Raw genomic sequence first — 72,089 nt, 5'->3', positions numbered from 1 at the left:
TGGTTTCATATTTGGAGTTACAAGTATAAATTGAATAAAGTGAATGTAATCGTTTTTATAGAAATAAATTTCAATATTTCCTGAATTTATTGCAGCTGAACAACTAAATTTCAATCGATTGTTGTCATAATGAATGAAATATATTCATTATTCACTGTAGCAACAATTAATTTGAATACAACATTAGACTCTAAGAATATGTGCAATTTCAGAACGTAAGAAACTTATAATTCTTTAGAGATTGTCAAAACACAAAAGCATTGTTTGTTTTATCTTTTGAGAATGCTGACATGACCATATATATATATCCGTGTGTAAATAGCTTTGACCTTATAGACACTGAATTAAAATTAGTTCGTTTATTTTGAGGAGAACTGAATAAGAAATAGATGTATTAGGTCTTGAAGCGGTTTTCATTTAAGGATGCTTTATTCCGTACTTACACCACTAAACAACCTATCAATAGATGACAAATAATTTTACCAAGATGTAAAGAATGATCATATTCTTATTCACGACTAACTACACTGGAGTGGATCGATAGTAGTTCCTTTGAGAAGCTATGATCTGTTGAACCAATTGGCCTGGAAAAAAAACTAGATACTTACAAAAAATAATGAACAGTCGTGAAGCTGTCTTTTAAAATCGATTTTGAATTTCAGGATAGTGATAACTAGGTTTCGATTCACTGATTGAGTAATACCGTAATATATACAATAATTAATGGTCTTGGGTCAGATTTTGTGCCCGTTGTTAAAGAGTCCTATATTAAAAAGACGCGAAGTGACCGAAGCTCCTTGAAATCAATTTTTCTCTGGCTGATATCCATTTATGATCAAATCATACGCCATAAATGACGCAAGTTGGCGAAAGCTAGACGAGCCTTCTGTATCTGTGCTGAGATTTCGTCATACACCAGACCACAAGGGCTGATGAGACTACCAAGATAAGTGAAGCTGTCAACAGGCTCAACTACTTCACTCCCTATCATTAGTTCAGGTGTCGATGCAACCCAATCCTGAAGTAACATTTTGCACTTCGAGGGAGAGAATCGCATCCCGAACATGCCTGCATTGTTGCTTATGGTGGTCAGAAGACTCTGCATTTTGTCAGCGTCTTCACCAAATAAAACTATGTCGTCGGCGTATTCCAGGTCAACAAGTGATCCTCCCGGTAAAAGTTCAACTCCTGGAGATTGAGATGATGAAAGTGTTATTTCTAATAACACGTCAACGATAAAGTTAAACAAGAATGGAGAGACTGGACAGTCCTGGCGAACACCACTTGAGGTTATCAATTCTGATGACAGTTCGCCATAGGCTCTAACTCGACCAGTTGTGTTCGAGTAGAGAGCCTTTATGAGGTTAATGTACTTCTTTGGTACTCCTTTCATTGGCAAACACTGCCATAGAACCTCACGATCAACGGAGTCAAATGCCGCCTTAAGGTCAAGAAATACTACTATTGTGGGACGTCTGAATGTATGTCTATGTTCTAGGACCTGACGTAGAGTGAATATCTGGTCTATGCAACCGCGTCCATTATTAAAATACTATTGTTTTAATTAAATTTGGACTATTTTATTCACATACACACATATTAAGTGTCATCTACCCTGTTATTTTTATTGATGCTTGTAGTGTATCCTTAGATCATTAGATGACGATCAGTAAATGTGAATAGATGAATTTATTGATGCAAACAGATATCATACTGTTAGATATTATTTATATCAACGTTTACGATTATGTGACCAAATAATGAAGTCTCAAAAATCTATAAAAATATGAAAAACTCTCATATTGTGATTTAGAACAACAAATATAAGCGAACAATATTGTTTTCGATTGGATCCTCATCAGCCTTTACTCTAATATACAGTAATATTTGTATGCATATACGAAATTATTAAACCAATCAAGGTAGTTTGTGAGTCAATGATAACAGTGTAGTACAGTACATAAATAAACATAATAAGTAAAGAGTACAAATTGATGGTGTGATGCCAAGTGTACTAGTCGTGATAAGAATAATAAAGGCTTGAATCAATGTTACATAATGGGGAATAGGTCAATAATTAAAAAAAAAATAGACACTGAAATAACATAAAATTATAAGAAAGAAGAAAATGATGGGAGGGGGTGAAGGAAAACAAACGAAGAGTATGGAATTTAAAAATAAATAAAATCATTTATTAAGGCCAAGGGAGAGATAAAGGTGTTACAAATTTCTTATGAACACAAAGACTTGGATTGTTGGCTCGAATTCCTATAGCTTCTGCTATGTGTAAGAGACGAGATCGAACCCCATAAGAAAAAATAGTAGGAATAAGATAAATAACCTTAAATGACTTACTTCTGTCAACTATATGATCGCTATCGATCAAGTGTGAAAGAATCGAGCTCCGTATTGTCTTGACAGTACCTTTTCCTAACTACGAAGGGAGGTGTTCACTAACTCTTTGGTTCAGTTGTCTGGTAGTGCACTCATAAACTGCCTTGATTTATTTAATAATTTCCTATATGCATATAAATATTACTGTATATTATTTATTTATTTAAACACATAAATATTGGTACAAAGGGGCACCAGATATATATGCGCCACACATATCTCATTTGATTTGTGTGAGGGCTGTGATACTGTCCAGGTGCCCAAACTGAAGCAGGTGGTTTTCTTAGGTGACCATAACCCCAGCCTTTGACCTAAAGGTCTAACCCACAAGGCAGTGGAGCATCGTGAGGAGATGCAGTCCCATGGTAACCGGTGACCAACAATTGATTCATATGCTATTTGTTTCCTCAGGATACTGGAGCCCGTATACACCATTGGTTTGGAATCAGGGTTTTCCAACTCCCCTAGGTGGACTCACAGTGTCCATCAACCCGGTAAAGCGCCGGACATTCGCTTTTTGTCCTCTCAATTTCGTAAACAACAGTAATGCCACGAGAAGGCAGTGAGTAGGACTTCCCTGGCAGAGGCTATATAAGCGTGACCATATGAGAGCATTTCGAGAGGGAGAGCGGACCATATGAGAGCATTTCGAGAGGGACATTTGGGGGCTACTGTATATTAGAGTAAAGCCTGATGAGGATCTAGTCTTAGAGTAAAGCCTGATGAGGATATATATATATATATATATATATATATATATATATATATATATATATATATTGTTCTAAATCTAGAAAAGCATGAGCTCTTTAGAAGCTGAAGACATAACTTGAACAACGAAAATAACTAACCAGACAAACATTGATGGGAAAAAACACCTCATACAATTATCTATAGGGTCAAATCATCACAATAATATTAAGATGAAACCAAAAAACCAAAACAGAACTAATCAAATATATTTCATTATATTAGTTAGTTATTGAATATATATATACAAAATATCACACTTATTCATAATGTACTATTTAAACAATGTTATTGTGTTCAATAGATTATGTATTTCATACAACAAATGTTTGTTCTACATAAAATTCATTGCTTTTGCTTTTAGTAATCAAATAAGAGGTTATCGGTGCAAAATTAGATAGATCCCAATGAAAAGAATATGCATAACGACGGAATACTAAAATAATAAAAATTAAAACAACTAGGTAACATAAAAGTGTTCTGATTAAATTAAACATTCCCGAGTTACTAGGAATTATTATATGATATGAAAAATGAGATAGATTCATCCATGTGTGTAAGTCTGGTGGAGGCCATAACCATAAACCTCGTCTATTTGCATCACGTATAATATGACTTACAAAAGGAATAAATATGAAACACCAAAATATAGCTAAAAATCTATTTAGTTTTAAACAAATAGGATAAGATATGAAAAATAGACCAACGATTAAAAGAGTATAAATAAGTAGATATAGACCTGCCCAGTGTAAAAATGGTCTACCAGGAAGTTGACGAGCAAGCTGAAAAGAAGTATATATTGAAAGTATCAAGAGAGAAACTGTTATAATTTTAGTTTGATTACAGAAATACAAGTATAGGGATTGATATAATCAGCTATTTTATGTCTATTACTCAGTGATTCTACTCTTTTTGATGTGTCATGCAAGAAGGGAGCGATAGAATATGTCTATGACGATCAGTGTCAAACAAATGAAATTCAAGTTTGATAATTAAATACACATTTAACTATTGATCTTTGAGTCATAAATCTAGTGGTAGAGAGAGGAGGCCAGTGATAGTATCTGGATACTTAAATCGAAGTATGTCTAGCATAGTTCTAACATGAGACTGGTGATTGAATCACTGTACAAGTGAAAAAAAAGAATGACCGCGTTGTCGTTTAAGGATTCTATGAGTAGGCAGAAAGATGACACTTGATGATATGATGTAACTTAGGACTTAATGGCTGAAGGTCGAATGCCGTAATTACTAAGTCAACTCTCTATTGAACAAGTAAGTGGTTGTCTGGGCTTAGTAGCTAAGTGGGTAATCAGTTGACGTTTGAGATGAAAGGTACAGGGTCTGAGTCCTAGTGCGAAAATCAACATTATGGTGGTTTATCCAGACGATGAGTCTCACATAAAACGAAACGTACGTCTTAGATTCTGCTGCTAGCCACAACCCATGTATTCTAATAAAACATTGTACTTATATTTCTATTCACAATAGCATGACCTTTACTTGGGTACACCGGTGCCTTAATCCTGTTAACTACGCAGATCGATGCATTTTAAAGTATGGTAGGCACTTAAGTATCTCATACATAACCGTTAGCAAGGCTCGATAACAAAAAAACAAAATGTAATACACAGCCACACGAAACCAAGTATCATTTAAACGTGACAATACGACACGTACTTCAATGCTTGTACTTCTTGAAGCTATAAAATGATCAATATCCGGTAGTATTGCACCGAATGCTGCCCAAAAACATGACTCAAGAGTCATAATTATATTTCTTCGGTAACCTGTGGTATATAAATCCAGTTTACCATTTATACTAATCAAACAGCATAGCCAAAACATTGAGCCAGTTAATCCATGGGTAAGAGTTTCCAAAAACAAATGTATATGAGAACCTGAGTTGACTGATTTGCATAATCTAAATTGTAATTAGATCGATGCATAATTACTACAAAGATGAACATACATTTCAAGTAACCATAATGAAAGGGAACCGGCCAGGATTAGGAATACTTCATAGTTTATTTCAATAATCTAAAAAGAATCTATATGAGGACGTAAAATTGTTATTTTGATTTACAAAAAAGAAGTGTTACAAAACTAGACGATTTATTGTTTATGATTATATACAAAGTTCTTGGTAATAGTCTGTTTATCCAGAGTTCCGTGAAGCATCCTCATCGCCATCATTTTCATCTTGAAATCTGACTAACTCTTGTTCAGCATCATCAAAAGCTCGATTCGAAGGATCAACTTCTTCATCATACTGTAAACATTGATCGATTTGAACTAGTAAGTCTGTTATAGTATCTTCTTTATCCCTGTTTAATGGGACAAAATGAACTACACTGTAACGTTCAATTAAATCAGCTAGTGCATGAGTAAGTTTGTTAAATGGTGCTTCTTGTTCATGATGTTCCTCACCATCTTCCTCATCGAATACTTGATCCAGATCAAAAAAGTAATCCATATCAGGATTTAGATAACGAGCCATGACATATTTTTGTTTTTGTTCAGATAACAAATCAAGTTTAGACATTACGTTTATATGAGCAGTTGATAAGGATACCATAGCAGAGAGAGCAGACAATACACCAGCTAGAAAATGTGATGAATCTACAAGGAATCTAGCATCCAAAATAAATATTGTAACAAAACGAAAATCCCATTTTCTTTGCATATATTCAATTATTCGTGGCATAATCGGTAAGTGTGAGTATAACTCGATTTGACCAGGACAATCAAATAATAAATAGTCTCCATCTATATCACCAAGTGCTGTATCTAACCAATTCAAATTTTGTTGAAGATATTCTAAGCAGAAAATAAGTCCGCCATTTGGACCTAAACGTATAGCCTCATCTTCCATTACATCATCTAACTAAAAGCATCCTAGAAAAATTCTGATTAAGTAACTTACATGAATAAGATCCCTTATATCCGCTAGTGGAGTATATTCGAAAAACTCCGCTGCAGGGTCCAAATTGACCACATCAACTTTCCTCCTCAACGTTTCACAATGGGCTTGCATTGTACTACAATAAGTTGATTTCCCACAACCAGCTGGCCCTATCACCAGCTGGGCAAATCTAGGCATTATCTTGAAAAGAATGCCACGGGAAACCAATTAATATGCTCTAGCAAAAAGCAAAAATCGTTTTCAAATAGGGCAAAAAAGTGGTATTTAAGTAAGCTAACTTGAAAAATAAAATAAAATTTTAAAGAATAGACACAAAAACAGAGTAATTAGTTTTTTATTTACGATTTGTTGTCTGATTTTGACATCGATACGAAATCTCCCTATGCACAAGTTCAACTGACTGCTCAAGTGAGATGCAATTTCATAGACTAAACGTATGCACACTATATATATATATATAACATTAAGTCACCAACGGCATACCTCTCACTCCTTAGAAATGCAAGCTATTTCTTGACCAATCGCTTGAATTTGTCATTTGATCGATCTTTAATTAGCCCAATGTACCAAGTTGTTTTCAATTTTATGGACACGTGTGCTATATAGCAATTTTACAGCATTGTTGGCGTTGATTACACTCCTTCATCGTTTAGATTTTAGTTTTTCGTTGATTACACTCCTTCATTGTAAAACTAGATGCAGTACAAGTTCTGTGTTGATGCGAAGTGTAAAACTAGATGCAGTACAAGTTTTAACTACATTAGATGTAACAAGATTGCTAAATTTACTATGCAGTTTTACACAACACACTTTGCAAAACGGTTCGTGTAAGCTAAAATCATGACTGATGCATTACATTGATTGACGTATTTGTTATTTGTTTACCTCGGTGTTTCCTATTAAACTGTTAATGTGGATATTGGGGTGGAGTAGCAGGTTAGTGATTAAAGTCCTTTAGTTTGACTGATGGAATGCAGGTTTCAGTTCCGACATTCCAGGTTCATTTCGGTAGCTGCGCAGTATCAACATCCTTAACTATGTGGCTCAGTCAATGCACATAAACTTGAACTTGATAAGTTACATTACCATAATTCATAATAAGTGTAATGATACAAAAACATGGTGGCTTCAGAGTGACAGAGCATTATGGAGAACATTTTTGCTCTAAAAATCAAGTGATTTCTCAAAAAACCATTAAAAACACTTAATGATTACCACTAATTACCACTAAGTTGTCTTTTCACATGTTAAACCTACTGATTGTAAACCCGTGCTTTATTAACTATTCTGGAGAAAATACGCCTGAGAATTTGTGGGATATATTGAAGCCAATAGAAATAAGTTGCTGCATCAAATTTTCATTTTATGTACAAAACCACTGTACACTGCTCTCCATGTATAATCATAACTACAAGTTGATAAGGAATTTGACTAGCCGCAGGTAACACCAAATCATTTGCTTTTTTTGAATCCTAAGCAAGAGTTGATATGACGCAGTAATGTTATTTTAATTGGGTTGCAAAATAAACGCTCGATTCTACGGCTGCTTATGAAACGCCAGATATGGACTTTTTTGGTTTGATCAGACCCCATTTATTTTGGTGCTGAATTTTCGGTCATACAGAAACTTTTCTAGCCAGGTGAGAAGTTGATTTGCGAACTATTTGTCCTATCTTAATCAGTGGGACGGAGTGCGACAATATATTGAATAGTTTAGCGAAGTCTGTAGGGCATATACGGGCTATGGATTAAAGAAGACTTCAAATACCCCACACTGAGGAGGCGTTTGTGTTAAACGACCGGCCTGTATTTCATGCTATAGCTAATAGACGTTCATAGATGGTGGATGTTAGAAGACTTCTGAGCATTTTCTTAATACTATGGGGCGTTTGTCTTAGCAACCCAGTAACTGATCGGATCAAAGTCTTGGAAGATATCTCAATTGGAGCTTTTGTGTCGTGTTTACAGTGCTTTTCACTATTGTTATTTTAAGAGCACTAGTTTGAATCCATAGGTTTAATAGATGATTTGACTGTTTGTCAAAGTGCGCGTTGAAAACACCGACTTTTTCGACGTTTGTGAGTTTTCCCGTTAGTTTTCGTAGTTAAGAAAGTCCACTGATTCCCTGGGTTTGCATTCTATTTCTTAACAAAACAATTGTTACTTCAATACCACTGATGGTATATTCTGTGTATTTTATAAAGCTGCAAAAAACTCGAATTTTGTGATTTTGAATCTATATGAAATATTTTATTCTGTCTAGCTTTTCTCACAGTCAACGAAGTACAAGACATTCGTATATTCATAAATGACAGTGTTTCAATCAATGTTTATCAGCTCCCACAACTAATTTTGTTTTTCCACTGCGAAGCTTCATAAAACGAGGACAGGGTAAGCCTGACTCAGTAATAACATGGCAGACAGGAGGAAGTGGCACCGTTTACATGCAACATAACAGGAAACATCTAACCTTGCCTAGATGTAACGTACGTCTTGAATACCCGCAAGTTTACAATCCAAATACAGATTCCGGGCTCAGGTTTGTGTTTCGAGGACAACAAAAGCCAATAGCTTGTGTCAGTCCTTTCCTAGTAAGTTTCTGAGAGTGTTCTTATTTCTCTTGAGTCATCTTATTGAAGGGGCGGATAACATTTCATCGAGTAACAAGTTCTAAGAATTTGTGACTTCGTATGAAAACCTGTACATCACAGGTATTTTGTGCGTTCTATGCTTTTTTACTAGACCGTTATGTGCTCTGAACATTCTTGACTTGTCAGGAGGAAAAAGCAACTATACATCAGGTCCAAAATCACTTCCTGAGATTCCAAACATGAAAATCTGGCCACCACTATAGCTGTGGTATTACAGAATAAAAGGTCCATACTCTCCAGCATTTCTTTATACGGTAAATCTCATTTGTGCCATTTGTTTTTTTCGGATCGGCTAATCAGAACGTTGAAGTCCGCCTGAAGTGCACATGTATCGGCGTCTCTCGTTGTTTCTTACCACACTTTGACATCATCAGTGTGTATTAGCATCGAGGACTCTACTATACTTGGGGGTTTGTTCACATACAGAATAAAATGTAAAGGACTTGTGAGAGAGCCTTGTGGTACTCCAACAATTACTGGTTTCCAGAGAGAGCATTTGGAATTTATTCTGACTTTCTGTCTACGACCTACCAAGAGATCCTTGATCAACCTTCGGATAGGTCCTACAATTCATAGACTTTCTAGCCTCAAAAGAAATCTATTATTCGGCGCCTTATCAAATGCTTTACTGAGATCTATGTAGACAATATCCACTGATTTTCCATTATCTAGAGCCTCTATCCATTTCTCTCCCACCATAAGGAGATTTGCTGTGCGAGAAAAATCTTTTCTGAAACCGCGTTCTTCGCTGTTTAACAAGATGTCAGTTTCCACGAATATCAACATTGTCTCTTTTGATTATTGTTCTAACTCAGATACTGGTGAGGCTGACAGGTCTGCAGTTTGATGGAAGTCTCCGTGATGCTGTTTTTTGCAATGGAGAGACGATCGCATCCTTTCAGTCTGTAGGTAACTCACTTCGGTCAAGTTACTTGTTGTATATCGCAGTCATCAGAGTAGCAATACGTTGTGCAGATTGTCTCAGGGTTTTAGGGCGTAGTTAGTCCGGTTCAGTTAATTGTTGTTCGCTTTTCTCGGTCATCTTCTGATACGATCAACCAGACTGAGATCCTCGCAGAAATAAATTTCGGACCCAAGACGTTATGAGAGTATTTCCCCGCATTAGGTTTCTTTCGTTAGCGGGAGCACAGTATTATTAAAGTGTCGTCTTTCCTGTGTACTTCCGGAATCCACTTCTACTGTCTTACGAAGCCCACCATCACTAACTCCTTCCACAATTTCCGAAGAGTAGCTTGTTAATTAAGGACTTAATATGGTTTAGAAAGTGTTCGATCGTAGCCTTTGTTGCGATGAATTGTAATGAAGAAGCAAGCCTTAGTTAACGGCACGACGTTGAAAAGCAAAGTGGGATGTTGGTTGATTTCGAAAAATTATTTAGATTACCATGAAACGTCATCACGGCAACCCTTATTTATTTTTCTTTTTTGTTGAATTTGTAGCTTTATGGAACGCAAACCGTTCGGTCTGTGCTTAAGCTTTTGAAAGTGGATGTATTGGGGCAACTTGATGAAGTTTGAGAAACCAACACAAGATAGAAAAAACGAGTCTATGGAGCAACGAAATGGGAGAACGACTGCGATATCAGTAAATAGTTGCCACGTTACCAGTCGCAAAGAGTTGCACAAAACCAATAAGTAAGCCCCACAAATATAGGTGAATTGAAATAATTGCCCTCACCATCAGTGTTTGCTAGTCAATAATTCCGTCCTCCCTTCCTTCCGTTATTAGACTCTTTTAAGGTAGTGGTTAGATCGCAACTACTTGACCTCAGAGCTCTATGTTACATATCGTGTTAGAAGACACAAATTCCACAAGTACCTAGGACAGTTGTGTCAGGTAATCAAAGCTGATAGATCTTTGGTAGAAAATCAAAGCGGCAGTTCATAGCAAAATACAATAAAGTTTATGTTTTGAAACAAAATAAGTTAGCAGAAACAAACTATTAGGTAAAAGAGTTATTAAAATTTATTACTTTTAAGACAATGAGCTGTTGTTTGAAGTCAAATGGTAGGACTGTAACATATATGGGAAAGATTGAAAACTGATATTTAGTGTATAAGAAAGGACTAGCTTTGATTTGGCGGATGTTGATTATTATGGACAGTTTTTGACTATTTTTGATTTTCAAACCGACTGGTTCCTAGTTGCAGTAAATGTTATTGATTTTCAGTGAAAGATGGTTCTTGGGCCTAATTTATACAACGCCCCCAGCATTTGACAACTGCTGCTTCCTCAAGACTTCCTCAAGACGGCTGCTCATCTGCTGCTGGTTGTTTATGTGAGGGTATCTTTATAGTCTCATTCTGCAGTCCGACTGTTTAAAGAATCGTCAGAGACTTTATGAAGCTTCATGCCTCGCACAGTCAACATGATAGCGGCTTGCAACACTTCATATATGCAACAGTTGTGAGTTCAGTGCACGCGCTGACACCACTTGTTGCAATCATCAATAAGTATCACGTCGTCGACCAAAAATAAGCGTGTTGGTCCATCACATCGTTTTTGTGTTTGTGTCATTAAAATTGTCAAGTGATCTTACAGGGAGAATGATATGAAAATTTTTTTGAGTACAGTGAAAACAAAAAATGACGAAAACGGAAACTGGTTATAAATATAATGATGTCTCATAAAATTTAAATGTAATAGACGTTGAACTAAAAAGGCTATAACTCCCATGTTACTGTTACTGAAATTTCGACTCAAGTAAGTATAAAAGAACCTCTTTCATATAGAAGCAAAACCAAACCTGGAAGATTTACTTCACGTGGAAAATACTACTCCCGTTTTTAAATAGCCCGCTCACAATGTGATATCAGGCATCAAACAATGCTTGATGACAGGCATTCGAAAAACTTCTTCGGTTGCAAACGAAATGGAAAAAGCTTTTGTTTGATTCGGTTCCATGTTTAGCAGCGGTGGATCACCTAAGCCTCCTTGCAGAGATTTAGATATATTTAGTAAAAACAAGAGAGAACTATTAGTAAATTAGAGTGAAACAATGTCCCACTAAAGTAGTTCTAAAGTAGATCTAATTAGTTGCCCATCTACACCATTCCCTTGCTCGTATTCGATTTTGAGACTCCTGTTGAGCTGAACGTGGAACCATCACCTAAGTGAGCTACATGTGGCTGCATACTGGACTGTAGCAAACTCCTCATGAGTAATCAGTCCCTATAATTCACCACCAGCCAAAGTGACTCGACTAACTCGTAAGGAGTTCTTCGAGAGAAACTCGATACATTCTAAAAAGTGGGACATTGTCTCACCTGTAAGTATATACGGGTTAGCATCAAGAGAAAGCTTTCCATATTGCGTCCACGAATATTTGGCCGTTTGACCGTTTAGTTGCTGTTAAGTTTGTCCACCACTAACCAATCAAATAGTTGCTTAAGCTCCCACCATGTTAATCCGGTCTTATGTGTCTGGAAACTATCCCTGTTGCATGCGGCCTATCAATTGAAAGATATGATTATCCTATTATAATAGTTTGACTCAGAATTTTTATCCCTTCCGATAAGACACGCAATACTGTTCGGTATGTTTGTGCGTTTCACTTAATGACTGTGACTCTCTTGATTTTTTTTGCCAATACAATTGTTTTCACGTCTAGAAACAGATAAGGTTTAAAGCCAAATTGTCCTTGTTCTGACTAAATCCTTCACATAGATACTGGGATAGCCAGTATAGCGTTTACAGTTCTAGTAGTATATCTGTAGAACAAATGAAATCCCACAGTTGTCTTCATCTGTTAGATATAGTTGTTGAACGCTTATACTGACAGCTTGCAAATAGTCTGCTTGCTTAGGTAAGGTGAAAGAGCACAGAATCTCTTTGCTTGTTCAAAACGCTAGTCTGAAGAAGTGTTCCGATCTCAGACTTATCACAAACTCTAACCAGCAACGATTAACACCTTACCCGGTACCTACTGAACACATGATTTCCTTGTCATATCACCACAAGCGCGCCTGGCAATGAGAATGAGACCTGACAAGTCTTGGCAGAGTGTACGTTATTCCCTCTATTATTCGTAGTGGTAGTCCACACTCGTGGTTTTCGGCAGCCATATTGTCTCCACCCTGTTTATGCATGAACAATGTGGCAGCTAAAGCATTGATCATTCGATGCATAAGAACTGTGTTTGGATACATTTTGTCACTGACCATGTTTACTTGGCTATTCAGGTAATACGTTTCGGCCTAAGAAGTTCTGAGTTTGCTCACATTAGTGGAGAAAAAATGGGGCAACAACCGCACCAGATATTCAGACGCACAGAGCAAAAACAATGGGGAAGTAATGGAAACAGAACTCGAGCTAGGAGAGGCCTCCTGTGGAGCAAACGAGGGGCAAACCACTACAGAGCAATGGTTTTAAGACCATTCCATTTACAGACTGGAATGAAAATGTTATTTACTGGAAGAGTCAATGAGCTAACTCACTTATTTGGTTCAAACCAAGTTTTCATTTTTTGGATTTTTAGCTTGGAGAGGAAGCAGAAGAGCCAGAAGACTACATGGTTTCCGAACAGAATTTTTTTAGCTGACTAAGTTCCCCAAAACAACAGACGAATGAAGCCCGGAGATAGATGGAAATATTCTAACGGGTACAGTCTTTATAGATTTCAGTAGAGCCTTTGTAAGTTTCTTATGTCTCTTACAGTATGACCGTAAAGTTCGAGATATTGAGCTGTGAACGTTCGTAGTTACATGAGCTTTAAGACCAATCATCTTAATCCCAAACACCAAGTTACTTCCGGATGTCAATTCAGTTATATCTCTGTAAAGCCCCGGCATCGCTCTAGCAGCTCCGATAAAAACTCAAAAAGGCCTAAAAGTAATCTTCCAAGAAATTGCTTCGGAAGCTTTAGCCGCTCAGCTACCGGAATACGAAATAATACCGAACCCTTTGCAAAAACTTACAAGCAATGCTTCGCCCTTGGCCTACAACATGCACCTGATCACAGCAATAGAGGACCCTCCGACACACACAGTGAATGACAGGCTACGCCTGTCTAGCACCTGCTCATGGCATTGATAAGATTTTTAGAGTGAATATTGAAAACTTTAAGAAACGGAACACAACCGTATTTATCACAAACAACTCTCTTCTGAGCTTGCGTATGGTGTTGTTATGTATATTTGTTATGAAAGTGTTTCTGGTCAGATTCATTGTTCTTTTCTGGTAGCTACGTTTAGAGTTGCTCCTCTAAAACTTGTCACTATGTCCAGAATGGAATTACCAGCCTGTGTTCTGTGTACTGAAGTCGGAAAGTATGCAAAGGATCAGTTAAATATTCCCATTTTATCGGTCGTCTATTGGACGATTCTAAGATCGCTTTTATTTCAAAATGTGCTGACTGATGAAGCTCTAATGATATTAAATAACAGACCACTAGTTAAAAGTGACGGATGATCCTGGCACTCTAGAAGATCTTATTCCGAATAAATCGTTGTTGATTTACAAAGGATTATCACCTCACGATGTTTCTGTGGACAAGACTTTATTATACAACAAAAGATGAAAAGAAACTCAGAGGTTAACCACCGCATTTTAGCATAGGTGGATAAGAGAATATCTACCGACTCTCCCAACAAGAAATAAATGGTTGAACATACGCAAAAATTTACAACCGGACGACCTAGTTTTCGTTAGCAGCATTGAAACGAGTAGAAGTCTATGGTCTAAAGCCATTGTCGAACAGATAAGCTATGGCCCTAATGGATGAGTTTGTACAGTAAAGTTATGAATGGCAAACGAATAAAGCGTTAGGGATGTACAAAGCCTATGTCTACTGGGAGAAGCCGGATATCTGACGGTGACAACGACGACCCAGGACGATGGACGTGCTGCGCGTTCCGGGGGGAGTGCAAAGTAAGACCGATAAACGAACACACCAATGATAAGATGAAACGCTCGCCATCACATTAACTCTCTTTGACCCTGTACGACCATGTCTTGTTTATCCACCAATCATGAATTTATGTTCATTCTAAAACAATATTCTCCTTGTTGACTCATTTTTCCTCTTCTCTAGTTACTGTTCGGTAATTTATTTATATCTCTCATTTTCCCTATGCAATAGACTGTACTGTTTACTTGCATACTAACGTTGTTAATTAACGTTTTAGAAACAGATAAAGTTTATGAAGCTTGCTTACTTGTCCTGACTTTGGCCAAACCAAGACTCTGTGCTCGACAGTCTAGGGAATAGCTTAGAGTTGCACCTATAGGAAGTTTCTCCCTACAACAATAACTACTCACTTTCCATATAGAGACTATACACACGAGGAGTAGGGAAACCTTGGATTCTTCGTAAAGCACTCTGACTGGAGAAGTTTATTCACCAGTGATAAACCCTCATATACACTATAAATGTTCAATGCCACTGCTGAATTTTTCCTAGACACTACTATCCACTCCCAAAATGCTCTTAAAACAGTCATCCCATACATCAACCAGAAAAACTAAGTTTAAGCTACGAAAACTAAAAGGGATATATTGTTTACAAAAGAATTCAATGCTCCGCATCAAATATATCATGCACTTAAGGAAGTTCAAAGTCAGCACAATAACATAAACAAGCAGAGGAACGCACTGTGATTACTACCATATTTAAATCTCAATACTTATGTCATCTCCTTGAAAAAGGCATAGGAAAGAGTGTAGATTCGAACAATAACTCTATACTATAAGACGGTGGGATATATTATGACCTAAACGTCACCTGAGCAGCTAAATGGATGGTTTTCCACAACGTGAATAAATCTCATGCCCTAGACATTAACATTAAGTGCACCAGCAACGATAAACTTAGTACCACTAACTTTGATTTTAGTAGTATGCACACCGACATCAAAACACTTAGGCCGAATTCAAATTCAGGCGCAGATGATATCCATTCTTTACAAAATCGACTTAAGAACACTATTACTAGGTACATATCCCGAAAGAGATCACTTCGATATCTTACCTAAATTCCATAATCTGCAGTCACTAGATTAGCTTTTAAAATTTACTTATAGAGACAGTGTTTTCCAACAAGATATTAAACATAGAGTCCCTGTGAGATATATTTTGTTTAAACATAAATCTTAGTGAGCCTAACATCACAAAAGGAGGGAGGATGAAGTTACTGAACAGTAAGAATTGATTGTAAAGGCGATGACTTTAGTCTACCCATTTTTGTGGGGCAGAACATATTGTTTGTTTCAGACTCTTAGTGATTGGGGAAGCGGTAAACGATCGGTGAAACCGAGGTTCTTCTTCTACGCTCACTACTCAAACTCATGTTTCCAATATATATTGAATCAGCTTTTCTATTTAGACAACCCATATCATACTAACTCAGACTTTTATATTATGACAGTGGTTGACAGTAGATGAGAAGAGAATTTACAAACCGAAGAACAAGAGATATGATTATTAGTGTTTCTATACACTTTACTCTCTTCTAATGCACTTTTCAATTTAATATACAGCCCCTATCACCCGATGTCGTGGAAATTTTGAGATTTTCACCATTCATATGAAAATTACCTATACCTTACGTGGGACTAAAAGTAAAATAGGTGTCAGTAATTACATATTCTACAGGAGAATTCAAAGTAAGTTCACATCCCGCTCTTTATAAATTGATAGATGTCCTGATTACACGGCACAAAATGCAGCCTGACCAGCGAGTCAAATAACACAAGCGATGGTTTTCGCACGTAGGGTTTTCGTAAACGACTCAAGCGATAAAATGGATGTGCGCGGGTAACGATTCCTTTAAAATCCAGGGAAATTTAGTGGGTTTTGTGCCATTTCTTCATAACTTCCCCTTATGGCTTCCATAAAACTGACAAATCTTCCCCAAAATGGGTAAACTGGGGCCTTCATTATTCTAAATCCAATTTCATTTCCATCAGTTGAACCCATTTCATCTTATTTCATATCACCACTCATAGTTATTTATTACGTCATCCCCTTATCTGAAAGCTCTAATAACAATTCACTCAAGCAACGACAGATATTATGAGTTTTATATACTAATTTAGCATATCTTTGTCTGTTTCATTACAAACTGTTAAACATTTATTAGGGTTTATACCTGTGTGCCTTGATGCTTCCTCTTTTCTCCTTCTCAGTATCATACTCAGTTCAAAGCTATGGAGCTTCTTCCGCGTGAAACAAACTTAGCAAACGCGTTTTTCAAGGCTACAACTCACACCATGCGTCCCTTAAATATACATCATAACAACTAAAAACTTTTTAAACAGTTTTATTACATAAATACTTATCAGGACCAGAATTCTAACACAGAAATGGCGGGTTTGGGCCAAGTGTGTAACGTGAACGCGTTGCTACCTTTAAGAAAGATTATAAAACTGGAATTTTAGTGCGATCCTAAAACATAAACTCTCTGAGACATCTGCACGAATGTAATGCCATTTATATTCCTTGATTTCACTTAACAACCGTACTTAAGATGCATACTGCATGCAGACCAGTGTCGTAAATTATAGATCATGTCTGTAAAAATGGCGTGTACCTGTCCTGGCAGAAATATAACATTGAGGCTTCTACTTTCAGAGCTTGGTTATTTGCTTCGAATCATAAATTAATAGAATCGTCTACCAGGACACTTTTTGTGAGGACATTCAAAGTGAGATTGAAACTCAACACTATTAAACACGGTAAAGATTTAAATTGGTCAAATGACACTATGTCCATATTTTTGAAACAGAAGACTTTTATTGTTCTATTGGCTGAGGTGGACTGCAGTGGAGGCATATTCCTTCCAAGGTCATCAACTGCAAACTGATGGCAGATATAGCCTTCGACCATATAACTCAGGAGGTTAGAGGTACTGTATATCCGGGTAAGCTTCGACTCAAAGAAGATGAGTTTATGTATAAAAATGAAAAGACTGGAAAGGTGGATCACTTCTCCCGGTCAGATATAGAGTCAGCTCAATGGATAGTCCGTGCGACTGGTTTAGGATTAAGCATAAAGTTAAGAAATAACTCTTTGCATCGGTATGATGGCTTTGGTGAAATCGAAGCAGAAAAGGTTGGGAGCTTTTTTAAAAAGTATTTCGACGTCGAAATTGTGAAGCGTGAGCTGTGCTACAAAGGCTACAATTGGGGAGACGTGGATTTCGATGGTAATTTGAACTTGCATCATCTACTGATTAAGGCGATGTTCTCGAGTTTTCAGTTAAAAACGCTATGGCTTTTGAGGTTCCTCTAAGCAATGTTGCAAATGCTGTTTTGAACAAAAACGAGATTATTTTTGAATTTCACCTGAATGATGAAGCTGAAATTTGCTTATCTGAAATGCGTCTGTACACTCCGGGAACTGAAGCTGATAGGGAAGGCAAAGCCCCCGCTATATATTCTAAAGTTACTCAAAAGGCAGATATTATTCAAGTAAGCTAATTAATTACCTTATCACGGAAGTCTAGGTTACGGGTGATTTCTTGGCTGAATTCAAACAATTGCAGTGTCTTCAACCTCGTGGCCGTTATGATGTTAAGTTATATCCAAGTTTTATCCACTTGCATGGCAAGTCTTACGACTTTAAAGTTCCAAAGAATACTATTACTCGGTTGATGGTGCTTCCTCATCCCGATAATCGGCAGATATTCTTTGCTGTTCAACTTGATCCACCGATCAAACATGGTCAAACCAGATATCATTTTGTAGTTTCCCTTTTCGACAAGGATTCGCACATAAACTTAGAGATGGCTGCAACAGAAGACTGGCTTCAGGAGCAGTTCAATGGAAAATTAACTCGAAATATTTCCGGACCGGAATATGAAGTTGTGGCTCGCGTGTTCAAGGTGAGTTTGAATCGATGTTCGCAATTTCTAGAAATCTCAAGACTTTCGTGGTGCTTGAAAGTTTGGTATATCAGTGTGGTTCTTCATTTTACAGTGTAACTGCCATCAAAAAGCCCCTTAACAGGATTACATATTGCTGGAAAATATTTTAAAACTAACAGTCCTTGAATATGTTTACCTCCTTTCTTAGGTGTCTGGAAAACATGCTTATAAATTCAAGCACGTAGGTAGCGATGATTTTTAATTATGATTTTAAAGTTATACCAATTTTCCTAAAACCAACCTAAGTTCCTTCGTACTGAATACTTTGCTGCGAAAAGCCTTTATACTTGTGGATCAGCCGAATATGTCCTTATGACACATTAGATGACGAACTACTTCAACTTTGACTGCTACTCATCAAAAATGGCTATCCACCCGAATCCGTTGACACAGATTGGATCATGCAAAAGCACAGATAGTTCAAAATAAAACTCTACGAATATCGAATTTAAAGGAAATGCGGCTGTCAAAATCTCAAGTAAACGGATTTCAAAACACTTGAATGAAAACTATCCAGCTAAGCCTTGTTTGTCTTTTCAAGCTGGCCTATCATTTACGAATGTTTTGAGGCTAACCATCTGCTTCTGTCCACATTAATGTGTATTTATTAATTTACTTGCTCTTGTGAGGCAGGTTTCATTGGCCGCACAAAGTAATTTCCAGACGCGTCTCAGAACATTACCCGAGGTGACCTAAAAGGGGAGTCCAAAGCTATCACTAACTCAATACAGCAGCACCTAACCAACTCTGGACACGTTGCTTCAAAGGAGTCATCCTTTAAGGTAATCTATACAGTCAAAGGAATTGGAACACAGGAAGTTCGAATCGAAAACGTATGCACTGCAAGGCTTTGGCAGTCCACCAATTCAAACTTAATCTCTGTATCCGAAAACTATACGTCTTGCTTCATCATGATTTTACTAACCTATTCTTCCTTATTTCTTCACGATATTATCACTTTATTTGACACATACCTTTTTACTGCCTTATTTACCAGGATTTCTACTCTGTAAATAAGCAAATGAAAACAACGGCAGTAACGTAGTAACTCGACTATCGGCTCTAAAATTATGGCTTTAGATTCTAATTTATCTACTTAAATTTAGTAAGATGGATATTTTTCCTCCATTAAATAGTCAGTATTTCCTAGTTTTTTAAGCGCTTAAATGTTTGTGGTTACTCTGTTAGGGTTTTCCCTATTTTCACCCTGTAGTTTTATCCAACTGTTCTCCTGCTTTCCTACTAAATTTTCGAACAGTTAACTGTTCTTACCCAAGGTCCCATTATTATAGTCTTGGGGGTTGACGCACCTCAGTCTCAATCGGAAGAAGCCAGATGGTAATTAAGTCAAATGTAAAATGTGATGTTATATAGCAAACCAGTGAATCAGTTCCAAATAGTTACAGTTAATAGTAAGTGATTATATACTATCAGTTAGCCCAATGTTGGAGTGGGTCTCATATTAATTCAGAAAACCATTTGTTAACGTTAAAAATGTAAAACAATGATGTCCGTCATTCAGTCAGCTACAACGTAGGACCAGGCACATATAGTCGGTGTTCAGGCATACGTAACACGTGGCCCAACCATCTCAGTTGATGAAGATCCACAATCTCATCAATTGATTTACCATCATTCCGTAACACCTTGCGTCTAACCTTATTATTACTTACCCGGTGATCCCAGCAGATGCGAGCAATATTTCTAAGGCATCTGTGGTCAAATACTAGTAACTTACGAGTATCTTCTACTCTAAATGGCCATGTTTCACAGCCGTAAAATAGAACAGAACGAACTGCTGTGCAGTATACTCGTTTCTTAATTGATAGACGGATATCTCGTCTTTGTCATAGGTGACGTAAGTTGGCAAAAACCAAACGAGCTTTTTGAATCCATGTAGAGATTTCGTCAGACACCTAACCATTAGGGCTGATCAGACTTCCAAGATAAGTGAAGTTGTCGACGCGTTTGACTACTTCACTCCCTATCCTTAGTTCAGGTGTTGACGCAGGCCAGTCCTGGAGTAACAGTTTACATTTAGAGGGAAAGAAACGCATCTCAAACATCCTGGCATTATTACTCAGTCCTAACAGAAGACTCTGCATTTTGTCAGCGTCTTCACCAAACGGGACTATGTCATCTGCGTATTCTTAGTCGATAAGTGAACCCCCTGGTAGGAGATCAATTCCTGAAAATTCAGTCGACGAGAGTGTTATTTCCAGCAATAGGTCTATAATGAAGTTAAAAAAAAAGGGATAGTGGACAGCCTTGTTGGACACCACTTGAGGTTGTAAAATCAGATGACAGTTCGCCATAAGCTCTCACTTGACTGGTAGTATGCGAGTAAAGAGCCTTCACAAGGTTTATGTACTTCTGAAGTACACCTTTCAATGACAGCCACATAGCCTCTCGGTCTACAGAGTGAAATGCTGCTTTTAACTCAAGAAAAACTATCATTGTCGGATGCCGATAAACATGTCTGTGCTCTAAGACCTGACAAATGGTGAATATGTGGTCGATGCAGCCACGACCAGGTATGAAGCCAGCCTGATTTTCTCGTGTTTGCTATGTTAGTCAGACTATCCCCTCTATGGTTATCACAGGATGATTTTGGCCCCTTCTTATATATTGGGACAATCAGAGATTGTGACCAGGCAGATGTGATTACGTCCAACTCCCAGATTTTAGCCAGAATATTAGTCAACCTAATCGCTAAAATTGAACCACCATATTTGAAGACCTCCGGAGCCAATCCATCTGAACCAGCTAAAACAATGATGTATAAAGTTAACATAGTTTTACGAAATTTGATGGAATGTTTTATACACGTCACATATAGTACCCATATTTTCAAGTTGTAGCTTTCTATCTCAGCGTTTTGCCTCATGTTTCTTTCTTTTGATTATCTCATTATACACAGGTTCTGTATGATCAGAAAGTTACAGTCCCCGGAAGCTTCTCTGCAAAAGGCGGTGGTTGTGCAGTTGCATGCAGTTATAAAGCGTCTGTTGGTTTGTTGTATCCATTAGAGAGAGGATTTACATTCGTGCCCCGTCCTCCGATTTCCATACGTTTCGACGAAATAGTAGCTGTACAATTTTCCCGTGGGACAGGTGCTCAAAGATCTTTTGATTTTGAGGTACGTTAACTATCATATTCAAATTGAACTCCAGTTGTTTAGCCAGTTAAAAAACAGCATGTAGTCTGTTTTGATATTTGTTAGAAGTTATATATATATGATAGAAGAAAAGTGTGGGAATTATTTTTTACGTGAAAAACACGTGATCAACCTAATGCATAAACTTCTCAGGGCGGCTTGTCACCAATATTATTTCACGTACAACAACATGCACAAAACACGAGATCCCTTCCATAGGTATCCAAATATCCAAATAATTCAATCATCATTATATCATTACACCGCCATGCTTTTCGAAAGTCAATAATTTACTGACCTCAAAATAATTCCCTTATTTGAATGCGAACAATGTAATCCTTCTGAGTTCCATTGTTGGGGATTATTGTCACAGTGTTGTGTGCCAGTCATGGTTCTGTTGAGTCCATCATAAATCTCCAAGGCCTAATTGTTCCGTAACCAGCAATTACCGTAGATACGTATCGAACCCAATCTAAATATACAAAAATGCTTTTATATTCTGTTGTGTTGATGTTCTTATCTATGGTTAATAAACTTCGAGTATATCACTAAACTTAATCAAACATTTTAGGAGAAAGAAATGATTAGTTTGCGAAAATTATTCGTACAATCGACCAAGTAATTTATCTGAAATTTGGTTTTGATCCATTTTTCGAAAACGAATTTGATTAAAATATTCGATTTAATCAACATATTTCGAATCTCGCGAGGCGGGATCGTGGATGCGCACTGCTGAGGAGTCCCACGATAGAACGAAACGGCCGTCTAGTGCTTCCAGGTTTTCTACGGTGGTCTAGCTTCAATTGACTCACGATTTCAAGTATATATATATATATATATACATATATATATATATATCACTAGTGTTTAATTTTTATATTTCTTAAAAAAATCAAATGTCTTGATATATTTTTTCCATCTATAGGTGGAAACTCGTAATGGTTTAACACATACATTCACTTCTATCGAAAGAGATGAATATCATCATTTGTACGATTTTGTAACTGCTAAAAAACTTCGTGTTAAAAATATCAGTTCAGAAAACAAAACTACTAATCCTGGTGATGACGTTTGGTCGTCATCTGATGAATCACATGATGCTTATATGGAGAAAGTGAAGACAGAAGCTCGAGAACGAACAACTGAAATGGATGATGACGATGACGACGATGAAGATGATGAAGATTTCAAACCACCGGAATCTGATGGTTCTGAACTTGCAGAAGAATATGATAGTAATGTTCAAACAACTACAAGTGAAGATGAATCTGGAGAAAACGATGATGACGATGATTCGGAAGAGGACGAAACGAACATTAGTAGTAAGAATACTACTACACACAAGAAAAAAGATAAACAAGACAATGATAGTGATGAAGATGAAGACAGCTTGTCAAGTGTAAGTAGTACTAGTGAACCTAAACCAAAACAGAAAAAGTTGAAAGAAGAACCAAAGAAATCAACAATTAAATCACGTAAAGATGAAACAAAACAACCATCAAAACGACAAACAAAAAAACAAAAAAAACCTAAAGATCCTAATGCACCAACTCGTCCACTTTCTGCTTATTTCTTATGGTTTAATGAGAATAGAGAGAAAATTGCTAAGAATTTAGGTGGACAAAATTCTGTTGCCGAAGTAGCTAAAGCTGCTGGAGAGATTTGGCGAAATATGGATAGTACAGCAAAATCAAGTTATCAATCAAGAGTTGATGAATTAAAAAAGAAATATCAAGAAGATTTACGTATATATCAATCAAATTTAGGATCTAATAAAGAACCAGATTTATCATCAGATTCTAGTAGTTAAGTCTAGAAATGATTAACACTTGTTAAATAAGATATCAACTGATTATTGTTTTAATATACTATGTGCACTATATATATATACCATTTCCATTTCTCTTGTTATTAGACTGAGTCAATCAATTTACTTTGATGTTTTATATAGAGGTTTCTCGGTACTGTCACTCATTTATTTATTATTTTATTTAAACACATAAATATTGGTACAAGGAAGCACCAGATACATATGCGCTGCACAAGTCTCATTTGATTTGTGTGAGGGATGTGGTACTGCCCGGGTGCCCAAACTGAAGCAGGTGGTTTTATTAGGGGGCCACACCCGGAGCCTTTGACCTAAAGATCTGATCCACAAGGCAGTGGAGCATCGTGAGGAGATGCAGTCCCATAGTAGCCGGTGACCAACGATTGGTTCCCACGCCATTTGTTCCTTCAGGATACTGGAGCCAGCCCATGTCTACCATTGATTTTGAATGAGGGTTTTCCAACTCCCCTAGGTGGACTCACAGTGTCCACCGATTCGGTTAAAGCGCAGGACATTCGCTTTTCTTCCTCTCAATTTCGTAAACAACAGTAATGCCATGAGAAGGCAGTGAGTAGGACTTCCCTGACAGAGGCTATGTAGGCGTGGCCATGTGAGAGCATTTGGAGAGGGAGAGCGGACTCTCCCCACTCTCGGCCGTACCAGGGCATTTGGGGGCACTGTCACTCATACGCTTATAGTCTATAAAAGGATTAACAATCATTTGATTATATTGAATACGAAGCCTGATACTGTTGTAACGGAAAAAAATATTTTTGCATACTCAGCATATAATAGGATAATACTATGACTTGATACGTTATATCCAACTGTAGAATTCACGATCGACAACTGAAAATTAGTTAACAGACCAGAAAATCATTTGTTTAACATAGTTGCTAGCAGTTCACACAGAGTTTAATCCACAGTTAAGTTAGTAGCGATAATTCATAGAAAGGAAACCACAGCGCTAAGTAGTGTCACAACATTTGGCTAAAGTGGGTCGCTTTTGTCTTCATTTAATACCCGGTCGCATCTTACTTTCGCTGGTCATACATCAGGTACGAATCGTACGTCTCCCTAAAACACCAAATAAAATCAGCATTATAACAAATTACCAAGATGAATAGAGCAGTAATCAAAATATATACCACCAATAATAGTAAGCAGGACTAAGTAATAAAGAATACAATGCAAAATCTAACACTAAAAACGTATACATGAAGGAACACTGGGACTCAATATCTAAAGGGACATAGAGGGTAAGTTCACCTATGGCACTGACCAATGTCATGCGACGTCTCCAACTATCGACCCCACCCAAACTAGCTGGTCTACATCTATTAACATGACTTCAATAGTTAATCAGTGCATGGGTTGATGCTACGTCTTGGTTTAGCCGTTCTTAGTTTCTTTTTATCCTACTCCTATCCCAGCTAATATCCCGCCTTGAGGTAAGCCGTAGTTGAGTATAAGCAAAACATAATGACTCACCAGTCGATCCACCATGCTCTGGTAGACTCATCAAAAAATAATAAAATTATCTCTTGCAGAATCTGAATAAACTCCTATTTTCGTTCTTATACATATTTGCGTCAAGTTCTTTTGGCATATATCTTATTCCCATACCCCGTGATTAGTGGGTGGACTACTTAGCGGAAATGGTTCAGAACCTGTTGCAGATGCAATCATTCCTTATCTTCCTCTAGAGAGTTTCAGTGCCCCTTCCTACATACGTTTTCATTACTACTTCTCAGACCGTGTTCTTCACTTGCTCACTCTAATTGATACTACTACTATTGTTGTAACAGGGAATGTTGAAAAAGTAGTGACTTTTGGAACTATGTTCCGGATAATTGTTATCTAGATTTTTATTGTACAATTATGAAATGTCATTTTATATCTGCACTCCCCGTACTGTAAACTCTCGTTGGACTCATCACTTATTGCTCTACATTTTACTATCCCTTAATTACTGTGAGTTAATTATTCACCTGTTCCGTTCTCCGCCACTTATGACTTGTGTAAACTATGATTTCCCATTTGATTTGTATTGTGCTCTGGTAATTCTTGAGTGCTTAGTTTAATGACTGGTTGTCTAAACAAGGATAGGAGCTTGTCTGTCGCTGTGTGAACTGAATACTTGGACCACAGCCAAAGGTTAATCACTTTCAATCAAGGGGTGTCTTCGGCCAAAACGTAAGACGTTAGTCTAAAGGCAAGAAAGTATGCTCGGGGCAGAGAGTTTTCATCCAGATTCCCATCAACAAATGGTATTTACTGGTCAGTTAAGAAAACTAAAGCATATAGTTGATTATCTCAACTCTATTTTTACTCATCTCGTTAGTTTCTTCTCGTTGTGGTAATATGGTAAAGCAACATGGGCTGGCGCAAATTAATGCTAGACTTTATGTTGGCTATGAATAACTGTTATCGTTAGGAATATAGATCTAGGTAATGGATATTTTATTGACAAGTAAATGTCTGTAGATAACTAAATGTTTCCATCTATATCAACTTTACGGAAAAAATTCATTGTCGAAGTAATTTTTATTTGGAGGGATTTATCAATTTAGCTTCGAAATAACAATTTTTTTAAGCTTTTGTATAGAACTTATTTAGGAAAGAATTTTGGTTTCTATATAGTTGGTATGGTCGACAACAAGGTAGATATATGGAATCGCAAGTATATGCCAAGCTTCCTGGCAATTCGTATCTGTAATAAAAAGCTGGTTGGCAACATATCAAGTTGGCATCAGTGCAGATAATTTTATTGACTGTTGATCTAAGCAGTGTCAGGAGGTTCGGATTTCCTGTCTAGAAATTTTCCGATCATCTTGATCAATCGTAAAAAGCTATATATGAGGAAGATCAAAATGGATCTCAGTGGTGTACGATTTATAACTTTCTAATTAACAGATAATAACGTGAACGAGCAACACATTATTCATTAGTCAACAGTAGTAAAATCAGTGGTTTGTACAGTTTAGATTTTCTATGAAAAAAAACTAACATTTATTTCTGCAGTTAAATCGTCGTGTAGGTTAACTTTCACATTCCAAAAGATTATATATAACTAAGGTATCAATATTTTAAACCTAGTTATTTATTATTATTAATTATTTAAACACATAAATATTGGTACAAGGAAGCACCAGATACATATGGGCCGCACAAATCTCATTTGATTTGTGTGAGGGCTGTGATACTGCCCAGGTGCCCAAACTGAAGCAGGTGGTTTTCTTAGGGGGCCACACCCGGAGCCTTTGACCTAATGATCTGATTCACAAGGCAGTGGAGCATCGTGAGGAGATGAAGTCACATGGTAGCCGGTGACCAACGATTGATTCCTACGCCATTCGTTCCATCAGGGTACTGGAGCCAGCCCATGTGCACCATTGGTTTGGAACCAGGGTTTTCCAACTCTCGTAGGTGGACTAACCGTGTCCACCAACCCGATTGAATCGCCGGACATTCGCTTTTCTTCCTCTCAATTTCGTAAACAACAGTAATGCCATGAGAAGGCAGTGAGTAGGACTTCTCTGGCAGAGGCTATATACGTATGGCCATGAGAGCATTTGGAGAGGGAGAGCGGACTCTCCCCACTCTCAGCCGTACCAGGACAACCTAGTTACCTGCTATTCAAAGGAACTAAATCATAATTCCATCTTAGACTTCTGATTATTCAGTGAAAAGTTTTGACATGTTTAACATGTCTTTAAAAACACAATTTTATTGCACAGTTAGGTAGTCAATATTAGTTCAGCTAACTAAACAATACTTAAAAGAATAAATCAGTTAGATAACTAAATAATATATTACATTTAGTAACAGTGAACAATAAAAACAAAAGACAGTCATGTTTATGGTACGATGACCATTGAATACTAACTAATTTTACACATGTTCATTCAAGAAAACAACAACAACGGATGAAATGACATCCATTCCCCCCCCCAGTCATATACACAAAGTCAACAAAAATAGGTGAAATCAGATAGACAATTGAAAACAAAGAAGAGATATTCAACATACTGTACAAATTATTCGAGATTACAGGAATACTTTCAAGACAGACAACTAAAATAAGATGTATTGAGAAGAGACCGATTGATGATTGATTGTGTCAACTATGCTAAGTTGAATCAAAGCATACATAATAAAATGATAAATGAAAGGAGATTAGAAAACAAAAAACTTATGGGTCATTATACAATGATCAATAGTATGATGATTTAGGGATTCATTGATGTGAAATAAGTTATAAAAGAATATAGGGAAATAACTATTTGATCACAGACTGCTATCAATTAAAACTAATAACAAGTTTAATGATATGTCAGAAGGGGGGTTTTGTGGAGATTTCAGTGATTCTATATAGTTGACTCATGATCTTAATCATATGTAACAATACTATTATAAATCTATCCAAGGAATCAGATCAAATGATGAGGTTGCACGCAAACTCCAAAGTTATTGATGATCACGTAAAGTAATACATTTCATATCGTTTAGTTCATAAGTTATCTATGGGAGTTTATACGTGTTAAAATGAAGTCAAAGAAGTTCTTTCCATAATAGTTACATAAGAATATTAGTAGGTAATATATTATAATACATACTAGACGGAGTCGCACAAGCGAATGACAATGAAGAGAATAAACAGATAATATGACTATGTCTAGAGAATCAACCCATACACTCCCAAAAAACTGTGAACAGATTGTCTCACTAAACATGTGTGTACACTGAATGAATTCTCTATATATTTCTTGAAATCATTCTATTGATGTAATCAAGAAGTAGAGTCTTTAAGAAAAAAATTCTTCGAAGTGAATATTGTACGTTTCATTTAAACACATCATTTATGTGAACGACATGCTCGTCCACATTTTAATGGGCATAAATTTTTTTCATAAATAGCTTCCCAATATCATGATATGGTCGAAATAATTGACATAGAAATGCTTCTAATACTGTATGTACAAATCTACGATTGAAACGTTCTTCTTGAAGCATATTGAATACACATGAAACACCACGACGAGTAGTTTCATTTCCAAGAAATTGTGCAAATTCCTCTAAAAAATTATAATCAAAATTATGTGTACATATTTACTTATGTAACATAATATTACTAAATTAAAATTAGAGTAGTAAAATAATTGAAGATGAAAATTACATTAAGTCATAAACCAACCAACTTTAGTTCAATAGATATATTGTTGAAATCTAACTAGATCACCATCGAAAACCTGGAAGCACTAGACAGCCGTTTCGTCCTAGTGCGGGATCGTGTACGCGCACTACTGAGGAGTCCCATAATAGGGCGAAACGGCCGTCCAGTGCTTCCAGGTTTTAGATGGTGGTCTAGCTTCAATTGACCCATGAATTCAACTGTGAAAATACTAAATTCTCCACAAGACCCCCTCTGATCTGAAATCTAACTAATTCGTTGGTATTGTGCTTGCTACGAAACTTAAATATCTTCAGTTCAATTATGCCTGATGTTGGAAATATAAACACTACTGACTATTCAGTGTACTCCGATTTTCAATGGTTCTACAGATAATGCTAGTAGATTTCGAAAACAATTATTATGGGAAGATTCAAACAAATAATACTAAGTGAAATTAAACTTCACCCCATTGCACAAGCATGTGGCTATCAGGACTCAGTGGCCGAGTGGATAACGCGATGGCATTTGGAGCGAAAGGTACTGGGTTCGAGTCTCAGAGTGAACATCAACTCTGAGATGCAGGTACATCCAGCTGACGAGTCCCAAATGGGACGAAACAAGCGTCAAACTGGATTCCACTGCTAGCCACTATCCATCTTTGCTTACCATGCTTGTGAATTTAGGCTATATCGAGGCAATACGCACAGTATGCACATATGCCAATTAGAGACTAACCAGTTGCAGTCCTAAAACATCAATGGGAAGATTCAAACAAATAATACTAAGTGAAATTATTATTTTATTATAGAACAATTCAAAATGTGAGGTTTAACACATGATAATGCACAGTAGAGAATGCTGGATATTTTTATTTGAAGGTCATCACGAATCATATTAGAGGTGATGTATGGGAAGTTGTTATTTCTTTGTTACATTCACTGAGAAGGGATACTCTTTCTTGAAGTGGCTAAAAAAGAAATTACATTAGTAGTAGTGGTCTACGTGACATCGGGAGCGTTGCCGAAGTACCCAATATACAATGATTCAGAAAGAATCAGCAACAAATGGAAAAATAGATAACGTAAAGGATATAAATAGGAAGAATATGTAAATATTTGAAGGCCTTCGTAGAATATTCGAAAACAAAAAAAAATACTGCAACCAACTATTGTTTTTAATAACATCATCATCAAGCTCCACAGTTATAAGTTCATAATTATTGTATTGAATAGGCAAAATAAGGGAAATGTAAATAAGTTTATTGGACAATGTTATGCGGTCAAAAAGTGGTGAAGATTTGCATCTGTTGTAGTACAAATACTTTAAAAAATTTTAGTTTATAAATAAGAACGATCATTTATGATGTGAACAGAGAAACAAGAAGCCTTAACAAACTACGGAAGCTATTTTTGGGGACATTATTTCATTTAATTCAAAGCTTGTAAAACTTTAACATTTAGTTTCTTCCCTAGTCTATTCTACAGATCATAAGCTTTCGTTTGATGTATAATTCACTGCCATAGCCTTTTCTATTCCAAAGCTATTGTAACTTAGATGTAACCTTTTGTACTCTTTATTCTACTATAATCCCCCAGTTTTGGATATAATTGTATTTTCCTTATTATTGTACGTTGTGGTCCAGTTAGTCATCTATTTATTCATGTATTTTTTTTTTACACTAATCTGAATTTGGGTACCAGATCGGTTTTTGGAATAAAGCGAGTAGTGTTTCAGTTGTCTTGTCTTCTCTCTCGTGCGTGCCTGTCAGCCAATCAGGTGATAGAATAGTTTTCTTCTCTCTACCCCCATTTCGAACTCACGCGTACTAGCCTCGAGGTTAAACCAGTCAGCCTATCGCGTCAAGGTCTTAATCTACATTAGACAAGTTAGCCTCGGCACGAAAGTGGGTCGACAGATCAAGGATGTAACAATTTAACAAACAGGGTAGGAAAATAAATTCTGTGGAATAATAAATAAATATTAAAGTTATGTGAGTGTAATGTGAAACAAATAAGCTGTTATCCGGGCAATTATAATAATAAGTCCGGCTGAATCAAGAAAGACGAAATTACAAATCAAGAACAGGACAATAAGAAGATGAACGTAAAACGAATTACAATAGGAATGGTAAAGGTTTACAACATTTGGTTGGTGATTCAATAGTGAACCAAAGTAAACACTGTTGTTGAAAATACCTCTTTTGGAAACTTAAGTTAGATCTTTTGGAATTGATTCCAATGGCTTACACTACGTAGATAAGTCATAATCTCGCTTCTTTAAACAGCCTGTTGGGGACTCGATACAAAGCTGAGAAAGCTTCATATATTTAAGGTGATGTTTGTTATCTACCAAATAAGAAAGATTGGTTCTGTTAATAGATTTTGTAAAATCCTTTCCTTAAACCATACCATGTTCTAGAGAACTCAAGGATAAAAACTGAGTAGAGCTACGTAAATACTTACACAGGAGCAGGCAACTTAGTATGTATATATGGAAAATCTCATGATCAATATTTTATCTTTGATTTGTTGCCTAGGAACAAGTTGTGTTGAGAAGGTCGCTGGCATGCTTTGTTTTGATTATTATAACTGTAGAGCTTGATAATAAAGTTATAGAAAACAACCGTTCGCTTTAATATCCCTTGTTTTTAAGTGTTATAAAAGTCAGGTGCATTTCATTGCGGTCAATTTCCTGAGAATAGAATGGTATATATATACATAAATGAGTATTTGTGCATTTTATTTAGTGGCCTAGTACACTTTCTCGCCCAAGTAGTCAGTTGGGGGGGGTAGCACACAGCATACCGTGTATCAGTAACAGATTTCGAATACCACACATCACAACAACAATCATCCCTGAATACTTGTCATTAACTCCTAGTAATACAAATTTATACATTTATATAGAGTGGGTAAATATGCGCTGTAATTGCAGTCTTTGCATCATAATTACGAAGAATATCAACGTCAATTTATGGTCTCCATCTTAAAATAAGAACAATTTAGAGGTCTAAATTTATTAGTGATACTCCAAAAAGTAGAACATTCAGTTGCAGTTAGTCATACTAGAAGGACACTTTGATGCATAAGTTCGAAGGTTGAACACAGTAGAAATAAATATTGACCATACCTTTAGAACTATGTGGATAACCAGAACAAAAAGACAACAAACATTTTACCTACCAGAAACACTTCCCAGTAGTACAGTTCTACAAAGAACACGAGTACGTAATTTCATCTCTTTGTCACGTTCAGTTAAAGCTGTAGTATTTGATGATTTATTTTTGGGAGGCCAAAAATAATCACGTAAATAAGTAATTAGTTGAGTGATCTTTGGTGCACTAGTCCATTCACAAGCCTTTTTTAAAAACAAAAAAATATACTGAGTAATAGAAAAGACAAGCAATTTTGTTTCCTTGTATAATTTGATATAAAAATCATTCATGATATCAATATTCTTAACAGATGAATAATGGATAATAATGTTTTGGGGATGTTAAATCCCCAGAACTCATTTGGTAAATGGCCTTTTTTTGTAATTTTATTTTGAAAATTTGAATTTCTTTGTTTTCGCGCTGAAAGCGCTCTTTTCACCTTCGAGTCGTATTTCCTACTTGTAAAATATCTTAAACGCTATTGGTCCGTTGTATCTTTTAGTGTGCTATTTTGTAATGATGCCCAAGGACAATTTTATGCTGTGTATTTACGTTTGATTTTTTTTCCCTTACGATTGCTGTGCTTCTGGCTGCTTACGGAATATAATTTCCTCGCTTCCAACCTGGACTTCTTACTCTAGTTAGCTGGGTCTGGGACGCGTTAGAATAGCTAGCTTATCGGTCTCTGGTCATAAGTCTTTGTTCCGTTCGCTGACTAGTGAATTCGAAACGCTTCAAATATAATACAATGGAATCCAAGAAGCCTGTTTCATCCTATTTAGAACTCGTTAGCTCAATGTATCGGGACTCAATTGTCGATAAAGGAATTACCAAAACCCATACTAATAATAATGTAATCAATTATTATTATTATTACTAGTGGCTTTATTCAATATTATATTTTAGGTACAATATAGAATTCTCAGCACAGAGTATTTCAACAAGTTTTCTTTTCTTATTTCTTGAGCCTTTATTTGTGCAGAAATCAGCCCAGTGGTCAAAGTACACGAGGTTCATTCAATATTCTACATCGATTAGAACACTTATGAAGGCAATTTTTAATAGCACTCATATATAGTGAAACTTAAAGCAAAATATTCGTATATGTACGTCCTTACTGAGCTACAATCAAATTTTATTGGATTAAATTTCACACAAACTACAAAGAGTTTATCTGCTGCAGCATGCATTGTTTATCAGTATACACACGTAATAGCGATATTTCATAGTTAACTGTTCATCAACCTACATATGACAGCCACTGTGTACAAATAATTCATGTAGTATGATCAGATACCTAAACAGCACGATGAAGATCAACCCCAAAACGAAGGTACATACGAACATACAAGAATATATGTCACAACTTACTTTGGCAATGATCATTTTATTAACTCGAATACCAAAAAATGTTTGGAATATTTTGCGTAATATAGCGAAATTTCCTTGTCTCGTAAATTGACTTTCTCTATGTAAATCAAATATTTCATCGACTAATAAGAATAAAATTTGAATTGGTGTTTCATCTCGAACATTCTGTAAAACGTATTAAAACAAAACAATCAAACAATAAAATCCCAAGAAATCTAGTGAATGCAAATATGTAGGGTTATTATTTATTTATTTAAACACAAATATTGGTACAAAGGGGCACCGAATACATATGCGCCGCACAAATCTCATTTGATTTGTGTGAGAGCTGTGATACTGCCGGGATTCCCAGACCGAAACTGGTGGTTTTCTTAGGGGGACACACCCAGAGCCTTCGAACAAAAGGTCTGATCCACAAGGTAGTGGAGCATCGTGAGGCGATGCATTCCCATGGTAGCCGGTGACCAACGATTGATTCCTACGACATTTGTTCCTTCAGGATACTGGAGCCAGCCCATGTGCACCATTGGTTTGGAATCAGGGTTTTCCAACTCCACTAGGTGGACTTTCCGTGTCCACCAATCCGGTTAAACTGCCAGACATTCGCTTTTCGTCCTCTCGATTTTGTAAACAACACCCCCGCCACGAGAAGGCAAGGTGGGGTAAACATTAGTCAATGATACGGAAATGGATATTTCCGCAAAAACGGAATAAAATTAGAACTATAGATGTAGTAGACGTAGGAAATAGATTTGAAACTTAATTCATATAAACTGTACAACACATTGTTATAACAAAAAATGCAGACTTTTATTTATAATCCTATTATTATTTGAGGAAGCATATGATACACATTACTATATGAGTAGACCAGTTGACACTCGAATTTATTGTCTAATCAAACGATCAAGAGCTGGATATAGGCCAGAATGGGAGTACATGAACACAAAAACACATACAGTACAAAACAGTCAAAAAGTGGACTCAAAATGGAACGAAACTGGAATCAATTTTACACATAAGTTATTCTATTATATTCGCTGTACTTGGATATATATATGCAGTCATTAACCCGCCATGGTTTACCTCGAACAACGCATAAATGGTTGATAAACGATTTTGAGAAAAAGTGTATGAAAAAGTATTGAACTAGTTACCGTAATGCCCCCAAATGTCCTGGTACGGCCGAGAGTGGGGAGAGTCCGCCCTTCCTCTCGAAATGCTCTCACATGGCCACGCGAATATATAGCCTCTGTCAGGGAAGTCCTACTCACTGCCTCATCTTGGCGGGAGTGTTGTTTACAAAATCGAGAGGACGAAAAGCGAATGTCCGGCGCTTTAACCGGGTTGGTGGACACGGAAAGTCCACCTAGTGGAGTTGGAAAACCCTGATTCCAAACCAATGGTGCACATGGGCTGGCTCCAGTATCCTGAAGGAACAAATGTCGTAGGAATCAATCGTTGGTCACCGGCTACCATGGGAATGCATCGCCTCACGATGCTCCACTACCTTGTGGATCAGACCTTTTGTTCGAAGGCTCTGGGTGTGTCCCCCTAAGAAAACCACGTGCTTCGATTTGGGCACCTGGGCAGTATCACAGCCCTCACACAAATCAAATAAGATTTGTGTGGCGCATGTTTATCTGGTGCCCCTTTGTACCACTATTTATGTGTTTAAATAAATAAATAAATAAGTTACCGTCATAATTCACCAATCTGATATTGTGTACTTAATCTAGGTTTGCAAAATGCAGCTATTCTAAATGACGGTTTATGTCGATGAGAGGGGAAGGAATACTAATCCTGAGACAATCGCATTTACATTTTGAGAGCATGTCTTTTGAAATCTTATTGCTCACGTTTAGTCCACCTATTTTTTCAAACACAGTACCTACGTAAGTTTTGTTAACTCCTTCATTTAGTACAGTTGAATTGTGGCTAGCAGTAAAATAAAGGATATGTATTGTCCTATTTAGGACACATCAACTAAATCCCAGTGTTCAAACATGGACTTGAACTCAATACCTTTTGCTTTAACGAAGAATCATCAAATGCAGTTCTTAACACTTATAGTAGGAATACTTAAACTATTTATTACATATTTAACTGTTGATATTTTTCTATCTGGTAAAGTCATGTGCTATTTTCGAACTTGCAGTAATCTTGTGGTTTTGCTGTTATTCAATAGTTTCAAAGACATAGATCAGCCATTATAGTTATGGTTTGAAAATTTGGTCTAAAACGATGACACTTCATGGTCAGGTTTTCTTAAATTGATTACTTAGTTAATTATTATTTTTATGATGGTACCGTACTTCTAAACGAATCGCCTTCTATTTTTCACGCAGCTTAATGTTTGAATTAGAATTCTTGCATAGATTCTACACGAATAACAGAATCTTACAACTAGGACAAATAGGGACAGTTTAATTATGAATCAAACAGTCAATCTACTTTATGTAGTTCTGTTCAATTTTCGACTGAGTAGAAAACATCACATTCGATAGTTAGTGTGAATAACAGTTCATTCACATAACAATCAGGTTAAACATTTTGTGAATGAAAGGAAATTGAATACTAGTTGGGAACCCAGTCACATAACTGTAGAGATTGGCAGACTAGAAATCTGATGACGATTTCTAGTTTGAAACATGGGGCGACACAAAGCGTTTTCTTTTAACTTCAAACATCGATATATGGGAAAGTATAGAAAACTAGTATAAATAAACTTTACACTTACATAATCATATGAATCAGAACTTTTTGATGATTCTAATGACATATCCAATGATTCTTGTAATTCAAACTCACTGGATTTTTTCATCATTTCATCATTACGCGAAAGAATAGGTGAATTGGATGTTGGAAAATTTTTATTAGCAAAAATCTTATTTAAACCATCAGCCAATGTATCTGGAACAGACATCATAGCATTGCTAACTGTACGAAAAGGTGTTAATATTGCAGAAACCTGTAAGAAATAATCAAACACAATTTAAATTCAATTAGTATTGTTTGTTTGAATCTTCCCATTGATGTTTTTAGGACTGCAACTGGTCAGTCTCTAATTGGCATATATATTTATTTTCTTGTGACACAGATAAAATGAGAAAATGTTTATTTGAACATTAAAGGAAGTATGCATATATATAATTCGGATTCTTAATATAATAGTAATAGCGGAATGCATGATTCCAAGATGCTATTATTATCATCATTATCATTGCTAGTCAGTTTAATTCTCTCTTAAGAAAACGACACAACTCAGTGAGAACCTAGTAGAATTTGTGAATTAGACTTTTAGATGTGGTTACTGATAATAGAAACCGGTTACCCAAATGGAAGATGAAGCTAAGTTGTACCTAGAAACTAAGAAAACAAGATCGAAGTGTTTCAACTGCGAAGTTATTATCCCTGTTTCTAAAGTATTCATTCATTTCTGTTGGTGTATATAAGCGCTTATTATTTATGTGTACAGAAAGTTTGCTGAGATTGCTGGGCTTTACAGTTTTAATACCGACCTTAGTTAAGCAACCATTGAGAACCGTAAAGTTAGAAATGCAAACTACCGGAAGCCGACTTAGTGGTCTAGACGTTAAGTGCTAGCTGAGACCTACAGGTTCTATGTTCAATTCCCAGTCGAATTGTGGATTGCAACAGTAAGGAATTCTCTTGCTGAGAAAAGACAACAGTCTAGCGCTTCCTAGTTTGCAATGGTTGTCTAAATAAGGTTACTCTATGAAGTAAACTAGATGGTTAATGTGATGATTGGGAGTATTTGAATTATTGTACAAACTAGGAATTCCGGAAATAGCTCAATCTAAGTAGACAGAACTAGATGAGCACTAACGAAAGTATTGTATTTGCCATTCGAAATCAAGCATTCATTTCGTACAAAGGAATCATTAGTTCATACAAACACCACAGTTAAGTTGAAAACCACTATAATTTGCATAAACAGTTTTTAATCTATTGGTTTGGCAGTCTACAAATTGGTTAGTTTGCATAGCTGGTAATATGTAAGATTTTGCTTCGAATGTTACTGTGTACGACAAATTTGTTTAGCGTATTATTAACCAACTTAATATATTTACAGATGAAATATGAAAATGGGAATAGACACGAAGAAATAAAGGTTTAATGTAGACATTTAATATATATATACCAGGCAAAGTAATTACAATGAATGTTAAGAACTTACAATACGTGCTTCAACATGACCTCTTTCCCAGCTGTCAGGCTGCAGAAATTCAATGCACAAAGGACGACTACCTGGATGATTATTCTGAAATTCACTGCTACACAATGTCTATTATTGATAAACAAATAATAATAATAATAGCAGAAAATTAATAATACAGTGTTACATATCATTTGACATTGCGTGACATTTTTGGTTTAGCGTACACAGTATCTTTACAAATAGCAAAGTTTTCTAATGTGAATCACCTTATATTTCCACTTAAGCATTATTGAAATGGATAATTATGAAAAATGAAAATGAGTACTTTGAACAAAATTATCGGACCAGACTATTGCTGCAGTCATGTCATCTATTGCGCGAATAGATGTCATGTATGTTTAACAACCGCATATCTCAGTGTGGGATGCTGGCTGGTCTAGTAGATTGGAAGAAAGTTAGAGGCGGTTAAACTAAAATGTAGCATCAGTCTATGAAGTAGCTGTAAACTACCCGGTTAGGATTCGTACTATTATCTTCACTGATGGTTGGAGACTTTAAGTGGAATGGCTCAGAATAAGTCGTAATGGCGTGAATGCATCTACTTTTTTGTCACTTCTTATATCTGGAGTTTCAAAATCATATTATACGTTTTTATTCTATGAATTCATTGTCTCCTTTCGAATCAGATATCTGTCTGATCATCTCTCGAATTATCTGGAAACAACAACGAATCACCGTTTACTTCTGCCTACTCAACACCGACATATTGTTAGTAGATTTGGTACTTGAACTGTTTAACTGTAAGTACGTGCATCCGTGATAATGTTCACAATGAGACTCGAACCAAGTACTTTTCGCTTTGAAAGCTAAACGAGTTATCCTTTGAGCTACTGAGTTTAGGCAAACACTAACATGTACGAAGGGGAATTCAGTTCCCCGTTGTTGATGTTCAAGACTGCAACCGGCCAGTCTTTATGGTCATATGTGCTTTATGAGTGAATGGCCTGGATTCCCCTGGTGGCCGCCTATTGTATATGGTAAGACTAGTGATATAACGGTACACCAAGTCATTTCGCTTAGGATGCATATATAGTGACAGAGACTGTATTAATTGCATTCCTTAATAACAAGATCGGAAAAATCACAAACCTTTACCGACAAGATATTAATAGTTATAAGTTAGAAAGAAAAAGATAGACATAAAGTGATCAATGAATTAGTTTTATTTATGTTCGTCGTGCCCTGCAAACAAGTTTTAGACAGAGCAAACAGACGGCCACGAGAAGGCAGTGAGTAGGACTTCCCTAGCAGAGGCTATATACGCGTGACCATGTGAGAGCATTTCGATAAGAGGGGCGGACTCTCCCTACTCTCTGTTGTACCAGGGCATTTGGGGACCGACCTCACTGAGGAAAAACTCAAGACCTTCAGGTAACATGGTGAAAGATTAAACTGTAAACCTTTAAGAATTGAATAATTGTGCTAGTAAATTGACAACAATCAAAGACATACTTTTTCGACTAATAACTTACAAATTATTCTTCTAAAGCAATGTTAAATATCCATAAATGAATATATCAGAATATTTTAGACAGATTTGGAAATTAACTACAATATTTTAATAATAATTTACAGAAGATTATAATGGATATATTCTGCCAATCTAAGGATTTCGTTTATCGGATAATTTATAACTGCCTCAGAAAAAACAATGTTGACAAATATATAATAAAAACGTATAAAACTTTGAAGTACCGCTGTAACTATGTTTGATTCTCTTGATGAATCGATTTTTTCCATTTTATAAAAGGATAAAAATTAGTTCTCAAAGTATGCGTACTACATTACTAAATTGGAATTAAACTATCTCCACCTTTTACCTTATATATTTGAGTGGTAATGTATTATCTTAATACTGAATTTAAAAGTGAAGAACTCTAATTAGGGGAAGCACGGAATACAATGGACATCTCAGAATCAATTAGATGATTTGGACTTCGCAGATGACCTAGCCCTCCTATCTCATACACACGAACAAATACAGACGAAGACAACAAATATAGCAGCAGCCTCTGCATCAACATACACAAAGGAAAAAGCAAGATTCTCAAATACAACACGGAGAACACCAACCCAATCACACTTGATGATGAAACTCTGGAAGAGGTGGAATCACTAACGTACCTGGGAAGCATCGTTGATAAAAAAGGAGGATCGGATGCAGATGTAGAGGCGAGGATTGGCAAAGCAAGGATAGCATTTCTACAATTGAAGAACATATGGAACTCAAAACAACTTTCAGCTAATTTCAAAGTGAGAATCTTCAATACGAACGTCAAGATAGTTAGTTCTACTGTACGGAGCTGAAACATGGAGAACTACTACATCCATCTTCAAGAAGGTACAAGTATTTATAAACAGTTGTTTACGCAAAATACTTAACATTCACTGGCCGGATACTATCAGCAACAGCGTTTTATGGAAGAGGACAAACCAGCTTCCAGATGAAGAGGAAATTAGAAAAAGACGTTGGAAGTGGATAGGACATACATTGAGGAAATCACCAAAATGCATCACGAGGCAAGCCCTAACTTGGAACTCGGAAGGGAAGCGGCAAAGAAGAAGGCCAAAGAACATATTACACCGGGAAATAGAAGCAGATATGAAAAGGATGAATAACAACTAGAAAGAACTGGAAAGGATTGCCCAGGACAGAGTTGGATGGAGAATGCTGGTGAGCGGCCTATGCTCCTCGACGAGAGGTAACAGGCGTAAGTAAGTATGTAAGTAAGAACTGTAATTAATGTATGTGATTTGCTTTTCTAGTGAATTAGTAAAAAAACTCAGCTCATAACTCTTAATAGTGAAAATTTATTAGGATTTCATAAAGTTAAACTTACATTCAAATAAACATTAAGTCCACGTCGACGTTGTGCTAAAAATTCAGGGCTCATGTTATTAAATGCTATTTTCGATGGCAATTTAAGTTCAGTGATACGACCACACTAAAAAAATTAACAATAGAAATAGTAATTGATAAAATGTTATGGTAATAGTATGAATTTTCCTTACATAGTGCTTAACAATGATATAGAGGACAATGTTTAAATTGTATTAATCCATTTAATAGGTGTACAGGTTCATGTACTGAATTTTGAGCCATACTAGGAATACGTAAGATCTAATGATATTATTAATCGGTGCCCTTAAACAGAAGTAGACGGAACCAGTCTCTAAAAGTTGACAAACTGAACCACTGAATTATCGCTTTATAAATCAACGATAAACATTTTAGTTTTTCCTATTTGAAAGTGTGAGTCAAATGAAGCTAGACTACCATGGAAAACCTGGAAGCACTGGACGGCCGTTTTCTCCTATTATGGGACTCCTCAGCAGTGCGCATCCACGATCCCTCATTCGCGAGATTCAAACCCAGGACCTACCAATCTCGCGCCAAAGCACTTAACCCATAGTGCTTCTAGGTTTTCCATGGTGGTTTAGCTTCAATCGACTCATGATTTCAATTATGAAAATACTAAAATATCCACAAAACCCCTTCTGATTTTAGTTATTGTTATAACTCTCGGTTTTCCACGTCTACACGAATGGAACCTTAATTTACCTTAGACGAATATCTAGACTAGATTCCCTTCCAGTGTCTACCATACAGGACTTCGGTGCAACTCAGATGAAGAACGTATGATTAACCTGATGAGAACGTAAATATATTTTCACACGCCAAAACCGACAAAAATCACAGTAAGAATGGGAATAAAAGAATATATAACTCATATATTACCTGTCAGATTATCTACTAGTCTGACTTAACAAATAATCAATCATTATTATCCTCGCCCACAAATCCATTTTGTAAATTTGAACCAAAAATCCCAAGTATTATTAATAACCATCGACTAGTGGTAACTTCGTGAATAAATCATTCGAATTTCAACTGTGGTGATCAAGAACACGACTGGTGAGGACAATCGAATGTATTTAAGCACAAATTACAAACTATATTACTAAGGTTTGATAGCCATACAGCAAACAGTTAATTTGCAATATAACAGTCAATTGTCTCAATCTTCACTGTTCCTTCTGTAAATATCAATCTATCTTCTCTAATTTCATTGTTTATGTATTTTCCTACCAATTGCGCTTCATTTCAGTTCTTTCGTTATCGGTCTTCTGCCAAAATACATTCCATGTCTGGCCATCACCATATACTACTTATGAGGATATAAGTAGACCACACCACACAACTATTGGGTTTCAAATCTAAACACAAAACCATACATCTATTTCAACACAGAATGTTAGTTATTATACATGAACTGTCCAATTAAAATTATATGTCTGTTCAATATCAAGTGGTACATTTGAAGTGCAAAAACACTAAATATTGTTTCTAGAGAATACTTAACTGACTTAGTATATGCTCCTGCAAAATCAACAATCCTATAACTTAAGATAAAAATATGAAGATGATCAATGAGAATAATTCTTAATATAATTTACATATTAATAGTCAGATTTGTATTCGTTAAAACTTGTGGACGAGTGGATGCCCTGTTAAATGTATAACGTGATAAGACCGCCAATCAGAGAGCAGCGAATTATTGATCGGAACAGTGACACGGAAACTGTACGAGCAGTCTAGAGTACTTGTCGGTCCTGCTATCTGCCTAGCCCAGCCAGTTAAATCTAGAACACCAATCTCAGCCTCTGTGGTATGAATCTATGCGAATCATTTATTTCAAGCATACACGGTTTATAAACTAGACAGACAGACCACATCACACCATAAAATAGAAAATAATATTTGTACAAGATCAAGCCAAATGTGGCTGTGAACGTAGGATACAGTAACCAATAAACTGAATATAATTTAGCAACAGTAAATCGTACAGTAATAAGTCATAAGTCAAAATGAAGCTTATAATAAGATGAATATAGATATACATAATCTAATTACTCAATAGTTAAACAATAAGAATATATATAGAATAATAGTCCATCTATAGGTCCTGGAAGTTACCCATACTTATATCTTCGCTAGGATATAACAGTATTAGATTAAACTAAATGAATGAATATTAATTTTTGATGATTAAAAGATAGATTGTTATGTTTACTGTATAAAATATGATTAAATATTATAGATTTTAAAGAAAATAATTCATTATTGAGTGTATATTTGATAAGTCTTGTTGCTCACCACCCAGTGATCAATCAATTGTGATTACATCTCAGTCCTACAGGAGGTTGATCGCGGCCCGAGTAGCTCAGTGGTAACGTCTCTGACTGTGAAGCTGAGTGACACGGGATCGAATCCATCAGGGAGCATCAGTTTCCTCAAGATTACAGGTGCACCTTGCTAACGAGTGCCAAGTAGCACGAAACCCGGGTGCAGGGTTTCCTGTTGACCACCTCCAACCACCATCTTATAAGCCTTGTTGATTGAACGCTATACTCAGATCCTAAGCTGGTCTCGTAACCCTCAAGCTAGAACTACACTGCGACTTCAACACGAGAGAAAAGGCGCACAATATACGAGAAGCACTTTACTCCAAAGGTCCATTTATGTGCAGAAAATATAGGGATTTTATATTATTTTAGAAGTCCTTGGGTTTTCCTGAACCTGTCATGTCTATTGCGAGAAATTTTCAGGATTGCCCTAACAAAATTGTATTTGAAGAATTAATTATATGACCATAGTTACCACCATATCATCTATTATAAAACCAAACAATAAAACAGTAAATTATTTTCTTTTTTTATAACCTACTCTATTTGTTAGAAACGAGTGTAGCTCAACAAAATGTCTGAAACGACGTAGAGTATTCCAAGATTCTGATTGACTAGTAGATAGTACAGTACGTGTAACTTTTATAGTATAAATTACATAAGAATCATGCATTATTTCTAGAAAAAAAGAAGATGAATGTAAATAACTTTGTTAGTTTGATGTTTACTAAGTTAAATTGGTTTATGTTTATTTGATTTATTTGAACACAAACACTGGTGAAACTGGGCACTAAATACATATGCTCCACATAATTAACAATGAGGTCAGTAGCAGTTATCATTTATATGTGTGAGGGTTGTAATACTGTCCGGGTGCCCAAACCGAAGCAGGTGGTTTTCTTAGGGGGCCACACCCGGAGGTCTAGTCCACAAGGCAGTGGAACAACGTTAGGAGATGCAGTCCCATTATAGCCGGTGATCAACAATAGGTTCATATGCCATTTGTTCCTAAAGCCATATGCACCATTGGTTTGGAATCAGGGTTTTCCAACTCCCCTAGGTGGATCCTCGATATACACCAATCCGGTTAATGATTGTAAAATGTAATCTTATAAAAATATTCGGTAGAACTACGCTTTGTTAATGACAATGTTAAATTAAGAAATAAAGAGTGAAAATGAATTGTGGGGATATGGACGAATACTTATTCAGTCAGTTCTTTGATTTTAAAAATCAAAAGCCTTTAATTTACCTTCAAGGCTTCATGAACCATGTTCATTATTCTTTAATTTTCCTATATTTATTAGTATTAAATGTTACCATAACTTTTTATTTAGCTCTTGATTAAATATAAGCTAATCAACTTTGCATCTTGAATTTTGCGCAAAGATTCAACAATCGAAATCTCAAATAGACGTCGAAATGTAATAAATGAAAGGTTTAAATCGTAAATAAAGCGAACTCGAGTGCTGTTAAAAGCGGTTGTCACTTACAGGTTGCATACATCATGGTAAGGCATTTCCTGAGATAGCCAAAAAAACTTGGATTAGTAGTAGACTTAACAATCTGAGAGCTTTACTACAGTACACAAAAAAAAACTCTTTAGGGTCGATCAAACGGGATTTTCACGGGTATTTAAAGATGAGTCAACTACGTACTTGTAAGTCTTCCTGACTACAACGACAATTATTGTAGGAAGATGAGATGGGCTATTTTTAGGGTTGGTCTTTTCTAACCCTATCTTTTCGTTGTGAGGAAGCATAATCGCTGTAGATGTTGGTTATCTAAGGGAAAATCCTTACTGCCGTCACGATCCGGTACAGTCAGTAGCACGACTGGACCTTAAGTTGCTGCTTTTGGCCTAACTGTTCTCTAACCAACTTGCATGATATGACAAGACTTAAATGAACATGTATTTCAGCCGATACAACTAGATTAAGTAATAGTGATATGACATCTTGATCACCACATCCATGTAGCAGCTACAGTCAGTTATGAATGACTGTAGTATGAGGTAAATAATAATAATAACACAATTGAATCAACAGTTGTGTACAAAGTCGCACGATATAACACTTAGGCAGCTGGTGAACTAACAATACGTATAACTAAGACAAAAAAGATACCATATAAATGAAATTTTAGGCTTCAATAATCTAGTTTAGTCAATACAAACAAATAAATTACCTGCTCGAGTTATTGCAGCTGTGTAAACATCATCAAAAGCCCCACGTCCAGTAGTATTTGTTGTTGAAATAATCTTTTTTTTAAAAAGGAAAAAACGAAAGGTAACAGAAAAAGTTAGAGAGTTTTACAAGCACCACGGGTTAGAATTAATTTTTAGACGATTAGAATTCAGTAAAACATAATTTTTCCTGCCAAAAAATTCCATCACCTCATACGTTACAAATAACTGTTTCGCGTACAAGCTAAACACATTAGATCGCGAGTTAATGAGCTTCAACGAATAGTCAAATTGGCATCAGTTCATAATGAAAACTATAGTCACATTGATTGATACCACATGACCTGGCATGATGAATTGGTTTGGGGATGGACTACATGAAACTTTTGACAGCCGTAATTGTTGGCCTAGTTAAGTCGAAAAAATGACAATATATCTATTCTTATGATATCAGATTATGATTCCGCAGTATTACTGTAGTGAACAAGAATACTAGTTGGGGACAATCGAATGTATTTAAGCACAAATTACAGACTATCTCACTAAATTCTGATAACAAAACAGTGAACAGTTAATTTGCAAAATAACAATCAATTGTCTCAATCTTCACTGTTCCTTCTGTAAATATCAGTTCATCTTCTCTAATCCAATTGTTCATGCATTTTCCTACCAATTGCGCTTCATTTCAGTTCTTTCGTTATCTGTTTTCTTCCAAAATACATTCCATGTCTGGCCATCACCATATACTACTTGTGTGGATATAAGTAGACCACACCACATTACTTCAAAAAGTTTCAAATTAAAATGCGCAAAACACTGGATAAAACTTATTCTTGTACCCAAGATATCTTAGACATAGTGTGATTCAAACTCATTATCTAACGACCATACAGACAAACATTTAAAATAGGATTTCATAAACAATTAAAACCACTTGATACGGACTAATGATAAGGTGGATTTGAAGCAGAGATCAAGTTTAAAACTTTTATTTGGATTATTGTATACTGTGTTATTAAGTTAGAATACGAAAGCTCAGAGCATTTACAATGGAAAGTAATTTATAAGATGAAAGCTTTTACGGCAACAAACTATACATATAAATCGACGAGATCACAGTCAACTTCATGATTGACTTAGCGAAGTAAAACTGAGAAATATTTAGTAATCGAATGAATGATAAATTCCATAGTTCGAATTTAGCGAACTATATCATTTTTCTATTTGAAACACGAAGAATATAATATGGTAAACACATTGGTTAAAACTGGATTTAGTTCTTTATTAAACATGATGCTCCCCAAATAAAACAACAATAGTACTATGTTTAAAGAGATCACTCTAAATCGGCGAACGGAACGAAGGATCAGCGACACAACGACAAGACAAGCTAAACTATTCCAATGCGTTCCAGCACCACTAACTATAGGGAGAAGTCCAGATTTAGATGAGGGAAAGTATATTCCACAAGCAGCCAGAAGCTCGAACAACAACTCGAGCGTACATATATATATATATATATATATATATATATATATATATATAGCATAAAATATCTTTGGGAAACGTTACGAAATAGCATATTAAACGAGTCAACCAATCAATGACATTTAGGGTCCTTTCGAGTGGGAAATACAATCTGAAGGAACTAAATAAGCGCTTCTGGTGCAAAGACAGGAAATTCAAACTTCCAAAATAAAATTACGAAAATAAGAAGTTCATCAAGTGATTTCTGAGGATCTAGCATCCCTAACAAATAGTCCTTAAAGATCACTTTCATTATAGAGGCGCAGTCATTAACAACCAAAAAGCAATCTACAACTGTTAAGTTCTAGAGCTCAGTATCCGTTAGTACTGAGTAACTGATGAACACATGACAAGCGAAGTTAACCTAGTTGAAAGTACGTTAGAAACTAACCGATGACACTGGGATAAAAATCGTGACTAAATTTGGAAATATGCTCACTGAACTACGATACAGTGGTTTAATAAGGTCGAATCCGTAACAAGATCTGACAATTGTTAATTCGATCGTCTGCATAGAGTCATGAATGCCCTTACTGTCAAGAAGTCTCGAACTGGGACAAGAATGTTGTCCGATGCCACTTAGTTCTTAATAGCTCTACAAAGTCAATGGGAATCCTTGATGAAAAGTTTGTAACCCAATTAGTTATACAAAATGTCATTGATCCCATGATAACGAAGCAATCAGTTATTACAAAAGCATATTAAATAAAAATTAGATTTATTATGAATAACAGGAAAATCGAAATGTAATTAAACAAAACACATCTACGTACACGAGATTCCGATAACCTTGGCAACCCTGATTGTTTGGTTTCTGAAGAAAAAAAGTGAGTAAATAATCGTCAGATGAATAATTCTTATAGTTAAATTGTTTAAGGGAAAATATATAGTAATTTATCTGATAAACATAGTGACCACTGAGAAACAAAACTACCAAACTTTATGTATCCCCTTAAAGAATAAAAGAAATACGGTAAAAACTCATTCATTAGAGAATAATGCCTTTACGCTCATTGAATATGAGTGGTAAATTTTCGATTGTTAAAATGAAGTAAATGAATTCTGGTGAATAAGTTATATGGAATAATAGGATACAGCTGAGTGATGGCTGCTCATGGGACTGAATTATTGACGTAAGCCCCTGAATGAATATGAAATCAAAAACAAGACCACTAATCTGAACATTAAGTTTTTCATTCAGTAAACGAGCATGCTTACATACAAATTATTAACAGTAAAACCAACATGATTAAATTCTATAGTTGATTGGAGAAACCGAATACGTTGGTTTATAGCTCTTCAATCGACTAATTACTAACCATCATCTCAGATTGTTTGACTAAACAGAGTAGTTCACCCTGTGAGAATCAACGTAAGCCAAGATACGATATAGTTAATAAGATGTTTATTAAGATTCGATGACAAAACTCTGTTTATCCAGAAACTTTAATGGACATCTCTAATGGATTAATCTTGAGGAAAGTATGAAATTCAATGATGAGGGGACAGGTGACCAAAATGTCCAAATTTTTTTACTACTATATTACGACACATTGTATTAATACTCACTGGATCCATAAATATGAAATTGATAAAAACTGTCACGTTAATACACAATTCAATAGATTCAACAACATAACTTGGTCACGACTCCGCATGTATGACTTGAACCCAGGACCTTCGGTTTCGTGCGCGAATGCCTAACCTCTAAAATACTTAGTCGGCATCCGACGGAGTTAATATCTAACTTTGACCAATCGAGCGACCGTCACTATTGTGTTCAGTGAGTAAATGCCTCACGACAGACACGGTTGAACTCCACTGGTCACGGCTTCTCACCAGAACTCCAGGAAATACATTTTGAAGCCAGTCACTAGTGAGTACACAATGATTATTATTAGAATGGGGGATTGTGGAGATTGTAATAATTTAATAGTTGAATTCATTAGTCTATTTGTTGTTGTTGTTGTTGTTGTTGTAAATGCTTATTTATGATTATTTCATTTATTGAGAAAAATGTAAAATATTACCTTTAGAAGAATCATTTTCTATACATTTCCAATCTGTACAATCCTCGACAGAATTCGCAGAACATGGCATTTGAGACAAGGAAGAAATATTATGAATAATAGAACCGCTTGAAACAGTGATCTTGTCAGATTGAGATAATGATTGAGATTGGCTTTGAGGTAATGTATCATTTGAAATGGGAGGGATGGATATAAAATTAGATGATGAAGATTGTTCTAATGGTTCCTTGAGTAAATCTAACTCAGCCAAAAGATGAATATATTGACTACTACGTTTAAATGCACCAAAACAATCGGGACTTGAGAGAATGTTAACAATCTGTTAAATGTAAAACGTTTGGTTAAAAACCTCGGTTGAAGCCATATAAAGATAAAGTAGTGTAAACAAAAACATGCTTCGCCTCATTAGGAACTCATTAGCTAGATGTGAGAGTTCTCAGTTATTAGGCTGTAGGTGGCATATTCAAACCTCGTTTCAGAGAGTTCATCTCGGGTACTGTTCTGTGATCTCTTACCTGACTCTGATTTGGATGGACGTATTAATACGTTATGAACATAAAACTGCCATTTAACTTCGTATATTGTCTAGGCTAACCCAATTTGTGTGACGGTGGTAATAAGAAGCCAAATAAGGGTTGCGTTGGATGAACTTATTTCAAGAGCTCGTTTATCCACACAGACATTTAGAATGAAAAGCTGGGAATCGAAGAAGGCAAGTTTGCTGATCCCAATTGATAAAGCGTGACTCAATATTTATACGCAGACAAAAATAAACTAGATATGTGATGAATAGGGTACGCGATACACACACGCTCATGTAAAAACAGTAAAGGTTAATAAACGAATAATTGAGGTCAAAATGTGATTCAACAACACTAAATATACTGATCTGTCCGGAAGCTAGAAGAACCCATGTGGGCATGAAATAGTACTAGACACTACAGTATCGTTAGCTTTGATTACAGGAGGCCTAAAATAAAATGCATAAGTATAAACGTAGTAACCAAGTGACACTATGTTTGTAACACCAGATTGAGATAGATTAAACTACTAAATCATGATTATAACCCTTTTTCAACTCAGATTCGTTTGCTTTACAACCCAGACTCCACAATTTTGCTTTACAAAGTCAAATTTATGACCAAAGTCTAAGGCGACTTATTGATTATTATAATAAATCACACGAGTACTGAAAGGCTAGATGCCTAAAATCATATGATATTCAACCATATTGTAACAAATGGAGACACCACTCCACATATTTCGGTTTGGTCGAAAATAGAGCATCTGAAATCCGGGTTTGAATTCCCAATTCTATCATCAAAATCAGTATTTATTTTGTGAATACAAATTCTATAATTTCTGACAATGAACGGTTTAGGTTTGTTAATAACGGAATAAAACGAATGATGGTCAATAGCCGATGATGTGCAATGATACGGTGTAGCAGAGCGATAATTTCTAACAACATCGAACTATCAATGTAATGGTTAAGATAAACTAATAATGACAGGCAAGAGACAAATAGCCGTTTTATTTACTAAATGTTTATATACAAAGTATTAAATACAAAAATAAATATGAATACATGACATAAACAACCGGAGGTTATGAAGAAATTTGTAGGTTAATCACTTTCCAAGCGAATAAACAATGAGCTGACTTCATGATTAATTTTTACTCATTATATCAGAAAGTTACCATCATCAGCGTACGATATGTGCGCATGTAACTAACAATGAATATAATATTGAATAAAGCCATTAATGACAATAACAATAAGAATGAAAACTTAGCAGAAAAATGTTGAGTCGGCTTCCGGAGAACTTCAACGGAGCCTCCAGAAGCCCAAAAGGGGCCGAAGAGCCCTAGCCAATCAGAGCATGATGGAACATTCTAGAATTCCAGCGTGGCGTGCTACTATTGGTCGGTAGCATAATATGTCGTTAACGGATTGGCTAAAATATGATGTTGATTTAACAGACGCTAACATCTATAAATACCCATGATTTTTTGTACAAGAACGAACCTTGGGGTAAAGTATTTTCTCTCATACTTGCGTCTTTTCTCTGGTGTTCAAGTCGCTGGGTAGCTCTAGCCTGTGGGTTACCAGAATATCTTAGGAAACGAATATAGCGTACAATCAACAAGACGTATCACTGGTGACGGGGTTAGCTTATCAAGATGTCATTTACCTTTGAACAATTTGAAGCCTTGCTGGAACGTCAAGAAAAACGTTTCGAACAGTTCCAGGTTCGTATTATAGAGACTTTAACCCAAAAATTGAACCCAAGTCAAAATGGTGTTACAGACGATGTTTCCAAATCTAATGTCGACCATATTATTAATCCTACCTATGAATTTAATTTCGATGGTTCGGCTGGTATTACTTTTGAAACCTGGTTCAAGAAATACGAAGATTTATTCAAGGTCGACCTCAGAAGATTTGATGACGCCGCCAAGGTCGGAATACTCTTAAGAAAACTTGGCACAGTTGAACATGAACGCTACAGTAATTTCACCCTTCCAAAGAACCCAAGAGACTTTTGATGAAACAATTGAGATTTTGTCACAAATCTTTGCTGAACAGTCATCCTTATTCAACATTCGTTATCAATGTTTGAAGATAACAAAAGCAGCTGATGATGACTGGGTGGAGCATGCAGGTTTAGCAAATCGTGAGTGTGAACGCTTCAAATTATCAACAATGACAGAAGATCAGTTTAAATGTCTCGTATTTGTGTGTAGTCTACAATCTTCCGAAGATGCTGATATCAGAACCAGAATTTTGAGTAAAATTGAACAGTGTCCGAACATAACACTACAAGAAGTTACTACAGAGTGTCAAAGACTGGTCAACTTGAAACATGATACTTACATGGTTGAAAATAATAACCGTTTACCACATGTTCATGCTGTAAGCGAAAAGAAAGAATTCTACCCAAGAACAGTATCGCTCACAGGCGACCAGCCCCCATCTTCATGCTGGTCATGTGGAGGTTGACACTATCAGAGGTTCTGCCCGTATAAAGAACATCGTTGCAGAAAATGTCATCCAAAGCGGCATAAAGAAACAAACTTCAGAAGAAGAACCCATAAACGACATTCGTCGAAATTATACTCCAATATTCCAATGTTCTTCCATGTTTCTGGGCTGATTAGTGTAATATCAGAAGCTGTATCAAGCTGAAGTCGAGTAGGGTGTTTATTAATATCCAAGGTTACGTACTTTCTTTGGCGGAAACTTCGTGCTTTGTTACATGATACCAATATTCTATTCGTTAATGCGTCAGACCTGTATTTTTTGGAGTAAAATTTCGACTAATGTCGTTTATGGGTTCTTCTTCTGAAGTTTGACAACCTGTGGTCCTACGGAAGCCAGTGCTCCTTCTTTCTCTAATCACTCCAGACCGGTTCAGAAGAAGCCCCCTTCTCCATGTTGGCACTGTGGAGCCTGGCATTATGTGAAAGTTTGTCCATTCAAACAGCAGGTGTGCGATCGCTGTCATAAAGTTGATCACAAAAGCGGTTTTTGCCAATCCCATCGACCCAATAGTCGTCGAAATGCACAGACGCAACGTCGTTATACTAAAAAGCAGCTTCCCTCACCAAGGAGTTTAGCAGCAGTCTTTCACACTCATGCCGCCACGCGACGCAAATCTCTAACCCTCTCAATCAATGGTCAGCCAATTCGATTGCAGTTGGACACTGCATCAGATATCACTATTCTGTCGAAAAAGACTTGGCGAACCTTGGGTCAACCGCCCATCAAACCATCTTCGCAGACAGCCGTTAGTGTATGTGGTGGTCATCTCCGACTTCATGGTGAACTTAATTGCTGTATTTCGTTCAATGGTACAACCATCAATGGTACGTGCTACATCACCAAATCCCCTCTCAATCTTCTGGGTTTAGATTGGTTCGAAGAACTTGGTCTTGCCAATCTTCCTACCAGCACTATCTGTAATCAAGTAAAAACTCCTGCTACTACACAACAGCATGCTGCAGACCTCCAAAAACGATTCATTGAACTCTTTCAGCCTGGTCTTGGTCTTTGTTCCACAACTGAAGCTGTTTTGAAACTTCAGCCAGAAGCTACGCCAGTTTTTCATCCAAAACGTCCAGTCCCATATGCATCCCTACCTCTGGTTGACGCTGAACTTCAACGTTTGGAAACTGAAGGTGTCCTTGTACCTGTTTCTTATTCTTCATGGGCTGCACCAATTGTGGTTGTCAAAAAGTCTGATGGTTCCATACGCATCTGTGCAGACTTCTCTACAGGACTCAACGCGGCGCTACAACAGCATCATTATCCGCTGCCGATCCCAGATGATTTGTTTACTATTTTAAATGGTGGTACCTACTTCGCTAAGCTAGATCTCGTGGATGCTTACCTTCAAATTCCTGTCGCTCGCGAATCGAGAGAATTGCTGACAATCAACACTCACCGAGGACTTTTCCAGTATACCCGATTACCCTTTGGTATCAAGACTGCTCCAGCGATATTCCAGCAGATTATGGATACTATTCTGGCAGATGTTCCTGGTGTTGCTACGTATCTTGACGACGTCCTCATTGTCGGCTCAACTGCTGATGAATTGCATTCCAGAACATATTTAGTTCTACAACGCCTCCAAGATAATGGTTTTCGCCTTCGTCCAGAGAAATGCCAATTCTTCCTACGCTCCGTTAAATACCTGGGGTTTATCTTTGATGCTTCTGGACGACATCCTGATCCTCAAAATACTCATGCAATCCAGCAAATGCCTGCTCCCACTGATGTATCTTCACTGCGATCATTTTTGGAAATGGTTAGCTACTATTCAGCATTTCTACCATCACTACATGATGTACGATATCCATTAAATCATCTGCTAGAAAAGAATGCTACTTGGAATTGGTCCACGCAATGTGAGTCAGCTTTTTCAAAACTTAAAGCCATGTTAAGCTCCAAACTACTGCTAACCCACTACAATCCGAAACTACCAATTGTAGTTGCTGCTGATGCTTCAACCCATGGACTGGGTGCCGTACTATTGCATGTTTTTTCCCGATGGTTCAGAGAAAGCAGTGATGCATGCTTCCAGAACACTAACAGTTGCTGAGAAACGTTATGGTCAGATCGAGAAAGAAGCCTTTGCTCTAATTTTTGCTGTCCGGCGATTCCACAAATTCATTTACGGGCGCCGTTTCGTTTTGTTCACAGACCATAAGCCGCTGTTGTCAATTTTTGGATCAAAGAAAGGCATTCCTGTTCATTCTGCTAATCGTCTTCAACGTTGGGCGTTGGCGTTACTGAGCTACGACTTCGACATCCAGTATCGACGTTCTGAAGATTTTGGTCAAGCGGATGCATTGTCCAGACTTATCAGCAAGCACTCTACAACTGATGAGGATACACTCATAGCCACAATAGCAACGGAAGATGATTCTGGTGCTACACTATTGGCGAATGCCGTTCGAGCAATGCCTGTTACAGCTGAAGATGTTCGCAAAGCTACCAGAGACGACCCGATTATTGGAAAAGCAATCACCTACGTTCAGAGTCGATGGCCCGTTAAGCAGTTTAGTGGTGAAATGCCACACCTATCGAATCGTTGCAACTCCGCCTGTAGCTCCTCTGGGGGTTGCTGCCGGTCCCAAGCCCGGGTAAAGGAGGAGGGTTGGGTATGGGGTTAGCGACCCCATCCCGTAGAAAATCAACTCGCTAAAAAAACGCTAACCAGAAAAAATCATTCAAACCATTTAAACTCTGCCCTGGGAGTAGAAGGAATAATTATGAACTCTCATGATGAAAGCCGAGTTCATTCGGAAGTCATGAGGCCGATGCACCTTCTTACAACCAGAGCAACAATTCTTATAGGTACATGGAATGTCCGGACAATGTGGGAGACCGGAAGAGTCTTCCAAATTGCTGCAGAAATGAGAAAATACAACCTGGAGGTGCTTGGAATCAGTGAAACGCATTGGACGCAGGTTGGACAACAACGACTGTCTTCAGGAGAACTTCTGTTATACTCCGGTCATGAAGAAGAAAATGCCCCACATACACAAGGAGTTGCATTGATGCTGTCCAGAAAAGCACAAAATGCACTTATAGGATGGGAATCTCATGGACCAAGGATCATCAAAGCCTCCTTCAAAACAAAGAGAGAGGGCATTACAATGAACGTCATCCAATGCTATGCGCCGACCAACGACTACGATGAAGACGCTAAAGACCAATTCTACGATAGGCTGCAGTCGATCTTCGAGAAGTGCCCAACCAAAGACCTGACCATTCTGATGGGAGATCTCAATGCCAAGGTTGGAAAGGACAACACTGGATATGAAGACGTCATGGGACAACATGGACTGGGAGAAAGGAACGAAAATGGTGAGAGATTTGCAAACCTATGTGCCTTCAATAAACTGGTCATAGGTGGCACCACATTTCCACACAAAAACATACACAAAGCCACTTGGATTTCACCGGATCACACTACACAGAATCAAATCGACCATATCTGCATCAACAAAAAGTTCAGGAGGACGATGGAGCATGTGAGAACCAGAAGAGGAGCTGATATAGTATCCGATCATCATTTGCTGGTCGCCAAGATGAAACTAAAACTCAAGAAGCACTGGACAACGGCGCGGACAACATCACAAAAGTTTAATACGGCCTTTCTTCGAGATGCTGACAAACTCAACAAATTTAACATAACCCTCAGCAACAGGTTCCAGGCCTTTCATGATCTACTCAATGGAGAGGGGACTACCATGGAGAGCAACTGGAAAGGTATCAAAGAGGCAATCATTTCAACATGTCAGGAGGTTCTGGGCCAAAAGAAGCACCATCACAGGGAATGGATCACTGTTAGTACACTGGATAAAATTGAAGAAAGAAGGAACAAGAAGGCAGCAATCAATATCAGCCGAACAAGAGCGGAAAAAGCCAAGGCACAAGCCGAATACACAGAGGCAAACAAGCAAGTGAAGAGGAGCATCAGAACCGACAAACGTAAATATGTGGAAGATTTAGCGATGACAGCGGAAAAGGCTGCAAGAGAGGGAAACATGAGACAACTGTATGATACAACCAAGAAACTTGCTGGAGATTACCGTAAACCAGAAAGACCAGTGAAAAGCAAGGAAGGCAAAGTAATCACCGACATTGAAGAACAACGAAACAGGTGGGTAGAACACTTCAAAGAACTCTTAAATCGACCAGCTCCACTGAACCCACCCAACATCGAAGCAGCACCCACAGACCTCCCAATCGATGTTGGCCCACCAACAATTGAAGAGATCAGCATGGCCATTAGACAAATCAAGATCGGCAAAGCAGCGGGACCAGACAACATCCCGGCAGAGGCACTGAAAGCAAATGTAGCAGCAAATGCCAAGATACTACACATCCTCTTCAGTAAGATTTGGAACGAAGAACAAGTACCAACAGACTGGAAAAAAGGACTTCTGATCAAAGTACCAAAGAAAGGTGATCTTACCAAGTGCGACAACTACAGGGGCATCACTCTCCTCTCAATACCAGGGAAAGTCTTCAACAGAGTATTGTTAAACAGGATGAAGGATTCCGTAGACGCCCAACTTCGAGATCAACAAGCTGGATTTCATAAGGATAGATCGTGCACAGATCAAATCGCAACTCTACGTATCATTGTGGAACAATCAATCGAATGGAATTCATCACTCTACATCAACTTCATCGACTACGAGAAGGCATTTGATAGCGTGGACAGGACGACACTATGGAGGCTTCTTCGACACTACGGCGTGCCTGAGAAGATAGTCAATATCATACGGAACTCCTATGATGGACTAAACTGCCAAATCGTCCACGGAGGACAACTCACCGACTCGTTTCAAGTAAAGACTGGTGTAAGGCAAGGTTGCCTACTCTCACCGTTTCTCTTTCTCCTGGTAATAGACTGGATCATGAAGACGTCAACGACTGGAGGAAAGCACGGGATACAGTGGACAGGCAGGATGCAACTTGACGATCTAGACTTCGCGGATGATCTGGCTCTTCTATCACAAACGCAACAACAAATGCAGGAGAAAACGACCAGTGTAGCAGCAGCCTCAGCAGCAGTAGGTCTCAATATAAACAAAGGGAAAAGCAAGACTCTCCGATGCAACACAATATGCACCAATCAAATTACACTTGACGGAGAAGCTTTGGAAGATGTGGAAACCTTTACATATCTGGGCAGCATCATTGATGAACACGGTGGATCAGATGCAGATGTGAAGGCGCGGATCGGAAAAGCAAGAGCAGCATACTTACAACTGAAAAACATCTGGAGCTCAAAACAATTGTCAACCAACACCAAGGTTAGAATTTTCAATACAAATGTCAAGACAGTTCTATTGTATGGGGCGGAGACGTGGAGAACTACGAAAGCCATTATCCAGAAGATACAAGTGTTTATTAACAGTTGTCTACGCAAGATACTTCGGATCCGATGGCCAGACACTATCAGCAACAAGTTACTGTGGGAGACAACAAACCAGATTCCAGCGGAGGAAGAAATCAGGAGGAGGCGCTGGAAGTGGATAGGGCACACTTTGAGGAAATCACCCGATTGCGTCACAAGACAAGCCCTCACATGGAATCCTGAAGGTCAAAGGAGAAGAGGAAGACCAAAGAACACATTACGCCGAGAAATAGAGACAGACATGAGAAGAATGAACAAGAACTGGATACAACTAGAAAAGAAGGCCCAGGACAGAGTGGGTTGGAGAATGCTGGTCGGCGGCCTATGCTCCATTGGGAGTAACAGGCGAAAGTAAGTAAGTAAGTAAGCGAATCGTTGCAGCGCTCTTTGTGTTGTCAATGACTGTCTGATGTTTGGTGACCGTGTAGTAATTCCAACAACCCTGCGTGCCAAGGTCCTACGCCAATTTCACGCTGGTCATCCAGGGATAAACCGTATGAAATCTATCGCTCGTAGTTACGCATACTGGCCGAACATGGACAAGCAAATTGTCGACTTCGTCAAAACATGTCCACATTGTCAAACAGCTGCGAAACATTCTCCTAAGTTGCCACCAGTACCCTGGCCCAAGTCAGAAAAACCCTGGTCGCGAGTGCACATTGATTTTGCCGGACCCCTAGATGGTACCATATATCTGATACTGGTCGACTCCTTCTCCAAATGGCCGGAGATATTGCCGATTGCACCACCCTCTACAACTCGAACCATCCAACTCCTTAACCAGATCTTCGCTCAGCATGGTCTGCCAGAAACAATAGTAACAGACAATGGTTCGCAGTTCACATCCAGTCAGTTTCGAGAATTTTGCTTGCAAAACTCGATCAATCATGTCCGTTCTACGCCCTACCATCCGCAATCTAATGGACAAGCTGAACGCTTCGTCGATACATTCAAACGTGCCATGCTTAAGGCAAGAGGGGAGGGAACAACACACGATATTATAGAACGATTTCTAATTGTGTACCGGACGACTCCTCATGATTTATTGCCAAACTTCAAATCCCCTGCGAAGGTGCTTATTGGACGAAAGCTACGAACAATTCATAGTGCAATGACACCCAGGCGAGTAGCCCAGCAGAGTCCTCACATGCAGAATACCCGAATTCCTTACGAAGTTGGCGCAAAAGTGTATGTGCGGGACTATAGACATGGGTATGATAGATGGATAGAGGGTGAAGTCGCAAAGAGACAGGGGAAGGTCTTGTATGAGGTCAGAGTAAACAAAGAAATCTGGACCAGGCACCATAATCAACTAAGGCCAAGAAAAGCCAAGGAAAAAGTTGAAGTTACGAAATGCGTCCCACTCGATTTATTACTGGATACTTTCCAACTTCCGCCAATATCTACAACGGAGGCAACTCAGTCATCTAATCAAGCAGAACATTCTTCAGGTTCTCGGTCGTTACCTCCAAGGAGGTCGGAGCGCAAACGAAGAAAACTAAAGAACTTTCAGGTAAACTCACAGTTGTGTCGCTATTAATTTTTTCCCAAGGGGAGGTGTTAGGATATTCACAGGGATATCCCAAAAATTATCTTGAATGTAAAGTGGCATGTTTTCAGACTCTTCATATATTTTACATGTTATTTCCTATTGGTCATTAATTACAGTTGTCCTATGACTTTTACGTGACGTTCTCTTATTGGTCAATTTTGAGTTATCCTAATTATAACCTTTACGTGTCCTTTCTTCCATTGGTTACTGTTAATAGTTATCTTAACTGTATAAATATGCCTTGTCTGTAAACCATTGTTGTTCTGCTGCTGACCCCATAAACAATTCTCATTTAACGGCTGTGTTCTGATTTATTGGGGTTGGGGAACAGTACTGGGGTCGAACTAGGATATCTGAATTTGGTCAATCGGTAGAATTTCGTGTAGTCCTATCGCAATACGTAATATTTAGGCAATTTATAACAGGAGGCTCCGTTGAAGTTCTCCGGAAGCCGACTCAACAACTTCAGTATGTCTAAATCTACAAATTCAAATTGTGCACTATTCCGTGTAAATAGACTGGTATCCAACTGTTTTCATTAAAGGATTCAACTCAGACGAACAGGACCAATAGATTAGTTAAAGCCTTCATATCACTCTCCCACTAGTGTTCGTTTTAGGAAAGTAGTGTTGTCTGTTTTAGTTGAGATTCGGTTCAACCCACGGATCTTGGTAACTGTGGGATGACTGAGCTCATTTTAATACGAACGTGTCCTATGACGGATTCCACAGAATAAAAACTGACAACAGCCTTTAACAAACGCAGTCGAGAAGGGACACACAAAGAAGGCGAGAGTGAAGGAAAACTTGATACTCAAGGACGTAAATTGTAATAATACAACTCCACATATGTACTTATAAAAACATGACCTTGGAAAACAGAAAATCAGCTAACGAAAAGTAATGGCAACTAAGCGGAAGAGAGCAAAGATCATGAGATTTGAGTTAGAAAAAATACTGACGGTTATCGTTATCAGTAATAGTCTGACGTTTATTAACGGAAATCGCATGACAATATGATTTCCTTAGGACATCCACAACGAAACTATGAATGTCTCGGAACATAACTTAGAAATTTGAATCACTATTGTCTCCGGATCCAGTAGGTCTCTCGATCTATCTGTCACCAGAACAATTCGTTAATACTCTTATTTTCTTCAATCTTTATGTAGAATGGTGACTCCATTAGACTATCAAATGGAGTTTTTAACATCTATGACCGGTACCAGAGTTAATGCTTCCGGTTGATGTATCTGTGAAGCAAAATTTTCATGTCATATAACGTTGCTGGAGGTTTGCTGATTGCCTTAGCCTTCGTCACATATATTGAGTTGGATGGAATGAGTAACTATATTGTAACGCATATGAATAATCTAGTTGGAACGTAAATACAGGCAAACGTTCGTGATCAGTCATGATAGTTAATGAAATTAAAGTCGGACGTAGATTGTAAAATTTATTAAATGAAGCACACATAAGAATTTGTAATTTTCTTGTTCACTAAAATGTGAACTAATAGAATAATAGTATCGAATTTTATAGTGTAAGTTGTGTAAACTTCAGCAAACGAAGGTGGAGACATCTTCAATGTTAGCACATTTCATTGTCTCCAATTGATGTATGTGAAAAACATCGGACAATAAAGATAAACTTAACCAGGTGTAGATTCTATTTTTACTTAAATGCCACTGAAGAAGTTAGTCCTAAATTTTTACTTTATCCTCAAATTGAAACAGATAGTCCGTTTGATTCCAGGTCTTATGCAAGGGCCTACATTGAAAGATAATGTTCGACAAAACCTGGAGGAAGCTTTATTTAGCGCGGACTCGTACAGATTAGCTGAGAGCGTAAGTGGACATATGTTTCATACGGGATTCGCAATTCGTATCACCTGGTGTTAGCTATTGTTATCAATTAACAAGAAAAATTTAAAATAGGTCTTTAGACGACTAAAATGTTCAAATTATTAGTATTAATATTTTTATTACTTACATGTGCTTCAATTTCAGTGAATGAATTAGGATTTAATGAATTCGGTTCACCAGTAAGTGTTTTTAGTGTACGTTGGATTAGTGGTTCAGCTGATAAAGGCATAAAGTGCAATAAATTACTACATATTGTTATGCCAAATGCACGCAATTGTTCGATAGAATCATCAACAATATCATCTCCACTCTTTTCTAGTATATTTTTCTTAATCTCTTCATTTATGACCATTGTGTTTTGCTGTTCACCTTCATCTAAAGATGTTGTTATTGAATCTTCTTTTCCCATTAGATCTATCTCATTGTCACACAAATTGGATGCAACTTCAGTTTGTGTGCCTTCAAAATTAAGAGAATATGAGACTGATAGAGTTTCTTTATCGGTATTAGTAATCTCAATTGGATTTGTAGGATTTAAGCATAAATCGTCAGTTATAATAGTAGTTGACATATCAGAAGAAATAGCCTCCATTCGTGAAGCTTCAGCAAGAGCCAACACTGAAGGATCAATGTTTTGATTAATAGTTGCGTTAGGTATTAATTTACTGACGCCTTCACGGAAACTCTGAAAGAATAAAAAAGGATTATGTAATTTATGGTACAACACAGTTGTCATCCAGAAAATCAGTTGTTACATCCCTATTAGGTGTCTTATTATATTATTTTTATGTAACTCCGTACATGTATATGTGTATTTTGAACTGATCCGTTTATCGTATCTTATAAGAACACTGTAAATATATATTTTTATATGCATATGATATAGTCTTGTGTTTTTATTGTAGTATCGGTTATTATGATAAGCCCATATCACGTCGGGCTCACCAATTATGTGTCAGTACGTTGAAGTTACTAATATTGCTTCGCGTTCGTAAGTCGGGATAGCCAATTATGTAGTGCCGTGCTTTGTTAATCGTTCGCCCTGATAACCGTTATAATACCAATCTTAACGGTGCATAAAATCAGAAGGCAAAGAGAAGCGGCAGCTACAGTTTATTGTCAAATGACGCAGGCAAGATAGTTATGAGCACATGAGTAAATATCAGCGAGCGAAACAAAAATGACATGCATTGGAGATGACGGGGAATCCAACTCACTTTTATCAAGCGTTAATTAATATTTATAGTCAGATAAGAATGAATGACAGACATGTGATAAATAGAATAAGAAATGTACATACACCTACGCTCATATAAAAATGGTCAGAGTTGATGAGTGAATAAGAAACAAGGTGAAAACTTGACTCAAGATGGATAGGTGAATTGGCTTGTCCAGCAGTTAGAATAAGGTATATGGGCTTAACATAACAACCGATACTAAATTATAACCGGTTGGATAAATGAACCTCTTACACAAATATTTATTCACATTAAGTGACCTATTATTTATCAAGAAGTGATAACAGACAGATTCATCTATACTAAATATACAATAGACTATTTTATATGGTTAAATACATTCGATTTACGGACTACCTACTAGCTGTATCAACAATTTTTTGTTCCAGTCTACGTTTTTTCTCAATCCAACAGTCTAATGGTTGAATAGACTGCTTCACCCAATTAAGTATCATAATCCAGTGTCTAATGTTAGCAGTCTAAATAATTTGATTATCATCCAGGTAATACGCATCTCTATATAGAAAAGAATAAGTAATCAGTCGTTAATTATTCACTATAGTAGGCATCTTGGAGCAACTTTTTTGAATTGCATTAAAATGCAACTGGATAACTAAGTACATGTTTGTGTATTCGGCAGTGGACCACACTTTATGTGTAAATGTTTATGATATAACCACATCGAACAAGACGAAACAGATGTAGCGGAGTTTCAACATGCAATAAAATGATTGAAAAAGGTATGCTTAGCCACCTACCTACTATTGTTCATTAAGTTGTAACAATGACAATGTGATAAAACAATTTTATGATACGAAAATTAGTTTAGTTAACCAAAAGAAACCAATATGAAGTTTCATGTCTAAGTGAAACTATTCTTTGTGGGTACATGGGGGTATGAATATGTTTTCGTACCATACGTAAATAAACAATCTTTTCTAAACATAAAATACTCCAAAAAATTATCTACATCTATTTCTGAAGTGTAGCCATTCAGTGAAGACAAACAACCGTTTATAGAAAGTGTATAAAGAACATATTATGTTGTGAATTCATATCATTACTGACCTCTACTTTGTACTTCATTGTGTGTAAACTCCTTGTAATTGTGTCAGCAAATTGTTGTCTAGTTTAATTTCATTTTCAAGCGTATTAGTCGCAGATCGTGTATATGTATATCCTATCTATAATTGTGAATGGATAATCTATTATCCATGATTGTCAGCCCGTATTCTTAAATTATAGTATTATATATTGCTAGGTCTGTTTTACATTCTCTATGTTTATTCACTTCCCCTCTACTCTTTTGCGTATTTTTTTAAACTACTTATTAATATTCAGTAAATAGTTGTATTCCTCGCAATTTCTGCGTTTATGCTGTAACGCAAGTTTGTCGTGTAATATTCTGAAATATTTACATATACTTATAACATTTATTGTATTTATCATTATAATTACTTTATTTCAATCATTGTTGCAGTTGTTCACAATTTTGCGTATTTTTTAACCCTTGTTTAAGCGCGACGGTTTCCATATTGTTCGCTCTTGGTTCGGTTTTTGCCTGTTGATAAACCGTTATCAAGTTCAGACACAGCTAACAACTGTCTTTTGTACCATCGAAGCCCCTTTTATTTCAGACAAAAGGATGAGGTAAATGCCGCAGACACCTCACATGTTGAGGTTTGTAACCAATTTTTGTATATTATTCAATAAAGAACCTCTACTTTAGACAAATCGTTGCTTTGCGAACTACGAATTTGTGTGTATCTCAATTGGGTGATTTGGACGCTTCGATAGACTTAACATATATATATATATATATCGGTTATAAATTGAATCAAAAATGCATTACTAAGAGCTTGCTTACTACACAATTTAAATACAATCGAAGTAATGAATGTTTATTAATGGAAGCCAGAAAATCTGAAATTATAGAAAGAAGCAGACAACAAACAAATAGATAACAACAATAGAACAATAAATAATTTCGAGAAAAACACGCGAAATAAAATATATATATGTATGTCAGTGAATCATATTGGTCACTTTTTACAACAGTGATGAACAGTCCGTTTTATTTTAAGCTGCAAGCGTTTTAAGGATTTATCTATAGTATCAGAATTTAGAGTTTAAGTTAGTGAAGCTTAAGGTCTAAATTAACATAGAACTCGAACATTAACATGTAATTTGAAGCACAGTTTCAACTGACAAGTGATAATATTTATGAAGCTCAAATCGTTAGCGCTGGTCCCACATGCTACTGAAGTCAGTCGAAGAATGTAAAGCAAATATATTAAACAAGAAAGAGGAGTTGATAGTGGGTGTTGAAATTTACAGGCCCTAAAGATTGAGTCATTGATTTTACAAAGGCTAAAAATACAAGTTGGTTTCGAACATGCCCTGCACTTTTGAGTTAAGATTTGATGAAAGAGGTCTGGGTAGCTAAAGTGAACGAACAGAATACAGCGATGTTGCCAACAGTGGGTTATTAAATCGATCATGCCCGCTCATAAAAAAATAAAGACAGGACTATCAGCTATAAGAATAGGTTTCCTATCTAAAATAACATACTTATTTACAAAATCTTATTACAAAAATAAACGTGATTAAATGACACCAACAATTGGATGACATTAATTTTGTACGTCCTTCACTCTTCAATGAAATATAAGATGGATAATAGGCTTAATTCTTTCCCCATCACACCATCAACAGATAGACCTAATTCATAACCACAATTAAGTTTAGCACAGTAACAATAAATTATTTCCTATGACACTGGATGGTAGTTTCTCAGTACAACTTTAAAATGTTTGAACATAAACTATGGAGAATACAGGATTCCAACATAGTGGATGAGAATTATAGGTTCTGCAAAAGACTGGAAATATGAACAAGTATATACACTAACCAAGAGTGTGAAACAATGATACAAACATACAGTGCTCTTGTCCTTAGTATCTAAAAATTGTCCGTTTTCTGCATTCGCGTATTAACTTTCACCACTTAAAATGTCTTTCGCTTTTATTGCAGTTAAAAACTATCTTTTACTACAACACGTTGGTTACTCGTTGACAACTTTAAGTTTCTGCCTAGACAAGTTACGAAACTACTGGTTCAAACATAGAAGTTTCCTAAATCCACGATATTCTAGCATATGTTTTTATTGGTGATTAATGTCCATTTAAAACAAAATATCACAGTGATTTATGGGATGTTAAAGAATTAAATAAAAGCGTTTAGAAACCTACGGTTTGTCACCATAACTGTAATCGAAAAATATAGACAGACAGACATCATCAAAATGGAGCCTGGTACAGATGTGCTTTGTCTCAAGTTAGCATACCAGATTAGCACAACATGAAAGTAACAAAAGTGATCGAAATAATATAGTAGCAATGACAAACTAAACTTTTGGAAAATAGGCATCAATACCAAGGTTGGACTTGATAGCCTCAAATAAAGTGAGCATTAGGTAGTGAGTTAATAATACATATATTTGTTACATCCCAATGAGTCGAAAAATTGTATTTAGGTTACTTATTTACGCTGAAGAAGTAGGTTGCATCAAGTCACGAAACGTCAGAAATACAATTCTTCTACTCATTGGGATATGACAAAAAATGTTTATTATTTTGGAATATAGTTTGAAAAGATAGAATGGAAAAATATGTACGAAAGGATAGTGGAATTTAAGATCGAGGGGAAGATAAAGAATGAAAGCTTTTCAGCCATTGCGAACGACTCTATGCCACGTCACGCAAAGTCTTCAACCGCTGACTGTAGTGATCACAAGGACATTAACTAGATAGTATGTATCTAGCAGCATAGCTCAGACCAACGGTTAATGACTTTACGAACTGAAACCACGTCATAGTTTAGCCACCCCTAGCTTTATTTCAACCTACTTCTTGCACTAGCAGGTATTGATCGTCGAGGTAAGCAGAGGTTAGGTATGAGTAATACATGTCCCAACTACCTCAGTTGATGGAGATTTACAACGTCACTAACTGATTTTCCACCTTTTCCGAAAATCCAATGACCCAAAACCTTAAAATTCCTTATTCAGTCGTTCCACGAAACGTGAAAAATGCTTTGAGGACGTCTATGATCAGAAAACTTCAGCGTACGCATATCTCCTATTTTCATAGTTCATTTCTCATAGCCGTAAAGTAAAACAGAGCGGAGTGTTGCGAAGTGTACACATCATTTGGTTGGAAGACGGATATCTCAATTATGTTGTTAGGTATGTTGACAAACCCCAACTGGGTTTTCTGAATCCGTGCCGAGACATAGTGATCAAAATAAAAAAAAATATGGCGCAGACATTCCTATATCATAGGTATAAATAGATAAACTCTGACAATCAGATGACAGTATACAATCCAAATGAATAAAAACAATCATAATATAGGAAGTATACTTACCTAAAAAGCAAACAACTGCAACACTTTTAGTCATTAATTCTTGGAAGGACATATCATAAATTCGTGCATCTGGTTGTAAATGATAGGCTAATGCACGTCCGGGCTATAAGCGGAACATGAGAGGGGTTAAAAGATAAATATTTGATAAAGGAAGAATACGTAGACAATACAATACGATTCAGTAAGAGCTTACTTTTTCAGCTACACCTTCTTGAATTTGTCTTCGACGAATTAAACATATTTTTCTGACATAATCGAGGCTTCCAAGTTGCGCTTTAATAAGAGCATCTAAAAAATCAATATGAAAATTACTGCTTATTTTATTTATTAAAATAAACAAATTAGTGGAAATAACATAATAACAATTTTACTGATTGAATGATGCTAACGAGATTACCAAGCTGGTTAACTACGAGGTAAATTAAAGTACTTCAAAACTCATATTAAGAGAAAGACAATTTTCGTGTTTTTTTCTCTGAGTTAGATCGTTGTAGAGTTAAAATGGTCGTTTCTGACTGTTTTATCGCCTTCTCAAAACGGAGAGATTTTTATAGAAGTAAAAAGAACGAAAGTGTGTTTGTGTTTAAACCGTGTGGGCGAATACGAAAGTATCACTTAGAGGATTGGAAAAGCCATGATTTCGAACCATTGGCATATGTGGGTTTCAGAATAATGTGGGAACGAACGGTATACGAACACATTTTGACGACCAGCTATCATAGATTTGCAGCTTCTGACGTTGCTCCACTTCTCTGAGGCACTAATCAACAGAACTCTAATTAATAGTTGTTTGTGTGATATTAGGTTAGGAGACTTACAAAGCGAGAGACTGGAGTGGGAAACGATACCTGAGCAGTGATGAACTGTAATCCGGATCCAATCTAGGATGAGCTCCATAACCAATTAAGTGATATTCTTGATAAAAAAAATTCGACAGATATTGCGGTGTCTATCCGATACCCGTATTTAAGACTCTAGTGAAGTACTACGCAATCGCTCTCCATCTGTTGATTAGAAAAGCCTACTTCATCATTAACGGTCAATTGTATGTTGTTAGATTTGAAAGTTTGATTAAAGTGAGGAATCAGTGAGAAACAGGGCTTTTTAGTTATCTTTACCTAACCCATATATACTGCAGTCCGGATGTAATCTAGGATGTTTTACCGTCAGTTAAGCGATCTTCTCGAGGAAGTGTAAGTTTGACAGATGTTTTAGTGGTAGCTGAAGATTTAGATGTGAAGGTTGGGTGCCTAGGGACAGGGGATAGTCGTCTGGGTGGTCACTAGGGAATCGGTGGTCACATGATAGATAAGAATGACCACCTTTTTGACACTGTGCAGACCACAATCTAGTTTGTTCATCACCAATTTACAGTATATCGAACCTGCGACTTAGTAGCCGAAAGTCGAACACCTTAACCACTGAGCCAATGTAACTGATTTAAACGAAAATAAATACAAGCAAAATGACCATTTAGCTTATCTGATTATGCTAAATACTTAAACTTGTTTCATGAGCACCGTAAAAGGATAGAAGCACAGAACTGTAGTGGATTTATTTAAAAACAAGAATAGTTGGTTCAACGAAAAGTTCTCTTTTTGGCAAATCCATTTTTGAAGCTGTACAATCGCTGAACCAATTTTTCTTGCTTTTAAGTCTTGAAGAATTTACTCCATTTATTCAAAAACTAGACAAAGTAAAACAAATATGAAGACAAAAACTAAAAATAAATCTGTTTACCATCATCGCCACCTGTGTCGTGACCCCGAAGTTTATCCATGAAACTATTTAGCTGACGGATAACAACATCTATCTCTTCGATGCTTTCAGACATGCGTAGTGCTTGACAAAAATATTCACTTGTATAGGCACTATCTGATGCCTATTGAGAAAAGAACGTTGAAATCAAAGCATAAAATGCAATTGATTATGCAATCAGACGTACGAAATTCGACAGAAGATGAAATACACTTTGTTACTAGTTAAGACAACAAAAAGTTTTCGATAGTCAAGTTACTTAAACTGAATCTGTACTTTTTCATCTGTACCTGCGTCTAAATAGCAAAAGACTTTGTAAACTTCACAGTACTTTAGAATGGTAGCAGCACGCTTTTTGAAAATCAATAATGCATATTCAAAAATTACCACACGAGATGTAAGAAACAGCGTTTCTCAGTGATAGATAAACAAGAGAAGAAACGTTCAAAGCATACTAACATATCACACATACCTAAAGTATTATGTAACCAAAAATGTTTGTATCCAACAGGCTTATAATAGTCGAATCTATACATTGACTCGGTTTATGCTCCCACTTACCACAGTTCCGCTGTTGAAAAGTCGAGTTTTATAGAAGGCCCAATAAGCTTTAAAAAGCTAAACACTTACAGATCAATCGTAAAATGGATGGCAAGACTTTAATTTATGGAAGGACGAGTCAGATTTAGAATAACAGGTCTTTGATTTCGGAGCGAAATCCATCCATCCATTTAGATCGATAGCGTTTTGGCATTTTAGCTGGTGTCAGTTCGGAAGAGTGGCAAAAGTAGATACGTTGGTTATGGAAGTCTTTAAGAATGCTGATACAGTCGTATGTGTTAAGTTGACTGATATATCAGTTGGAGCGCGGTCTGTGAAAGTGGGAGACACATGTAGGTTGGAGATACTTGATATGTAATCTCATCGAATTGCTTGAGTACCGTGAAACAACAGGGTGAGAAACGGTGCAGTTGGCAACGGGGTACCAGGCAAAAATGGAAAACTGGGTGGTGTGGTAATGAGTCTTCATCGACTTAGGTGGTTGGAACATGTATTACATGTACCTAACTACTACTTTAATGTGTAATGTTGGGGAAATTAGAAGTAGGTGGGGAAAAAGACGATGGACGAATCTGTTTATTTTATTTAACTCAACCCAAGATTACATAGATCTGATATGAATGGAATATAACAAGGAAAATAAACAACATGAACCAACTAAACCACTAATAACTAACAAAAACGCACAGAAAAGTGTACTCACAAACCAAGCTATGGTTCTGTTAACGAAATCGGGATCCGATAACAAATTGATCATTGGTATCAGAACAGAATTAACCAGCAACTCCTACAACGTTATGAAAGTAAGTAACTTACCCGGGCTATATATCGTATACCAGGCACACCATATTCCTCAGTAGGGGTAACGAAGAATAAAAACATATCACTTAGCAAACGGAGATGGTCTATTGATAAGTTAGAGCTTTCCTTATACTAGCCTTTTTCCCGATCTCCAGAATTACAGATTTCTTCGTGACATACACTTTTCTCCGTCTCAGCCTCAATGTCAAAAAATAATTTCGCAGAGTCTTCAATTTTACAAGGTAATAAGACAAATACCTCTATCAGGATAGGCTACCTTTCTGTCCAGCATGTTTCGGTAGACACGGACATGAGTAGTCATGAAAGACGGAAGCATTTCAGTAAGGAAAGGCACCCAATCCACATCAGAAACTCTAGTGAAATTACTAACTTCAGAGGCGTCTACCTTTTAACCGCATTCGCAACAACCCGTAAAAGAAGCTTATGGAGCTCCATTGGAAATGAATCGTCAGGAGTGAGCGAGTTGTACCAAGGAGTAATGTAGTCTCTGACAATGTAGCTTACAATCTGCGATAACAGAAACATGTACAAAACTACCTGGTTAAGCACGTAGTCTAGGTCCTGATGGGGAGATACACGTATATTCGGTCTTGTGACACCCTCAGCATCCATAATAGCTGTCACCTTTGGAATCCCTTTGGAACATAAAAGATCTCTCCTGCGGAAATGAACAACAGGTTGTTCCTTCATTAAAAAGAAACTAAGAACAAATTGAAAATATCAAAACATATGCGCAATACCCAGCAGCGAAGGAAAGAATCGCAATGAAGACATAAAATATCAATGTGAAGCCATGATGTAGAAGAAAACAGATAACTGTTATACCCAGAACAACATTGAACCTAGGCATAACTAAAACCGTAACGCAAATAATCAAAATTCCGGGGAAATGTCCAGTAGGAAAGTAAACTGTTTAATATACATATGATTAAAATAGTTATAAACGTACTTAAATAAGCTTTCACTTAAAAGGATTCCGTATATAGTAGCAGTTGATTCTTGATGCCTTTAAATCGGAACCTAAATATATTTAACGAGCAAAAGAGAAAAATATTGGTAAATTATGATGAGATGCTGCCCTGAGCACTCAAGAAAATGTTATGTTTTCTCTTAAAGGGTTCCTGTAAAATTGCTTGAGCCGTTTCAGTCGGCAGCAAAGTTCACAATGTGACTGCGCTCAGAGAGCAGGTGTGTCTATAATCTATCCTACTGTTGTGTTCTTTTTGTTTATTAGCACTTGTGGAAGAGCTGTGTACCCCTCTGACCAGCTGTTTAGTGGTATTCGCGCTGAAGCAAAAGTTGCCAGAGTAATGGAAGTCAGTCGTTGAACAACTATTCAGCTATATGAGATTTAAGTAAATATGATCATCACGTGATGCTCATATATAATTTGTACACTCAGAAGTCAGTAAATCAATAAGAGTGGGTCAAAAAGATATTGATGAATTTAATTAAAAAAGCATGTGTGAGCATCAGAGATGCTGGTCGGATTCCGAATGATCTCCTAAATCTTGTTTTCGACTTACCGAGCAACAACAGAAGTGTTTTGAGGACGTTCACAAGTGTCCAGCCAAAGTTCATCTGCAATGGGGTTTACTACCACCTGGGATTGAAAGACAATTTGCTAAGATATATTGAACATTGGTTCTGTATTTGTGATTTTGATACTGTAGCTGTAAATAATTCCCCAAAATCAATAGCTCGTTAAGTGTTCGACATTGGATGCTGACCATGTTGTTTAAGTGGACTTGTTTAACTTAAGGCTTTCGGTCATGCATCCGTACCAGATCACGTTTCAACTCGGCGTGGGACACAGCTCCTACGTTCGTTAGCCAGCTTATAGTAAAGGTTCCTCGATATATTGGTAACGCATCAAATATATCTTTCCTACCTCTCCTCGTCTGACTTCTGATTTCTATCTGACTGGGAACGATCGAATATAGAAGGTGCTACTGGTAGCTAGTTGTAAAACTAGAACATCCGTTTGCATCCTCAATTCTTTAGATTTGTATATTGATATAGATGGACTTTCTATTTCAAGGACCCCTAGTCAAGATTTATGGCCTGTATTTGGACGGATTGTTGCCCCAGGGTTTAGTGATATGTTCATGATAAGGATCTCTGGAGGGAAATGCTAAGCCGGCAGAATATTTATGTGCTCGATAGTCGGTAATGAACACATATGGGTTTCGATTAAGAATGTTGACCGTATATGTATTGCAATAAATTGTGTTCATCATTTAGTTATTGACTTATTGTCACATGTATTTTGTCTCATTTCATTTTATGTATTATCTAGCCTGCTAACAAAAATAAGTCATTAGAGACGCACCAAGCAAGAAGCAGCTTATGATTACAGCCAGACACTGGATTATTGGTAAAGATTTTTATCTCTATCCAACGGAGTTGTTTGATAATGACCAACCGGATAACAACTGGTCAGTCGTGAAGTGTAAGGTTATTTATGAATGAGGTAAGCTACAAACATACAAACGATCATTTCCTATAGAAAGTCTACAATCAGCAAATTATTTGTTGGTCTCCTTCAAAAACTTTGACTTTTACCGTATAAACAGTTCGATGGACGAAAACATCTTGACACTAAACACTGAGAATCGGAAGAGGTCAGTACATTAACCTTACTAAATTTCGTATATGTAAATTGAAATGTAAAGAAGGGTTTCTCCACAATTTCGCTGACATGGATGTGGCTGAGATGCGGGCTGGAGGTTGCCGAATTCAATATCCCAAACTTCGATTGTTCGACAGTGTTGATCAGCCGATCACCAAGTAGGTTTCTTAACTCCGATTTTAAATGCACCTACAATTAATTACACGTGTATTATAAATAATGCATTACTATTCTTTCTTCCGTAGCTCTTCCAGAATTACAAAGGCACTTGGCGATTACAATTAAAATATAATGATTGATGCTCTAGCATCTGCCAACTACTCATAATATTG

General features: G+C 36.8%; 3 protein-coding genes and 1 non-coding gene across 4 annotated transcripts; 2 read left to right on the top strand and 2 right to left on the bottom strand.

Annotated features, from left to right (window-relative positions):
• Nucleotides 1-5,244: 5,244 nt before the first annotated feature.
• Smp_172090 (hypothetical protein) lies at nucleotides 5,245-6,247 on the bottom strand (the record flags this gene model as incomplete). The annotated part of the gene is made up of 2 exons (XM_018791146.1): nucleotides 5,245-6,031; nucleotides 6,071-6,247. The coding sequence occupies 2 exons, from the start codon at nucleotides 6,245-6,247 to the stop codon at nucleotides 5,303-5,305; spliced, it is 906 nt and encodes a 301-aa protein (XP_018645662.1). The 3' UTR covers nucleotides 5,245-5,302.
• An 11,294-nt stretch (nucleotides 6,248-17,541) lies between these two features.
• Smp_148930 (structure specific recognition protein,putative) lies at nucleotides 17,542-23,571 on the top strand (the record flags this gene model as incomplete). The annotated part of the gene is made up of 6 exons (XM_018791145.1): nucleotides 17,542-17,884; nucleotides 17,917-18,149; nucleotides 18,185-18,562; nucleotides 21,525-21,743; nucleotides 22,687-23,083; nucleotides 23,243-23,571. The coding sequence occupies 6 exons, from the start codon at nucleotides 17,542-17,544 to the stop codon at nucleotides 23,569-23,571; spliced, it is 1,899 nt and encodes a 632-aa protein (XP_018645661.1).
• A 4,908-nt stretch (nucleotides 23,572-28,479) lies between these two features.
• Nucleotides 28,480-69,815, bottom strand: Smp_148940 (sorting nexin, putative; the record flags this gene model as incomplete). The annotated part of the gene is made up of 21 exons (XM_018791144.1): nucleotides 28,480-28,667; nucleotides 31,948-32,122; nucleotides 33,291-33,455; nucleotides 36,031-36,261; nucleotides 37,492-37,599; nucleotides 40,374-40,478; nucleotides 43,262-43,398; nucleotides 44,908-44,980; nucleotides 47,206-47,246; nucleotides 48,463-48,781; nucleotides 60,447-61,004; nucleotides 63,425-63,480; nucleotides 65,985-66,087; nucleotides 66,178-66,272; nucleotides 67,725-67,866; nucleotides 69,007-69,090; nucleotides 69,120-69,208; nucleotides 69,242-69,331; nucleotides 69,363-69,478; nucleotides 69,511-69,632; nucleotides 69,663-69,815. The coding sequence occupies 21 exons, from the start codon at nucleotides 69,813-69,815 to the stop codon at nucleotides 28,480-28,482; spliced, it is 3,150 nt and encodes a 1,049-aa protein (XP_018645660.1).
• Smp_tRNA_02399_Pseudo_TTG.1.1 lies at nucleotides 29,262-29,328 on the top strand. Its single transcript has one exon. It is a non-coding gene (tRNA).
• Nucleotides 69,816-72,089: the final 2,274 nt, after the last annotated feature.

This window comes from Schistosoma mansoni (genome assembly GCF_000237925.1).
Source record: "Schistosoma mansoni, WGS project CABG00000000 data, chromosome 4 unplaced supercontig 0032, strain Puerto Rico, whole genome shotgun sequence".
NCBI lineage: Eukaryota > Metazoa > Platyhelminthes > Trematoda > Strigeidida > Schistosomatidae > Schistosoma > Schistosoma mansoni.
The sequence above is the reverse complement of the archived record's forward strand: the minus strand, read 5'-3'. Positions and strand labels throughout refer to the sequence as shown.